General features: G+C 43.4%; 1 protein-coding gene and 1 long non-coding RNA gene across 3 annotated transcripts in view; both read left to right on the top strand.

Moving 5' to 3' along the window:
• Positions 1–5,109, top strand: part of LOC134808954 (uncharacterized) — a 19,119-nt gene extending 14,010 nt beyond the window's left edge. The window contains exons 2-3 of the long non-coding RNA XR_010153243.1: positions 2,080–2,203; positions 3,353–5,109. This is a non-coding gene — a long non-coding RNA (uncharacterized LOC134808954). The remainder of the gene's footprint in view (positions 1–2,079; positions 2,204–3,352) is intronic.
• A 12,798-nt stretch (positions 5,110–17,907) lies between these two features.
• On the top strand, positions 17,908–71,545 carry LOC104004529 (uncharacterized). 2 transcript variants are annotated; one of them, XR_010153242.1, is made up of 4 exons: positions 17,908–18,238; positions 48,618–48,744; positions 49,313–49,412; positions 71,462–71,545. XR_010153242.1 is itself a non-coding variant. In XM_054670973.2 (3 exons), the coding sequence occupies exons 1-3, from the start codon at positions 17,965–17,967 to the stop codon at positions 48,934–48,936; spliced, it is 489 nt and encodes a 162-aa protein (XP_054526948.1). In that variant the 5' UTR covers positions 17,908–17,964; the 3' UTR covers positions 48,937–48,989. The 2 variants fall into 2 exon arrangements, 1 of the variants encoding a protein (XP_054526948.1); XM_054670973.2 differs by lacking the exons at positions 49,313–49,412; positions 71,462–71,545 and adding an exon at positions 48,849–48,989.
• Positions 71,546–72,089: the final 544 nt, after the last annotated feature.

Below are 72,089 nucleotides of genomic sequence, written 5' to 3'. Positions count from 1 at the left end.
CACAGTCCTGTCTTCATACAAAAAGAAATGTTTCCATTAGTTTCCGGCATCATTTCACATAGTTATTATTTTGGTTTAGAACACTAATCCACTCTCAGAATTTCTCAAAAATACATTAAGTTGCTAACAATAGTCAGCACATTGCACAATAGATCTCTTGAACTTTTACTCCTTCTCTCTGACTGTAGTTGTGTATCCTTTGACCAACATCTACCAAAGTCCATTCCCAACCACATTAGCTGCTGGCAAAAAAACATTTTACTCTCTGCTTATTAACTTTTCTAGATTCCACATATGAATGAGACTATGTGATAATTGTCTTTCTGGCCTAGCTCATAATATTCTCCAGGTTCATCCATGTTTTCACAAACAACAGGATTTCCTTCTTTTCTGTGGCTGAATGTATTTCATTGTATGTATATGCCACATTTTCTCTACCCATCCCCCCGTCGATGGACACAAGTTGATTCCATATCATGACTACTGTGAATAATACTGCAATAAACATGGGAGTGCAGATATCTGTTCCATATACTGATTTTATATCCTTTGGATAGGTAGATACCCAGCAGTGGGATCACTGGATCATATAGTAGTTCAATTAAAAAATTTCTGGAGAACCATAGTACTTAGCGGCCTAATACTTAATATTTAATACATAGAGACTGTACTAATTTATTAGGTTAGTGCAAAAGTAATTGAAGTTTTTGCCATTGAATGTAATGGCAAAACTGCAATTACTTTTACACGAAATTAATATATTCCCACCATTAGTGTACAAGGGTTCCCTTATCTCCATACCCTGATCAACACGTTTAAGTCTTGTATTTTTTATAATAACCATTATAATAGGTGTGAGATGACAGCAGAGTGGAGCTTTAGTTTGCATTTCCATAATAATTAGTGATGTTGAACATTTTTTGCATATGCCTACTTGGCCATTTGTATGTCTTCTTTTGAGAAATGTCTGCTCAGATCTTTTGCTTATATTTTAATCAGTTCATTTGCCTTCTTGCTATTGAGTTGTTTGAATTTCTTATATATTTTGGGTGTTAATTACCACAAAATTCATAACAATATAAGGTAATACATATGCTAATTAGCTAGATTCAGTCACCTCACAATGTAAATATACCTCAGAATATCATGTTGTACAAAATAAATACATAAAATTTTATCCTTCAATTAAGAAATTAAAATAAAATGAAATTTTCAGCATGATAGACATTCAAATATATGAATCATGTCATCCCAACCTCTCTTTATCATTTTCAGTAGTTACGGGTGAAATCTGAGTCAGGGCTGATGTTCCTAGTTCCCTACTATTATATTCTTAATACACTGCAGTTTCTCAATCATCCTTATTAAAGCAGTTACCAAAATTTAAAAATTAATTTTGAGTGTACTATGATCATCTCTGAAAATTATAATTTGAAGAAGTGCTTCTATGAATGGGATAAAATATTTCATTATTTTTTTCAGCATTCCACATTTTTGACTCATTGACTCAGCTAAACCACATAAATCTTCACTTTTTTCTATTTTATATATCATAATGCCTATCTTTCAGCTGTGAAAAATTATCAACTATATTTGTTTATTAACTTTGGGAATATGAAATTCAGATCATGATCTTCTATAAATAAAATTTAGAAGTTTTTTTTCTAACCAAAGCATTCAGACTTGAGCAAATGACAAATGTAGAATATTTTAAGTGTTGACAAATATATACATATAATATCAATGTTTTTGTGTTTCAAGTTTTTAAGCAATATTTGCTAGCTGATAAACTTATTTTTTATTTACTAATAAGAAATAATTTGAATTGCAGAAATCAAGGTACTCTCCTTGCATGACATTAAGATTAATAGATAAATGTTATCACACATACAGGCACATATGACACCACCAGAACTTTACCTAAATGATTGTTTTCCAACTTATGTAATTGTGGTTGTTTATAAACGTCTTGTTTATTGTTAATCTTTATTAGAAACATCTTGTTTATTATTGACCTTGTTTATAAACTATCTTTACTAATTAGGAAACTTTTTTTCTCTTTTCTTTTTTTTTTTTCAGAGACAAGGTCTGGCTCTGTCACCCAAGCTGGAGTACAGTGGCACCAGCTCCACTCACTGTAACCTTTGCCTCCCAAGTTGAAGTGATTCCTGTGCCTCAGCCTCCCAAGTAGCTGGGACTACAGGCAAGCACCAGCACACATGGCTAATTTTTGTATTTTTAGTAGAGATAGGGTTTCGTTATATTACCCAGGCTGGTCTTGAACTCCTGGGCTCAAGTGATCAACTATTCCTGGCCTCCCAAAGTGCTGGGATTACAGGCATGAGCCACTGTCCCTGGCCTCTGTTTTCTTTATTGCTTTATTTATCTGGTTTTGAGTTGGGAGATGATATTAAACAAGAGTTATAATTTTCCAAAAATTGAAATAAAAATAATTTTAGGCTAGAGGAAAATGCAAACAATAGCAACATTAGGATCTATTAGCTTATTTGAATTTTGTAATAAATAAAGATTTGATATAATGGGAAATTTAATATACTTAATATGTAAGTACACTCTCAATTCTTGAAGGAAATAATAAAACTGTATCAACATAGAAAGATATAAAAAAATGCTAAGTTGTCACAAAAAAAAGAAATTCACAAAAAAAGAAATTCCAAAGCAGAAGTCCTGGTATGTTACTATTCCAGACAAATCTGATATGAGAAAGCACTAAAGATAATTGAAACATTAATTTAATAATTAATTAATTAAAATAATACAGTCCTGGATGTCTTTTTTGTGCTTTCTTTAATTTCTTTCCAGCTATATATAAATGTGTCTTGGTATGAATTTAAGTGCCTGGGAATGAATAGTACTGTCCCCCAGGATAATAAGTTATTAGCAAATTAATACCTTGCTTCTGTTAGTTGTCAACATGTTGCAAGTAAACATTGTTGATAGGCACTGTGGATCTACTAAGGGTAAGATATCATCCTTTCACAAAAGGATAGCTATTAAACCTGACTGTAGGTAAAGTTAAATTGCAACTAAACATATGTAGACATATACTAAGATTTTAAACATTACACAATATTTCTGACCAATAAAATATAAACTAGAGTCTAAACTGTTTGGTTAAGAATTTCATTGCTAGAGTACCCTTACAAGTTCTAACTGAATTTCCAAAAATCTAACATTTTGTTCTCAATAAAATAAAATGTGTTTAATAAATATGAAGCAAAAAACAAAATCCTAAACAAAAGCAAACACTGTTGATCAGTCAATTTAACATGGAATATTATTGCTATTATTTTTATTGACCAATAATTTATTTCCTGAGTTTTCTTCCCAGATATGGACACTATTGATGGGAGCGGCTGGCCATCTGGAGTGGCAGTTGCCATCATGCCAGTAGCGCTTGGGCCGCATGGGCAGTGTTGTCAGGAGCAGCAGCAGGAGCAGCAGCAGGAGCAGCAGTGGCGGTGGTAGGACCCCGTTCCCTGTGTCCCCAAGGCATCTGACTGCGCCGCCGCCCCCTAATGGCTGGGCAGGACCCACTCCCAGGTGCAGACCCTCCATGGCGGCCTCAATTTCGCTTCCTACCACATCTGGGAGCCCATCAGCGCTGGCAGCCGGGTCTTGCAGGATTGGCCCCAGGAGCATCAGGTTCATTTGTGCGGCATTAGCCAGGGCCCCCATGCCACCTGCACCTCGCCCATGCACTACCGCAGGGAAAACGCAGAGAGGAGTCACGGCCAAGGCTGCACACTCTATGGAGCCAGTGGCAGCTGGGGACAAGTGGGAGCCCAGCCCCTTCCAAGTTGCCAGGGCAGGAACTCCCCAGGCGCAACTGCAGCTGCCCAAGGAGGGTCTGCGACCCAGGCACTCCTGTGCTCTTGGGAGCCAGGAGAAGGCAGGAGCCCCACCCTCCCAGGCACAGCTGGAGCCTTTCAAGCCACGGCTGCAGACCCAGGCACCTCTGCACTCTTGGGGCCTGGGAAGGCCCCCGTGACCACACAGGCTCGGAAGTGCCTGCACCCACTGTCTGGGTTCTCCTCGCTGTCAGCACCTGCTCCAGTCTTCGAGCAAAGTTGAGGTCGAGCACACTATATTGTGACCAATATAAAATAGATATAAAAATACCTCTTACACTTAAATCCAGGCATTGTCATTTGAATGACTTAAGAATATGCAGCTAAGGTGCTTTTAAAAATACAAGCTAGTGATTATACTGAATTTGTAAATCACGTAGGATAGTGAGTCATTTTAGAATATTAATTATTTCAGTCCATAAACCTGGATGTCTTTCCTTTTTTGTGTTTTCTTTAATTTCTTTCATTGATGTTTGTAATTTTTGTTGTAGAAATCTTTTACTTCCTCGGTTAAGTTTATTTCTAAGTACATTTTTATAGCTATTGTAAAAGAAATAGCTTCCTTAATTTTTTTTCTGCTAGTTTACTATCAACATATAGAAATGCTACTGTTTTTTGTATGTTGATTTTATATCCTGCAGCTTTATTAAATTCATTTATCACTCTAAGAAGTTTTAGGTAGAGTCCTTAGTTTCTTCCGTGTATGAGATCACATTGTCTGCAAACAGGGATAATTTGACTGTCTCCATTCCAATTCAGATGCCCTTTATTTCTTTCTCTAACCTAATTGCCCTGGCTAAGACTTTCACTATGTGAAATATGATTGGTGAAAGTGGGCCTCCTTTTCTTGCTCCAGTTTTCATGGTCACATTTTTCACCTTTTCCACGTTCAGTATGATCTTAGCTGTAGGGTTGTCTTTACGCCCTTTTGTGTTGAGGCATATGTTTTCTATACTAAATTGTTTAGAGGCTTTTGTCATGTAAGAATGTTTAATTTTGCCAAATGCTTTCATTGTGTTTATTGATTTAATCATAAGGTTTTCAATATATATCCAAAGGAAAGAAAATCAATATATCAAAGCGTTACCTGCACCCCCATGTTTATTACAGCACTATTCACAATAGCCAAGATATGGAATCAACATAAGTGTCCATCAACAGATGAATGGATAAAGAAAATGTGACATACATATATAATGGAATACTATTAAGTTATAATAAAGAACAAAATCCTGTCATTTGTGGCAACATGAATGCAACTGGAGGGCATTATCTTAGGTGAAATAAGCCTGGCATAGAAAAATAAACACCACAGGCCAGGTGCGGTGGCTCACGCCTGTAATCCCAGCACTTTGGGAGGCCGAGATAGGCGGATCACGAGGCCAGGAGATCGACACCATCCTGGCTAACACGGTGAAACCCTGTCTCTACTAAAAATACAAAAAAAAATTAGCCGGGCGAGGTGGCGGGCACCTGTAGTCCCAGCTACTCCGGAGGCTCAGACAGGAGAATGGCGTGAACCCGGGAGGTGGAGCTTGCAGTGAGCCAAGATAGCGCCACTGCAGTCCGGCCTGGGGGAAAGAGCGAGACTCCGTCTCAAAAAAAAAAAAAAAAAAAAAAAAAAGAGAAAGAAACACCACATAACTACATGTTCTCATTTACGTATGGAAGCTTAGATAGTAGAGTATTGGTTACCATATACGGGAAAGAGAAAGGGGAGTATCAGAAAAATTTGGTTAACACATACAAAATTACAGCTGGAGAGAAGGAATAAGTTATAGTTCTCTACAGCACTGCAGGGTGACTGTAGTTAAAGGGAATTTATTGTGTGTTTTCAAATAACTAGAAGAAAAGATTTTTAATATTCTCCTGCAAAGAAATAATAAATGATTTAGGTAATGGATATGCTAATGACTCTGACTTGATCATTACACATTGCATAAATATATCAAAATATCACTCTGTAACCCATAAACCTGTACAATTATTACATGCCAATTAAAAATAATTTTAAAAGAGAAAAAATGAAATAAAAGTAAAGGTACAGAATTTAACTACTTTTTCTTCTATGAAACCAAGAAGAGTGAATTTATTAGTTCTCTAAAATAAAAAAATCAAAATGACCAAAAAAGAGCAATATCCAAGAAAAACAACACTTAGTAAGAATACTTAGAAAACTTGGGCACTGTATCACCCTGTTCCTAGATACCAATTTACAGATGACCACTTAAATAGAAGTTTATTCCAGTTAATTCATTTATAATCCCAGAGTTCAAAATTATGTTGTACCTACGATAAATGAGATAACACGTTTAAATTATATGGTACTCTGCCTAACACAGGTTAATAACTCAATACAGGTTAGCAATAAGCTTTTAGTATAGTAGTCATAGTACTATTTCGCACATTGCAATTTTCTTCATTCAGAGACATGAATACAACTTTCTTCATGACTCCTTTTTCATCAAGATACCTCTTCAAATTATTCTATTTCTTTCATTCAGTATATTAGCTGTGTATATCGATACTGCATTTTTTTTTTTCTGAGATGGAATCTCATTCTGTCACCCAGGCTGGAGTGCAGTGGCATGATCTCGGTTCACTGCAACCTCCAACTACCAGGTTCAAGCAATTCTCCTGCCTCAGCTCCCCAGGCAGCTAGGACCACAGGTGCACACCACCATGCCTCGCTAATTTTTGTAATTTTAGTAGAGTCAGGGTTTCACCATGTTGTCCAAGCTGGTCTCAAACTCCTGATCTCAGGTGATCCACCCACTTTGGCCTCCCAAAGTGCTGGGATTACAGGCGTAAGCCACCGCGCCCAGCCTAATATTGCATTCTTGGATTTTGAACACTGAATATCTTTTTGAAAGGTTACACCTCTTTACCAATTGGTGCTTTGGAAATTATTTTCCTTCAAGTGTTCTAAGAGTCTAATGAAGAATGAAGGTCATGTTTTATCACTTTTGTCCTTAAAGATTTCAGACATGCTGAGGCTGAGCTTGGTGGCTCACACCTGTAATTTCAGCACTTTGGGAGGCCGAGGTGGGCAGATCACGAGGTCAGCAGATGGAGACAATCCTAGCTAACACGGTGAAACCCCGTCTCTACAAAAAATACAAAAAAAGTAGCCAGGCTTGGTGGGGGGCGCCTGTAATCCAGCTACTTGGGAGGCTGAGGCAGGAGAATGGCTGAACCCAGGAGGCAGAACTTGCAGTGAGCTGAGATCGCGCCACTGCACTCCAGCCTGGGTGACAGAGCCAGACTCCGTCTCAAAAAAAAAAAAAAAAAAAAAAAAGATTTCAGACATGCTTGAAACTGAATGAAGTATCATTTGCTACCAGTTAGATTAGTTCTTTCTAATTATAGGAGTGGATACATCTTTAATGGTATATTTTGGGTTATTGCCTTATTTTTGATGCCATATTCTGTAAATAATGTTTTAAACCTGGCAAAACTCAGTGAGCATAGATTTGTCAACTTTGGTGTTATATTGTGTTTGCTTTTAAAAACTGCTTTTGAGGCCGGGCATGGTGGCTCTTGCCTGTAATCCCAGCACTTTGGGAGGCCAAGGTGGGCGGATTACCTGAGATCAGGAGTTCAAGACTAGCCTGGCCAACATGGTGAAACCCCATTTCTACTAAAAACACAAAATTAGCCAGGCATGTTGATGCATGCTTGTAGTCCTAGCTACTCAGGAGGCTGAGGCAAGAGAATCGCCTGAATCAGGGAGGCAAAGGTAGCAACCATTGCACTCCATCCTAGGTGATAAGAGTGAAACTCTGTCTCAAAAAAAAAAAAACCTGCTTTTGAATAGAGTTGTAAATACAATTTTTTATGAAAAAAGAAATTATCAAGTGCATAAGTTCATAATACAAAAACAAATAAAATTCGAGGCACAAGTTAGTAATAAAAAAATTATGTTCATTATTCCCTAATACAACATGTTTTTTCCCTTCATGAACAATTTGTGTTTTACTGAGAAGACTCATTATTTATGGCAGAAGTTAGACTACAGTTGAATATGTACTTTAAACACTCTCAGTAGCTTTCTTAATTTTACATATGCTGCTTTATGCTTCTGTTTATTTTCATTTTTCCAATGTCCATATTCTAGTAAATTTGAATATTTTAATTCAAGTTTATTGAATTTAATATTTAATATTGCTTGTATAATTTAGTATTTTTAAGACTCAAAAAGGTTTATAAAAAAAGAAAAAGAGATCAATGTGTTGCTAATCATTTAAAGATTATTTTAAAATCTTTGACCTTTATATGTTAATGAATAAAATGTTAGTAGCTATTAGTATAAAATAATTTATGTCTTTTGGACTTAGCATCCAGCATTTCTTTTTTAATAAATAAATAATTATTCTCCTGCAATATATTATGTTTATCTGGGTTTTGAAAAATGATGTTTCCTAATATGAGAAAGCCATTTACATGTTTAAATCTACAAAGGTAAATGAAATGGTACTAAATTATTTACATAATAACATTTAGATGGTGGCCCTTATAACATTATTTGTATACTTCATACAGAATTGGGGATATGCAATCCTAGAATATTTCTGGGGGCAAACCCTTCAGTTTGATGAACAAAACAAGACTTTTAAATAAAATTAAACTTTTAAATTACCCAGGTTATGGGGTCTTTTAATTCAATGGATATGGAGCATAATGAATTATCCCCTTTTCATTGGGTAATAAGTTCTCATTCTTAACTTATAATACTCAAAATATCCTTTAATTTTTAATTTGTGATTAACCACATCATTATCCCTAGGTATTTTAGCTTCTATCTTGAATTCTATAATAATTTTGAAACAGGAGAAAGTATTCTTTATTACCATATGTGTTAAACATCATGGTTTTCAAATTTAACTGCAAATGTGTCTTTTTCATTGCTTCCTGATGACGCCCTTCACCCTATCCATATTGTCACTACCAAGTGGTAATTACTTTTCAGGTTCACATATTTGTTTTTTTGGAAAATCTTCTCTGTGTCTTATAAAGAATATGATTGTTGGCATTCAAAAACCAGTGAAATACATATAATTAGCCTGTGGCCTAACTCATTTCTTTAAGAAACTACACTAATTTTACCCACATACTGATATTTTTATTGCCGCATTATTTCTGGAGAAAATAAATACTGCTAACATGATGTTGGTAAGAGAGTAAAAAAGTCTTTTCTCGAAAAGTGCTCATTGTAGTATTAACATATAGTGTCAATTTCTTTATAAATTCCTCATACACATTTTATTCTTAGAGAAATAAAAATGCTAAAAGTGAAATGACTTTGTTTATTCTGCATATTATAAGCCACCCATCTTGGTAATTTAGGGTCTTTATAGTTAGGGTAAGTTGTGTCATACTGAGGTAACAAAACAAAAGGTATTTTGTCTCTTTTGGGCCTTTCATTATTCAGTTATACTGTCACTTTGGCTTTTTTTGTAGGTCAACCTATTGACCTCAGTATTCTGAAATAATATGTTTACTATCTTTTGATCAGCATTTAAAATATTAGATTTATTGTTACTCTCCTACCTTTATTGGGCTGGAAGAATAATTGTTTCTCTCACTCCACAAAAGCCAAGTTGCAGAGAAAAACACATAGACATTCAATTGCAAAGCAAAGAAACGACTATTTTCTGCAATTTTAAAGTGTACATTGAATGAATTAAACCATCTTTTTATTTTCTTTTTTGTGCACTTGCAAATATTAACAACATCAAGTGTATTATTGTAATGTTATCTAGGTAAAAATCTCAACAAGTTTTCATAATTACCATTTTTAAGTATATAAATAGGGGACCTAACTTTAATTTTTAATGTCTGAGGCCATGTCTGTTATTTCACTCTTTAAACTCAGTTCGTAATGCAGACACTTAGTAAATACTCAAAAAATATGTGCTGAATAAAAAAGGTTAAATATGTAATATGTACAAAATCTACTGGAAAAAATGCACCAACAATTTTATTTGGTATATCAGTTTATTGTAGAATCTTTATTGCCTTTAAATAATAATATACTTTTCCAGTGTCTACAATGACTTGTAATATTTGTACACATATAAAATAATATTTCCAAAAATGTAATTCAGTAAGGAAATATACCTTCTAAATTCTAGATTTATAATTTAGGGGTTAAATTATAAAATCATTAAATAAAATACAAATGACATATAGTCAAAGATCCTCTTGGAAAAAAATTAAGTGGCCTCTAAAGTGATGTATTCATATATATAATTTTACAATCACCCTCAGTTTGCTGTTCCTCTGGCATTAGAACAGATTGTTGTTGTTTATTTGCTTTAACATCAAAGGTAAATGTTTTTGTTCCTTTAAGGACATATGTAAAAATAAACGCATATGGTTTACAATAGCATCATATTTAGTGATAAGCACATAGGACATGAAGCCATCCGAAATAAATGCACAACCAAATCTCTCATGCATATGCACTCAACCACTCATGTTTATTGATAAAATGCTAAGTGGAAAAACCTGAATTTTGTAAATTTATCTCCTTTGCCTTTTTAAATATACACACAATCAAACTCTTTGTGACTTAGTAATGAATAAGTAATACTCCATTGCATATGTAATGAAATGTGTGGCATAAAATCAATATTAGGTATAAAAAATCTATGGCAATAAGGTTAGAAGGAATGTGCCATAGCAGCGATTATCTCATAGCCGAAAATATAGGTATTTTTAGTCTCTGATTTTTTTCATTGTCTACACTTTCTACAAATAACACAGATAACTTTTGTAACATTTTATTCTAAATACTTTAACATGAAAGATACATTTAAAAATACTCATTCCATATACACACTGATTTTTAAAATATTTATTATGATTTCTCATGGAGTTTAGGAATATTCAAAATCTACTAAAAGTTATCATGTTTTATGATAGCTCTCACTTGCTTTAAAAAAAAATTCTTGATAATTTACAAGTACGCAGTGGGTATCCACCTGGGGCCTAGATATCCTATTGGGGACTGATGTCAACCTGGAGCCTGATGTCCACCTGGGACTGGCTATCCACCTGTGGCCAGATATCTACCTATGGCCGAATTTCCATTTGGGACCTGAAGTCCACCTCTGGCCGAGGTGTCCATCTGGGGCGTGATGTCCATCCGACACCTAGGTATCAACTTGGGGCTTGATGTCTACCTGTCCTCAGACTGTGGGCCCCTGAGGGTCAGGGAACACGTGGACATTTTCAGTACCATATGCTGGGCCCACCAGGGCACCTGGCACACAGGACTAATGCTAAGGGCAGAGTTGCTGAGTGAATAAATGGGAGGATGTCAAATGCTCCTTCCTGCTTCTGGCCATCTCATAATGTGGAGATCATTCATAAGAACAGGAACTGCGTGACCTCAGCCTGACTCTCCCCTGGATCCAGATGCATGAGAACAGCTCAGTGGGCACCAGGAACACAGAACACTGTCCTCCCACCCACCCCGTAGCCAGCATCAGCACTGCAGCCTCAGGCAGGAGCATCACAGAACAAAACAGGGAACTGCATTTAGGATTCCTCAAGTCAGTGGCTCTCCAGGGTCCCAGGAGGCAGACGAGCAGGATCTGCAGGCTCCAAGGGCAGTAAGAAGGACCTCAGCAGTCTCTCTTGTCCCCTCTTTGCCTCCAGTTCCTGGGGTGTGCAGTTCACTCTCGAGGCGTCCTCACCACAGCCAGGGCAGCAATTTCCCCCAACTTCCAAATGAAGTTCGATCGTGTTCCGGGACTTTTGACACAGGGTCCAGCGCCTGGGCACATTCTGTCCTATCCCAAATCCTCATCCACCCAAACCACCAAGCCTCTGTCTGCTCTGAAGGACCCCCAGAGTGAATAGCTTTTTCCAAGTGTCTCAGCACACACGGGGTTATTCATAAAAAACCAAGGTCAACAAACACTATCCGAGCATGTGGAACCCTGTGGTTTCATGCTCTAAGCACCTCACATTATATACAGGAGAAAACGGAGGCTTCGTCTCCTGTAGCCCCTGTCTACACTAGGGCAGGTGGGATGGTCGTAGTTCCAGGTGCCCACAGAGGTGGACTGCAGGACCCCAGTTCTGTCCTTTCAAGGCTGTGCTGGGCAAGGCCCTGGCCCAGGCAGAACCCTGGGAAGCTTGCAGATTCTCCTGCCCGTCCTCTAGGCCCTTGTCTGAGCCTTTCTCTAAACTCAGCACATTGAATAGGGCTTGCTGGCTACATGTAGGTCAAGGGTGTAACCCCCATATCTCTAATTCCTCACAGAGTTCTTGCTATATTCTCCCACCCACCCTGTTCTCAGACCTCCAGACTCAGAGAGGTGATGGACTACTGCCTGGTAACTCTATCTGGATATCTAAGAGCAAACCCTACATAGTAAATTGTGCCAACACTCTATATATCCACCACCCACAAACCCATCCCAATCATAATGCCCAAACAGAAACTAAATACTTGGATTAGTCCCATATGCAGAAAAAGGCAAATTATAAACAAAATATTGTTATTGGGTTAGTGGAAAATTATTGCTGTTTTTGACATTATTTTTAATGGCAAAAACTGCAATAACTTTTACACCAACCTAATAGGAGAGTGTGAAATGAACAGGTCTAGTTTGTTGTGCTTTTCTATTTTCTGTTTGTTCATATTTGTTGCTTTCTGTGTATCTTTGAGAGTTTGGAGGAATTTGTGAAAGGAACCAGGATAAACATTTTTTCCTGCTATTTGAAGACCACGTTTTTTATCTATGTTACATCCCTATTAATAGCTTTTTCAAAATTCTGTTTCATCTGCATACCTTATGTTCTTAATTAGTGTTGCTACTAATATCAAAAATTATTTTCTCATTTTAATATTTTGTCTTCTGTTGTTTCTTAGTTTGTTTCTTAAATTTGTTGTGCTTTTTGTTTACTTGTATGCTTTTTCTAGGTTTTCAGAAGGATGATTTGTTTTATTAGATTTTTAGTTTTTTCCAAAAAATGTACTTAAAGTTAGAAATATACCTCCAATTTCTGTTTTACATGCATTCTCAAAAACTTACATATCTAAAGGTATTTATCATTATACTACATTGTTTTCATAATTCACCTATTGTTTTCTCTCTAACTTCAAGATTACTTAATAATGGGCTTAGTGATTTCCAAATATCTGAAAATTTTAATTGTTGCTGGCTTTGAGGAATATAATATGATATTGATGATTTAGAATACATTGATTACTCCTTTGTTGTCTAGTTCATGACCTACATTTGAAAACATGACAAAATTTATATTTCTTTGTTGAATGTACATTTGTATACTTTTAGATAAAGTTATTGACCATGTTTTTTATATCCTTTTCAGCTTTTTTACTTTTGATTTTCAATATTATTGTACTGGCTTACCAAAGAACTAGTTAAAATTAATTTTCTACCTATTTCCCTATCCCATTTGTTTAAATTAAAATTACAAAATTATACTTTTAATTATACTTATGTTACAGATTTTCATATTTTTTGATTAATGTTTCTTTACCACTGTTTCTTATAAAGTCGTTTTTGGTATCCTGTGATTGGCCCTTTAAGTGGTGATGAATAGAAATAATAAAGCAACTGAAGCAAGGTGATATGAAAAAATGAGAAGACAGAAACAAATCAATGTGTCCATTTATGTGAAATTTAACTGTATAAGAGCAATAACAAAAAAAACCCCAGAAAGTTGTTTTTCAAAACTATTCATAGAAACTGAGATTACACAGAGAGAGAGAGACAGAGAGACAGGCCCCAGGTAAAGACCAGGCTCCTCACAGAACTCTGGCCCCAGGTGGACACTGAACTCCAGGTGTACATTAGGCCCCCAGTTGATGCTCAGGCCCCAGGAAGGTAACCAGGCTTATGATAGATATATGGCTCCAGGTGGATACCCAGGATCCAGTGAGAAATCAGGGACAAGTGGGCACCAGGCCTCAGAGGGATACCTACGACCCTAGTGACCTCAGGCCCCAGTTGGACAGTAGGCCACAGGTGAACTCCAGTCTTCAGGTGGACATCAGGCCCCAGGGGAAATACAGGTCTTAGGTTTACTCCTAAGACACAGGTGGACACAGGTCTTAGGTTTACCCCTAGGAACCAGGTGGACAACAGGCCCTGGGTGGCCGCTGGCCCCAAGTATCCAGTTTCCTAAGAGCTAGGGTGGGCAACCCCACTGGGCACTGTGGCCAGGCCTGCCATGTCTCCTTGTTCAGCTGCCATATTCTGATGGGGAGGGCGGGAGGTGTCGAGAGACCACAGTCTAAGTTCTTATTACCTGATTTTATTTCACCTCCACTGAGTGCTCACTCTCCTCTCACCTGACGGATTTACTCTCATCTGCAGGTGGTTTAAATGTGAAGGTTTACTGAAGATTTAAAGAGTGTTATCACAGTTGGGATGATTTAAACTAACAGTACACGTTGCATTTTAAGAAAATAATTAATCCCCAGAGGAGATATGGGTTATGGAGCCATGACAAATTTTCAACATTGCTTCCCTTACTTGTTGTTTCCAAATAAAAGATTTTTGATTCCCCATTGATGTTGGATGAGAACGCTGAGTGTGCAAGCAAAATATCATTTTTTAACTAAGGGCCCAATAGTGTCTTAAATATGCAGAGCTGAGTCTGCAGGTGGAGAGTGACGGGTTTGTTCAAAATGTGGTATAGAGTGGCCTTGGGTCTCACCTGCCTGCGGTTCCATCCTGTGGCCTCCCAGTGAGGCACCCAAGCCCTGCCTTAGGGCACACCCCTTCACAAGGCCACATAGGCCCCAGTCCTCACCTATGTGGTCATCTCCAAATGGCACAGCAACACCTTCTGTCCAGGCCCAGGCCAGGGTCCCAGTATCTCCAGGGGGGCCTGGCATCCAGGCATCTGTTGAGAACTGGCCCAATGTTGGGGTCTGGGCTAGCCTGTGGGACCTGGACGTTGGGGGGCAGCTGCATGAGGACTCATGCCTGGCTTTATGTGTAGCACCAGGAAAGGCACTTTAATTGTATTCATTTATTGCTCACAAAACCTCTGAGGTGGGTGCCTTCCCCACGTCACAGATGGGAATGACAAGAAATAATAAGGTTAAAGAGCATGCTCATGGTTGAAACCTGGTCAGGAACTCAGAACTGGAGTCTATAGACCCCTACCTGTGACCTCTGTGGCCGGAGGACCCTCTCTCACCGGGTTTGTGTTTGCAGCATGTCCTGTCCTTCCCTAAGGGTCTCAGGTTCTGAGGCATGGTGAGGGCTGCTGGAGCCCATCACTGAGCTGCAGAAGGAGATACTAACGCTGGCCATGCCACCCTCCAGGCAGACACAATTGGAGTTGAAAATCGAGATGGGGCAGGGCTGCCAGGAACAGAGGGAGGCAGGTGGAGAATAACTCACCAGGGAGGAGTTTCCCTGCTACAGCTTTCCAGGGCCATTTCCACTTTCTGGGTGGCATTTTGGGGCAGCTCACACAGTACACCCACATAGCCAGTCCCCAGGGTCACAATCCCCAGATGTTGTTCATCTTGGTGACAGGCCCTGTGCTTCTCCAGGACCCTTTGTGTATGGGCCCTTCCCAGGTAAGCGTGATACGTCCTGGCTGTCCTCAGTCCAGGGCACTGCCAGCATTTTCCTTTCTGGTCAGGGTCAAAGCTTTGTTGACCATCTCCAGGATACGATGGCCAGCTGGCCCTTGGAGAGCCAGTCACTCCAGGTGACACGGTTTGGTACTGGACGTCCGCGGTCCCCTCTCCCACGCCGCCCCATACTGGGCCCCGTATCCAGCCGCCACCGCTGCTGCAGCAAGAACCGCCCCACTGCCTCCGCGCAGCTGCCATTGTTTAAAGGGACCTCAGCCTGACTTCCAGGAGCTACGCAAGACTTGGCCAAGTCAATGCGCATGCGCGAGGAGCGAGCCGCTTCTCCCCATCACAGCGATTCACAGGGTTGTCATAGAAACCACTCCCTGAGGCTTGGCAAAGCAGGAGCCCTCCGTGGCAGGGCTTCGGTGTCGGGGCTTCGAGGCTCTGGCCTGACTTCTCCACGGGGTCCACAGGAACGTCTCCGGACGCCAGGACCTGAAATGGGCCGACTAGGATGACGAAACCACAGGCAGATTCCGGGGAAGCAGCGCGGCATCCCATCTTCAGGCCTGCCCGGACGGTGTTCGGGTGAGTCTCCCCAAAAGTCGTGCCCCTGTGATCTGGAGGACAGGCCTGCCTGTGTGTCCGTGGGCTGCTCTCTCACCCGAGTGTCGTTCGCGTGGAGAGCAGAACCCTGCAGCCTCAAGGGTTGCCTGCCGGCTGAGGTGGGGGTGCTTCCATGACACCGCTGTATGACTGTGTGCGTGTGTGTGTGTGTGTCCCATTCTCTTCTCTCTCTCTATCACTCTCTATTTCTTTCCCCCTCTCTGTCGGTTTGTATGTGTGTGTGTGTGTGTGCCCTTGTGCGTGTGTGTGTTTGGACGAATGTGCCCCGTGCACCAGAAAGCAATTTCTTGCATGTCAGTCGGTCTTTGGTGAGCCTTTTTCGGCGTCTCTCCCTGGGTCCTGTGGCCAGTTGTCCATCGTTTTCCTGGCGGTTCCACTTTGGGTTTGTGAAGGCCTCGACAACGTGAGGAGACGCGTCGATCCCGGAGCAATTGAAATCTCATCCCTATCCTGAGTGGCCTCTTTTCTAGGATCAAGATGACCACACTCCAGCCAAGAATAAAAGCCCCACAGGAGCTCACTGTCCTGCAGGAGAGGAGCAGGCCCACGTCCAAGAAGATGGCTGTATGTTTTCACGGCTCTTCTCTGAGAAGTGAAGTCACACCACGATACAGTCTTGAAGAGGAAGCCGGGAATGGGAGATGGCAACAAGCCCTGTCATAGTGGCCTCTCTGAACAAGTTACCCTTTTGGCACCCCTCCCCTTATGCCCGTGGCGGTGGCACAGTGCTGTATCCTGCCTGGGCTCTGGCCCCTGCTCTGTCCTCCCTCTTACTCTGTCTCCCTTGTTTCTGAGGGGCCTAGATGCTTCTAGGTCTGGCTGAATGTCTTCAAAAAAGATCACTTCCCAGTCCATCAGGGAGACAGTTGGTGGACATCCTTGTCATGATTGTGTCTCTCTCCAAACCTGTTTCTGCTTGATTGGGCAGGTTTGATGACCCTGGAGCTCTTAGCTTTCATATGTGTCTCAGACAGGGAAGCTACCTTGGTCTCCATGTTTCACCTCATGGGTGGTGGATTGCCTAGAAGCAATGGTAAGCGACCATGACTGGCCTTTTCTTCTATGACAGGCGCGGCGTCGCATTTCCTCTGCATCTCCTGTCTCATTCTTGAGGGATGTCCTCTCCTCTGCTCCTGGGTGGACTGACTCCCTGAATCTTTTGGCCCCCTCCTGGATTCCAGGTGTTCTTTGATTTTGCTTGGCATTGATGGAAAGGTCACTTGTACCCCCCTTCAGTTGGGCACATGCCTGGACACCATTGCTTGTTTCGCCATCACCCCATATGCCCTCGGTGACACACATCCACACCATCTGCTCTGGGATACACCAGTGCCACGCGTGGTCGCCTTGGTTCCACCTCGGAATCGCCCCGTCCCTGTTTGCATGTGTCCTGGAAAGCAGTATCAGCTTGCAGGAGCCCCAGGGCTTTTAGAAGCGGGGCAGGCCACTGCTCTTCCAAAGGAGGAGGGAGGCAGAGGGCTCATGGGTCAGTGAATTTTCAGCTGACACTACGTCTTGAGGCCCATGGGAACATTCTGTGCTGCAGCGAGGCCCTGCCTGGTCAGCGGATGTGGTGAGCCCATCCTTTTTCACCTGGAGGGGTCCAAGATCGGATCCGAAGAGGCGTCCTGAGACCCCAGCAGGCGCCCTCGAGCTCTCTCTTCACTGGTGGAAGTCGGCTCAAGGAGGTCCTGAAGACAGGACTCCTGAGGGTTTGGCCCTAGGTCACCGGCGGACCCCTCTCCTACGCTGCCGCTACTGGATCCCGGATCCAGCCGCGGCCGAGGTTACAGCAGGAGCGCGCCTGCAGCCGCGCAGCAGCCATTGTTTCAAGGGGACGCAGCCTGATTGCCAGGAGTGGAGCGCGAGTCGGCCCCGCCAATGCGCATGCGCGAGGCGCCAGCGGATTCTGCCATCAGCGATTCCCATGGTTGTCGTAGAAACCAGTCCCCGAGGCTTGGCAAAGCAGGAGCCCTCCGTGGCAGTGCTTGGGCGTCGGGGCTCCGAGGCCCAGGCCTGACCTCTCCAGGGGTCGACAGGAACGTCTCCGGATGCCAGGAGTCTCAAAGGGCGGACCAGTATGACGAAACCACAGGCAGAGTCCCGGGGAAGCAGCGCGGTATCCCAGCCTCAGGCCTGCCCGGACGGTGTTCGGGTGAGTCTCCCCAAAAGTCGTGCCCCCCGTGATCTCGAGGACAGGTCGGCCTGCGTGTCGCTGGGCTGCTTTCTCACCCGAGGGTCGTTGTCGTCGAGAGCAGAACCGCGCAGCCTCAGGAGTTGCGTGGGGGTGTGTGCTTCTGTGCCACTGCTGTATGACTCTGTGTGTGTGTCTCCCATTCGCTCTTCTCTCTCTGTCTCTCACTCTCTGTGTGTTTCTTTCCCTCTCTCTGTCGGTTTGTGTGTGTGTGTGCACCTGTGCTTGTGTCTTTGGACGAATGTGCCCTGTGCGCCAAAAAGCGATTTCTCGCATGTAGGCCTGATTTTGGTGAGCCTCTTTCTGCATCGCTGCCTGGCTCATGTGGCCGGCTGTCGATCGTTTTCACCGCCGTGGATCCGCTTTGGGTGTGTGAAGGTCTCGACGGCGTGAGGAGATGCGTCGGTCCTGGAACAACTGAAATCTCATCTCCATCCTGAGCGGCCTCTTTTCTAGGATCAAGATGACCACACTGAAGCCTAGGACAAAATCCTTACAGGAGCTCACTGTCCTGCAGGAGAGGAGCGGACCCACGTCAGAGAAGATGGTCGTATCTTTTCACGGCTCTTCTCTGAGAAATGAAGCCACACCACGATACAATCTTGAAGAGGAAGCCGGGAATGGGAGGTGGCAGCAATCCTTGTCCCTGTGATGCTGGCCTCTCCGGACAAGTCACCCGTTTGACACCCCTCCCCTTATGCCTGTGGCAGTGGCATGGTGCTGTATCCTCCCTGGGCTCTGGCCTCTGCTCTGTCCTCCCTCTTGCTCTGTCTCCCCTGTTTCTGAGTGGCCTAGATGCCTCTTGGTCTGGCTGAATGTCTCCAACAAAGATCACTTCCCAGTCCATCAGGGAGACAGTTGGTGGACATCCCTGTCATGATTGTTTCTCTCTCCCAACCTGTTTCTGCTTGATTGGGCTGGTTGGATGACCCTGGAGAGCTTGAGTTCCATAGTTGTCTCAGACAGGCAAGCTACCTTGGTCTCCATGTTTCATCTCATCGGTGGGTGGATTGCCTAGAATGAGCAGTAGGCCACTGTGATGGGCCTAGTCTTCTAAGACAGGTGGTGTCACATTTCCTCTGCACTTCCAGTCTCATTCTTGAGAAATATTCTCTCCTCTGCTCCCGGGTGGACTGACTCCCTGAATCTTTTAGCCCCCTCCTGGATCCTGGTGTTCTTTGATTTTCCTTGGCATTGATGGAAAGGTCACTTGTGCCCCCCTTCCATCTGGCACATGCCTGAACACCATCTTGTGTTTCGCCATTGCCCCATATGCCTTTGGTAACAAACATTCACACCATCTGCTCTGGGATATGCCAGTGCCATGCGTGTTGGCATTTGCTCCACTTCGGAATCGCCCTTGTCCCTGTTTGCATGTGTCCTGGAAAGAGGTATCAGCTTGCAAGGGCCCCAGAGCTTTTACAAGTGGGGCAGGTGACTGCTCTTTCAAAGGAGGAGGGAGGAAGAGGGCTCTTGGGTCAGTGATTTTTCTGCTGACACCATGGCTTGAGGCCCATGTGATCATTCTGTCCTGCAACGAGGCCCTTCCTTTCTCAGCAGATGTGGTGAGCCTATCCTTCTTCACCCAGAGGGGTCCAAAATCGGATCTGAAGAGGGGTCTTGAGATGCCAGCAGGTGCCCTGAAGCTCTCCCTCCGCCGGTGGAAGTCAGCTCAAGGAAGTCTTTAAGACAGGACTCCTCGGAGTTTGGCCCTGGGACCCCCGCAGCCCCTTCTCCCCTGCCGCCCCCTACTGGAACCTGCATCCCGCCATTGCTGTGGCTGCAGCAGGATTCCCCCTGCCACCGCGCAGTCGCCGTTGTTTAAAGGGGCCACAGCCTGACTTCCAGGAGCGAAGCACGAGTCAGCCCAGCAAATGCCTATCCGCGAGGCTCTAGCTGATTTTCCCATCACATTGATTTCCATGGTTGTCTTAGAATCCAGTCCCTGAGGCTTGGCAAAGCAGGAGTTCTCCGTAGCCCTGCTTCGCTGTCGGGGCTCTGAGCCTCCAGCCTGACTCGCAAGGGTTTTAATACCCTTCTCATCCTCATCTGCCTCTTTGCGAGGATCAAGACGACCACAACCCAGCCAAGGACAAAGGCCTCACAGGTGCTCATTGTCCACCCGCAGGAGGGTGCTCACAGACCTTCAAGAAGACGGTTTTCACTCCTCTCACACTTTGCCCTCATTGAGAAATCGAGCCACAGCTAGACACAGGGAGAGAGAAGGAAGCCAGCAACGGGATGTGGCAAGCATTTCTGTCACCCAAACGCTGGCCTTCCTGGCCAAGTCACCCATTTGGCACTTTTTCCCAGATGCCCGTGATGGTGGCATTGTGCCGTATCCTGCCTGGGTGCTGGCCTCTGCTCTGTCCTTCCTATTGCTCTGTCTGCCCAGTTTCTTGGAATCCTAGAGGTTTCTTAGTCTGGCTCAACGTCTTCAACAAAGAACACTTCCCAGTCCATCAGGGAGAAATTTCTTTGGGGTCCGTTTCATGATTGCTTCCCTCTTCAAACCTATTTCTGGATGATTGGGCAGGTGTGATGATCCTGGAGCTCTGGGCTTCCATACCTGTCTTGGACAGGGAAGCTCCCTTGGTCTCCATGTCCGAGGTGATGGCTGCGTTGTCGGTCCAGGAAGAGTGGGAGGCGACCCCACCGTGGCTGACCTTTGTCTTCTAGGAAAGGCGGTGTTGCATCCCACCTGTGCTTCCTCTCTCATTCTTGAGGGCCATCCGGTTGCTCTGCTCCTGGGGAAAGTGCCTTCAAGCAGTGAATCTTTTGGCTGCCACAGATGTGAGGGAGCCAAAGGGACTGGGTTTTGCTGGTTTTAGGAGAGGTGGCGTCAGTGGTACCTACCCGGTGGCAGGGTGTCGCTGTGGTGGTTTGTCGAAACCTCTCAGCCCCTCTGGCAGGCATCCCTGAATGTGGCTTGGACTTGGGCACAGGCCCTGTCTGGCAGGTTTTCAGGTGTGCTTGGCTTTTCCTCAGCTTTGTGTGGGAGGTCCCAGAAGCCCACGGACGCACGCCTGGACGTCACTGTCAGTCTCGGCATCGCCCCATACGGCCTCAGAGACACACGCTCACTCCATCTGCTCTTGAAAGACGTCAGTACCACGTGTAGTCACATTGGCTCCATCTCAGACTCGCCTCTCTCTTTGCATATGTCGCAGAAAGCAGTTTCGGGATGCCAGAGCCCTGGGCCTTGGAGATAAAGGCAGGCCACTGCTCCACCCAGGAAGGAGGGAGGCAGTAGGCTCATGGGTCAGTGCATTTTCAGCCGACAGTACGCCTTGTGGCTCTTGGGATCTTTCTGTGCCCCAGCGAGACACTTCCCACCTCACTACATTGTAACCCCATTCCTGATCACCCGATCAGATCCATAATCAGATCCGAAGAGGAGTCCAGAATGCCCAGCCGGCACCCTGAAGCTCCTTCTCCACCGGGAACTGAAGCAGAAGACCAGAAGACCGATCAAGAAGGTCCTGACGACAGGACTCCTATGGGTCCAACCCTGGGTCTCCTGCAGACCCCCTCCTAGTACTCTTCCCACCCGCCACCTCGGACTGCGCAGCTGCCCCAGTCCCCGCAGCCCGTCGTGTCGCCGCCATTTTTTAAAGGGTCCGCAGCCTGACTCTCCGGAGCAAGGGGAGAGTCGGCCTCGCCAGTGCGCATGCGCGAGACCAGAGTCTCTGCTTTGGTAACAGTGACCGCCTCTGTTGCCCAGAAGTGGGTCCCTGAGACTTGGCGAAGTAGGAGCCCTGTGTGATAGTGCGTCAGAGTCGGGGCTGAGACCAGTCCTGGCCAGGGTGTTAACAGGATGGTCTCCGGAGATCGGGATTCTCGGAGGGTCGACCACCAGGAAGAAACCTCAGGAGCAAGAAAGCTCAGGCAGATTGCTGGGGAGGCAGTGCGAGATCCCAAACTCAGGCCAGGATTTGCGGAGGGTCAATGAGGCCCCTCTCCCAATCTTCACTTCACCAGCCACCGCCCCAGTCCCCGCAGCCGCCGCTCCGCCGTCATTTATTTTATTATTATTATTTTTAATAGTCGGAGTCTCATTCTGTCACCCAGTCTGGACTGCAGTGGCGGGATCTCAGCTCACTGCAAACTCTGCCACCTGGATTCAAGTGATTTTCTTGCCTCCGCCTCACGAGAACCTGGGATTAGAGGGATTAATCAGAATCGGGGCTAAGACCAGTCCTGGCCAGGGCATCAACAGGATGGTCTCTGGAGGCCGGGATTCACGGAGGGTCGTCCAAGAGGAAGAAACCGCGGGCAGAAGGCCGAAGAAGCAGCGCGGGATCCCTGCCTCAGGCCTGCACGAACGGTGTGCCAGTGAGTCTCTTCAAAAAAGGAGAGATTTGCTTCTGTGCCCATGGGCTGCTCTCTCACCGGTGAGTCGTGGTTGCGGAGAGCAGAACCCGGAAAATTCAGGGGTTGCCTTGGGGTAGGTGTTACCCTGCCACTGCCCTATGTCTTTGTGCGTTTGTGTGTGTGCGTAGGTCTCTCTCTTATTTCTCTCTCTCTCCTTTCTCGCTCTTTTGCTCTGTGTCCGTCTGTGTGTGCGTGTGTGTGTGTGTGTGTGTGTTGGGACACATGTGCCCTGTGCGCCAGAGGGCGGTATCTTGTACATCAGCCTTTCTTCTGGTCAGCCTCTCTCGGCGTCTCTGCCTGGGGCGTGTGGCCGGTTGTCAGTCATTTTTCCGGTGGCTCCAATTTGGGTTTGTGAAGGTCTGGCGAGGTGGGGAGCTGCGTCTCTCTCATAAGGATTGAAATCACCTCCCCACCCTGAGAGGCCTCTTTTCTAGGATTAAGGCCTCCAGCCCCCAGCCAAGGATAAAAACCTCACCAGAGAGGTCATTGTCTACCTGCAGGAGCTGTGTAGAGAGACCTGGAAAAAGATGGTTCTCATTCGTCTCTCTCTTTCATCTCCTTGAGAAATCTAGCCACAGAGTAACACAGGTTTTCAGAGGATGGGAATGGGATGTGGCAAGGATCTGTGAGTGTGCAGGCTGTGTTTCACATATCATTAAACATAGTCTAATGAGTGTTCTGCAGATAGCTGACATTTAAGTTTGTTTTATTGAATCAAGGAAAAGAAAAAATGCTGAGAAAAAATGACACAACTTCCCTGCCACCCATCTGAGTGTTACAAATTTAATAGTAATTTTAATTTATCTTCTCATGTAAAGGTCCTTGGCAGTGATACCTAATTTCCTAATATAGCCTTGCTTTATTTCGTATACTTAAGATGTCATGTATATCAGAGTATCTGGAAATTCTTCCCAATGCCCTTGACATATGTGATTAATCACATTCCCAAAATAACATACCAAAACAAACAACAGAAAATTATTTGTTACTTAATTCCTTCAAATTTGTTTATTTAACTTGGGGTTCCTTCATGCACGAAACATTTCATGTGTGTGTGGCACTCTTCTGGTCACAGATTTCATCTTAAATAACCTAAGTATTGAAATGCTTGTGCCCTTTGATTAATTTTTACTACATAAACACTTTGATTAAAAGCTACATTGAGGCTGGGTGCAGTGGCTCACACTTGTAATCCCAGCTCTTTGGGAGGCTGAGGCCAGCAGATCATGAGATCAGGAGATCAAGACCATCCAGGCCAAGATGGTGAAACCCCGTCTCTTCAAAAATACAAAGAATTAGCCAGGGGAGGCCAGGCGCTGGCTCATGCCTGTAACCCCACACTTTGGGAGGGTGAGGTGGGTGGATCACCTAAGGTCAGGAGTTCGAGACCAGTCTGCCCAACATGGCAAAACCCTGTTTCTACTAAAAATACAAAAAATTAGCTGGGTGTGGTGGCAGGCGCCTGTAATCCCAGCTACCCAGGAAGCTGAAGCAGGAGAATTGCTTGAACCCAGGATGCAGAGGTTGCAGTGAGCTGAGATCACACCACTGCACTCCAGCCTGGGTGACAAGAGTGGAAACTCTGTCCCAACAAAAAAGGAAGAAAGAAAAAAAGAGAGAAAGAGAGAAAGAGAGACAGAGAGAGAGAGAAAGAGAGAAAGAGAAAGAAAGAAAGAAAGAAAGAAAAAAAGAAAGAGAAACCTGGTCTATACTAAAAATACAAAAATTAGACCCTGAAGGTCACATCTGAATGAGAAAGACATTGTTTGGCTCAAATTGTCTGACACTAAGGAATAGTGCAGACTGGACAAGTGAGGTGACTGACACCTATAATCCCAGCACTTTGGGAGGCTGAAGCTGGTGGATCTCCTGAGGTCAGGAGTTTGACCTCAGCCTAGCCAAAATGGCAAAACTCTGTCTCTACTAAGAAAAAATTAGCCGGGCGTGGTGGTGCACATCTGTAATCCCAGCTTCTCAGGAGGCTGAGGTGGGAGAATCACTTGAACCTCGAAGGCAGAGGTTGTAGTGAGCCAAGATCGTGCCACTGCACTCCAGCCTGGGTGACAGAGTGGGACTCCATCTCAGAAAAAAAAAAAGTATGTAAATCACTAATGTATCAAAGAAAACAATCATTCATGTATTGCAAATAAATACTCAACCAAGACAAAAAGGCACGTCACATCTTATGGGAAAAGACGGAAATGACGGTGAGAGGAAAACTGTGACCCTTGAATGTAAGACAGAAAAAAATCAGGGCACGATGTTAAGGAATTGGAAATAATTCTCCATATTAAAGGAATACAAGAGACAGAAAGAGAGGAGAGAGAGACACGATAGTCACAGACTGCAGGGGTGTGGGGTAGATGGGAATCAAGGAGGCAGAGAGAGCAGTGGGAATGTACATAAAATCACCCTCCAGAGCTGTGCTGTCCAATAAGTCTGCTGAACACTTGAAAGATGGCTAGTCCAACCTGAGAAATGCTGTAAGTGGAAAACGCATTTAAAAAAATTCTGAATACTCAGAATGGGCCAGTGTGGGGGCTCATACATGTAATCCCAGCATTTTGGAAGGCCAAGGCGGGAGGACTGCTTGAGCCAGGAGTTTGAGACCAGTCTGGGCAACAGAGCAAGACCTCATCTCTTCAGAAAAAAAATAGGCCAAGTGCAGCGGCTCACACCTGTAATCCCAGAACTTTGGGAGGCCAAGATAGGTGAATCACTTGAGCTCTGGAGTTCGAGACCAGCCTGGACAACATGCCAAAACCCTGTCTTAACAAGGTTTTTTGTATTTTAAACATGGAAGAACCCCATTTCTACTAAAAATACAGAAGTAGCCAAGTGTGGTGGGCCATGACTGTAATCCCAACTACTCAGGAGGCTGAGGCAGGATAATCCTTTGAACCTGGGAGGTGGAGGTTGCAGTGAGCCGAGATCACACCACTGCACTCCAGACTGGCAACACAGTGAGACTCTGTCTCAAAAAAAAAAAAAAAATATATATATATATATATATATATACACACACACAATTTTGGAGCAAAGTTTCAAAATCAATCAGTAAGCACTACCCACCAGGTTTATCCTTACGTAAAGTGCCCGCTCTGCCTTGAAAATATTATGCTAAGTGGAAGAAGCCCGTCATGAAATATCACATGTAATTCCATTTAAATAAAATGTCCAAAATACATGAATGCATAGAGACAGAATGTAGATTTGTGGTGGCCCAGGGTTAGGGGAGTTGGGGGAAATGGAGGGATATGGGGTTTACTTTGGGGTAATGAAAATGAGCTAAAATTTATTGTGGTGATGTTTGCACAACTGTGTAAATATACTGAAATAATTGAATTTTACACTTTAAATGGGTGGCTTCTGTGATATGTTAATATTTTTCAATAAAACTTCAAGAAAAAGAGTACCTGTGTGCCTCCAGAGTCCACATTTTTACACTTGATGAAGAAATCAAGATATTGTTTCTTCTTCTTTATTTTTATTTATTTTATTTTATTTTTTGAGACAGAGTCTCCCTCTCTTGCCCAGGCTGGAGCGCAGTGGCGCGATTTCGGCTCACTGCAACCTCCCAGCTAATTTTTGTATTTCTAGTAGAGACGGTGTTTCACTGTGTTGGCTAGGCTGGTCTCGAACTTCTGACCTCAAAGTAGTCCACCATCTTGGCCTCCCAAAGTGCTGGGATTGCAGGCATGAGCCACTGCACCTGGCTCAAGATTTAGTTTCCATTGTTTCAGATGCCCTAGGACCATTTTATTCTACTTTAATTTCTGATGCATCATCGCAGTGGACATTTTACATTAGCTCCCAAAGTATTTTACTCTGTTTAAGATTTTATCAGCTGGGTATAGTGGCTCACACCTATTATCACAACACTTTGGGAGGCCAAGGTGGGAGGATCAGTTGAGCCCAGGAATTCAAGACCAGTCTCTGCAACATAGTGAGATGCCCATCTCTAAAAAAAAAAAAAAAAAAAATGTTTAATTAGGTGGGCGTATTTTTGCATGACTATGGTCCCAACCAGTAGGTAGGCTGAAGTGGGAGGATCACTTGAGCCCAGGAGGCCGAGGCTGCAGTGGCCATGATTACACCACTCCATTCCAGCAAAAATATTTTTAATTACATTTTTTTAAGAAAACAAAATATACACTTAGTGACTTGATACAAATGAATGACTTTTATAATCTACAGAAACCAAAAAAATAACAATAATATAAACCCACAGCCATTCTTCTTATGTGAGTCTCTGGTGTCTCTGAGTTGTAAGAATTGTGAATTATGATTAATAACAAATATGCATGACAAGGATCAATAAGGGATAGGCATTGATAAACTGCAAACAACACTTACTGGAGTAATGTCTTTAACGTTGTACAAGAAAAAGAAAAGGCATTGAAAAACTGCGTTGGCTAACAAAATACTGAAGTTCACCTAAGTCCATTAATCAGCACACACACACACACACACACAATGGTTGTGTAAAATGGTCAACACAGTCTCCCATGAATGTATCATTTTATTAATAGGTCTGTGAGGGTAAGAGATGAGGTTCTATAGATCCTGGAATCAGGGATGGGGAATCTGTGAGGTCCCTGGGGTGAGAGGTGAGGGTCTGTAGATTGGTGTTGGGTGGTCTTTTGGATACTGATGAGGTCCACAGAATCAATTCTTGTGGATATGTAGGGTCAGTGATGAGGGAATCTGGTGTCAGTGATGGGATGTGTGTGGAATCAATGAGAAAGTGTGGAATCAATCTGTGAAGGCCAGATTTGTGGTGTCATCTCTCAGGCTGACACATCCTGATCTGTGTGTCAGTGGTGGAAATTCTATGGGGTCAGAGTGTGACAGTCAGATCCCTGACACTGGGCGTTCTGGGTCCGGCCAAGTGCACAGATTCCCTTACCTGGTCCTGGCTGGAGAGGCCCTTCTCACGGACTCCTCACGTGAAAAGTGGGTTGTCGGCGGTTTTTGCTTTTGCTTTGTTTTGTGGTGGGGGTGGGTGGGTTGGCTTTTTCTTTAGGGTTTGGTTTTGCCTCTTAGAGACCACAGACACATGCAGCTTTTAGGAAGAAATTTTTGTCTGGGCGATCGCTAGGTCCTTTGGACCAAGCCATTTAATGGGAACGAAGCTGACCATTCCCTCAGAGTAGTTCAGATCTAGATGGTCGCTTTAAGGTGTCCACAAGGGGGCCTGCAAGTGGATTGTGGCTTTGAGTGGCAGGTGGGCGGGAAGAAACAACTAAGAAAGACACACAAGCTGTCCTCAGGCTGAATCTATCACAGCTGGAAGAACAGCCTCCCTAACCCATCAGGCGCCAATGGGAGGTGCCTCTGGGCTGTGAGAGGCTGGCGGAGGCGGGACTTCCAGACCCAGAAAGTCTGGGCACAGAAGCCTATTACTGTCAGACGCTGAGGTGTTGCCGTGGGAACCAAGGGCCTTTCGGGTCAGATCAGAGCCTTTCTCAGACAATTCTTTCCGTAACTGACGAGCTCCTGTCCAGCGCACGCCTCTAGGAACGCTTAGTGTGCCGTCTCGGGCGGAGTCTTATTTGGTCTGAGAGCCACTTGTTTCTTAAATCCCTGCGCTAATCTTGCCGTCTGCTCCTACGTAGCCCAGGCATTTGCTGCATGCTGGTCCTTTCTTTCCTGACAGGCGAGCCGCCTCTCCAGCTTCCTGGGAGGACAGTTCAAATTATGGAGGAGGGGAGGTGCAGGGCAGCAGTGCCCAGGGGAGTACAGGGGAGTTGGGGGAGCAGGGGCTCATTTTTCTTTGTAGCTCAGATTCCCAAGCCTGTGACTTTGAGAATCTTTGTCTTCCTTGCAACGTTTCAATCTGAGGCTCTTGGGGAGAGGGCAGAGTTGGAGCCGGATGGAAGCCTGGTGGTGAGAGGAGTGGGTGGAGGGAACATGAAGAACGTGTCAGGCGGTGTCTTTATTTCTGGCACCTTACTTTGCCTACTGGAGTTTCCCAGTCTGTTCCAGATGCACTCTCTTGATCCTGAGGGGGCCTGAGGAGGCATGTTGGTTGCCAGTGTGTGCTCCCCTGGACTCGATTGGAATTGGTCCCACAAACTTTTTTTTTTTGAGGGAGTCTCACACTGTCACCCAGGCTGGAGTGCAATGGGGTGATCTCGGCTCACTGCAACCTCCGCCTCCCGGGTTCAAGCGATTCTCCTGCCTCAGCCTCCCTAGCAGCTGGGAATTCATGTGTCTGCCACTACACTTGGCTAATTTTTTTCTATTTTTAGTAGAGACAGGGTTTCACAATGTTGGTCAGGCTGGTCTCAAACTCCTGACTTCAGGTGATCCACTGGTCTTGGCCCCTCAAAGTGCTGGGATTACAGGTGGGAACCATCACACCCGACCAATCCCACAAATTTAGGCATTATGATACATCGGAGCCACCACGCCCCACCAATTACACATATTTAAGCATTATGATATATTGCTACTTTTAGAATCACTTGGTTTTTATATTGTGTTTCCCCCCCCCCATTTGTTTGTTTGTTTGTTTATTGAGACAGAGTCTTGCTGTGTCACCCAGCCTGGAGTGCAGTGGCGCAATCTTGGCTCACTGCAACCTCCACCTCACAGATTCAAGCAATTCTCCTGCCTCAGACTTCTGAGTAGCTGGGATTACAGGTGCATGCCATCACACTCAGCTAATTTTTGTATTTACAGTAGAGACAGGGTTTCACCATGTTAGCCAAGGTGGTCTCAAACTTCTGACCCCAAGTGATCCACCTGCCTCGGCCTCCCAAAGTGCTGGGATTATAGGAGGAAGCCACCGTGCCCGGCCTCCCCTCCTTTTCATTCAGGGATTTTAAATGTTTTATTTGCTCCATCTGTTATGTATGATTGCCTTGACGATTTCAGCTTGAATGAAAATTACATATTTTTGCCTGTGATTATTAATATTTAAACATATTAAAATAATACATGTTCATAATGAAAATGAAACATTACAAATAAATACACAGGAAAGGCAGTATTCCCCCTCCAGTCCCACTCTTGAAATAACCAGTTAACAGGATGATGAACATCTTTCCATGATGTTCTCCAAGTTTCATATAATTATTTGCAATAATACAATGGCATATACGGGCCAGGTGCTGTGGCTCATGCATGTAATCCCAGCACTTTGGGAGACTGAACTGGGTGGATCATTTGAGGTCAGGAGTTCAGGACTAGGCTGTCCAACATGGTGAAACCCCATCGCTAAAAAAAACACAAAAATTATTTGGGCATGGTGGTGGGCAACTGTATTCCCAGCTACTTGGGAGGCAGAGGCACGAGAATCACTTAAACCTGGGAGATGAAGGTTACCGGGAGCCGATATCTCACTACTTCACTCCCACTTCGGCGACAGAGTGAGATTCCATCTCAATAAACAAATAAATAAAGAGAAAGAAAGAAAAAAAGAAAGATGAAAGAAACAAAGAAAAAAGGAAGAAAGAGAGAGAGAAAGACAGAGAAAGGAAGCAAGCAAGCAAGACACAAAAAGAAGTCATGTGCTCAGGTTGCTAAGATCGATGGTAAGAACAAATCCTCTAGTGGTAAAAGTGTAAGAAGGAAAAAGAAATTTCTGTTAGTCTTGTTGGTTTCACCCCAAGCTCTGAAAAGTACAGCCACGTGTGTGATAAGTTCTTAGTTAAGTTGAAAAAGGCATTAAATTTGTGCATGGAAATCATAAACAGAAATGTGTTCTGATTGACAGCAATTGGGTCAATGCTACGCAAGGTTCAGGCATCCACTGCGGGTCTTAGAACACGTCTCCTGCAGATAAGGGAGAGCTACTATATAATGTTTCTTTCTTTTTTCTTTAATTATAAAGTATTCTCCTGTTTATATAACAATTTGCCATCAATATCACTTTAGGTATAAAGATATTAGGATATCTTTATAGTAGATAAAAACTAACTCATTATTTGTAAGAGTTAAAGTATCTTCCATTATATGAGCATTTAAAATACTAAAGTACTTTTGCCACCAGAAATAGTGCTTCTGTAAATATTCTTTTACTTATATCTTTAAATTTTACTTCTGCTGAAATGAATTGCATGAGGAAACAAATGTTTGTGTATAAAATGTAATATATGTATATATATTTAATATGTGTATATACAACTTAATATATACACATACATACAATAACATACCCAATTTTTTTGTTGTTTTTTGAGATGGAGTTTTGCACCGTTGCCCAGGCTGGAGTGCAGTGGTGTGATCTTGGCTCACTGCAACCTCCACATCTTGGATTCAAGTGATTCTCCTGCCTCAGCCTCCTGAGTAGCTGAGAATACAGGCATCTGCCACCAAGTCCAGCTAACTTTGTCCTTTTAGTGGAGATGGGTTTTCACCATGTTGGCCAGGCTGCTGTCGAATTCCTGACCCCAAGTGGTCCACTGACCTTGCCCTCCCAACATGCTGGAATTACAGATGTGAGCCACCGTGCCAGGCCTAACATATACAATTTAATGTATATACAAATATAGGTTGGGTGCAGTGGCTCACTCGTGTAATCCTAGCACATTGGGGAGCTGAGGTAGGGAACTGTTTGAACCCAAGAGTTTGAAATCAGCCTGGGCATCATGGTGAAACCCTCTCTGTCCAAAAAACACAAAAATGAGTTGGGTGTGGTGGCACACGCCTGTGCTCCCAGCTACTCAGGAGACTGAGGTGGGAGGATAGCTGGAGCCCGCAGGTCAAGGCTGCAGTGAGTTGTGATCATGCCACTGCACACCAGTGTAGGTGACAGAGTGAGCCCCTGTCTTAGATAAAAATGAATCAAACCAAATATAATGTTTATGCACTACACACTTGAGTAGGGTTTTACAACACTATACTTTCACCAGCAACATATGCAACTACTCATTTCCTACATACTCACTATCACTTGTGTGCAGTCAAGGAACTTAGTAGGCCTGAATTGTCCAAATCCTGCACACTCCAAAGAAAGGTTTGACTCTAGCCCAGCTCCTGGGAAATAGCCTTTAAGTCCTTGGACTCTCCTGCCTATCTGGGAGTTAACAAGGTGATTTATTGTGGGGACCTTGGACCATGCAGTGTTAGCTTGACCTTGGGAAGGGGGAGACGGAGAAACTAAGGTCATCCAAATGGGTACTCTTGTCCATGTGACCAACCTCCAGTAAAACCCTCAACACCAAGGCTCAGGTAAGCTTCTCATCTGGGAGTATTTTCTGTACTTTCTGCCACATATCACTGGGTGAATTAAGCACTGTCCACATGATGCCACTGGGAGAGGACAACTGGAAGCTTGTGCTTTGTCTCTCCTGGACTCTGCCCTATGCACCTTTTTCTGCTGCTGATTTTAATCTGTATCCTTTTGTTGTAATAAACTATAACTATGAGTATAGCAGCTTGACTCAGTTTTGTGAGTTCTTCTAATCAATCACTAAACTTTTGGGACCCCAAAACACAACGTTGTTGCTTCTTTAATTGAATTCTCCATGTTATGTAAGAAATCTATGTGCATAATTGAAAATCCCACTCTAAGAAAGAGATTTCCATGCAGTCTACTCCCCCACCGTTTCTCCAATGCTCCCAAGTCTACTTTCTGAATAATCAAATGTTTCAATTTTCTAAATTTAGATTATAAACTATTTATAATCTATATATCTGAGTGCTTATCTCTGTTATATAATAGGTAGATCCTCCTCCTTCTGTTTTTTTTTTTTTTTTTTTTTTCTGAGACAGAGTCTTGCTATGTCACCCAGGCTGGAGTGCAGTGGCATGATCTCGGCTTACTGCAAGCTCCGCCTCCTGGGTTCACTCCCTTCTGCTGTCTCAGCCTCCCCAGCAGCTGGGACTACAGGTGCCCACCACCACGCCTGGCTCATTTTTTTGTATTTTTAATAGAGACGGGGTTTCACCGTGTTAGCCAGGATGGTCTTGATCTCCTGACCTTGTGATCTGCTTGCCTCGGCCTCCAAAGTCCTGGGATTACAGGCGTGAGCCACCACGCCCGACCCCTCCTTCTTAATATATCAACTTGATATATTACCTGATGGCTTCCTGTTCTGATAGCTGATGACTTGGCTGACACTCACCTCTTACCCCAGTGCCTGAACCACTTTCCTTATATGGTGCTCTCATTATTTTCTTTTTCTTTTCTTTTCTTTTTTTTTTTTTTTTTGGAGACAGAGTCTTGCTCTGTTGCCCAGGCTAGAATGCAGTGGCACAGTCTCAGCTCACTGCAACCTCTGCCTCCCAGGTTCAAGTGATTCTCCTGCCTCAGCCTCATGAGTAGCTGGGATTACAGGCATAAGCCACCATGCCTGGCTAATTTTTGTATTTTAGTAGAAGCAGCGTTTCACCCTCTTGGCCAGGCTGGTCTCGAACTCCTGATCTCATTATCCACCCACCTCAGCCTCCCAAAGTGTTGGGATTACAGGCGTGAGCCACTGCACCTGGCCTCTCTCACTATTTTCAATGGCTCTGTTGGTTACCGTTCACAACATTCAACAATTAGACTTATACCTCATTTATTTATTTATTTTTAATTTTTTCTATTTTTAGGTTTAAGGGATACATGTGCAGGCTTGTTACATGGGTAAATTGCATGTCACTGGGGTTTGGTGTACAAATGAGATCATCACCCAGGTAGTGACCACAGTACCCAATAGTTTTTTGACCCATAGCCTCATGCCACCCTCCCCACTCAAGCAGGCCCCAGTGTCTTTGATCCCATCTCTGTGACCATGTGTACTCAATGTTTAGCTCCCAGTTATAAGTGAGACCATGGAGTATTTGGTTACCTAATGCTGCATTAATTCATTTAGGATAATGGCCTCCAGCTGCATCCATGTTGCTGCAAAGGACATGGTTTCTTTTTCTACGGCTATGTAGTATTCCATGGTGTATAATTACCACATTTTCATTATCCAGTGCACTGCTGATGGGCATCATATATGCAACTTCACACTATACTACTAGGCTACAGTAACCAAAATAGCATAGTAGTGGTACAAAAAGAGACACATAGACCAATGGTATAGGTTAGAGAACCCAGAAATAAAGTCACACACCTACAACCATGTGATCTTCCACAAAGTCAACAAAAGCGAGGAATAGGGAAAGGACTCCCCATTCAATAAATGATTCTGGAATAACTGGCTACCCACATGCAGAAGACTGAGTCTGGGCCCCCTACCTTTCACCATATACAAACATTAACTCCAAATGGATTAAAGATTTAAATATAAGACCTCAAACTATAAAAATCCTGGAAGACAACCTAGGAAACACTCTTCTCAACATCGGCCTTGGCAAGGAATTTTTGGCTAAGATTCCAAAAAAGCAATTGCAGCAAAAACAAAAATAGACAAGTGGTACTTAATTAAACCACAAGCTGGAGGCCAGGTTGGGCAGATCACAATGTCAGGAGTTTGAGACCAGCCTGACCAACATGGTGAAACCCTTTCTCTAATAAAAATACAAAAATTAGGTGGTGGTGGCGCACACCTGTAATCCCAGCTATTCAGGAGGCTGAGGGAGGAGAATCACTTGAACCCAGGAGGCAGAGGTTGCAGTGAGCTGAGATCGCACCACTGCACTGCAGCCTGGGTGACAGAGAAAGACTCTGCCTCAAAAAAAAAAAAATTAAATAAAGTAAAATAAAAGTGTAAACACAACAAGACAAACTATCAACAGAGCAAACAAACTACAGAATTGGAGAAGATACTCACAAGCGATGTATCCAGCAAAGGCCAAATAATATCCAGAATCTATAGACAACTTAAACAAATGGAACTTAAGCAGAACCCTTACTCTTTAGCAAGTTCTGTATGCATAAGCCTCTCTTTGTTCTTATTTTGGTGGCCTCTGTTTATTTACACAAAGAGAAGAACTGCTATTCCCGTAAATCATGGCTTTGAAAATGGTCACAGTTTGCTGGGCATGCTTGCTCATGCCTGTAATCCCAGCATTTTGGGAGGCCAAAGTGGGTGGATCACGAGGTTAGGAGATCAAGGCCATCCTGGCCAACACGGTGAAACCCCATCTCTACTAAAAATACAAAAAAATTAGCAGGGATTGGTGGCATGCCCCTGTAATCACAGTTACTCAGGAGGCTGAGGCAGAAGAATCACCTGAATCTGGGAGGCAGAGGTTGCAGTGAGCTGAGATCATGCCACTGCACTCCAGCCTGGATGACAGAGTAAGACTCTGTCTCAAAAAACCCAAACTGTTCGGGATAAGTGGCTTATGCCTGTAATCCCAGCACTTTGGGAGGCTGAGTCAGGTGGATCACAAGGTCAAGAATTCAACACCAGCCTGGCCAAGATGGTGAATCCCCAACTCTACTAAAAAATGCAAAAATTAGCCAGGCACTGTGGCAGGCGCCTGTGATCCTAGCTACCTGGGAGGCTGAGGCAAGAGAATTGCTTGAACCCAGGAGGCAAAGGTTGCAGTGAGCTGAGATCTCACCACTGCACTCCAGCCTGGGCAATAGAGTGAGAATCTATCTCAAAAAAAAAAATATGGAGAAACTCCATCTCTACTAAAAATACAAAATTATCCAGGCTTGGTGGCACATGCCTGTAATCCCAGCTACTTGGGAGGCTGAGGCAAGAGAATCGCTTGAACCTGGGAAGCAGAGGTTTCGGGGAGGCGGAGGTTGAGGTGAGCCAAGATCATGGCATTGCACTGCAGCCTGGGCAACAAGAGTAAAACTCTGTCTAAAAAACAAACAAACAAACAAAACAAAACAAAGAAAATTACACACAACTTATTTCCTGGTTTGTGATAATCTGTGAAATACATTTTGAAATGAATTGGAATTCAATACAGTACTATTCACACCCCAAATACTCCTAATATTTCCTTTCAGAGATGATGACCTGGCACTCTTCCTAGGACTTGACTTCTCCCTACAGGTCCCCAGTACAAGTATTTGTGATTCTGAGTTAATTCATTGTCTACATGTGTGACAATGCAATGCTCTTGTTGTTGTAAAGTACCAAGATGAGTCAGGTCCAAACTGCACATTTGTAGAGAACATAGTATATGTGCAATTGAGCATGTATGTGGTTACGATACTGAAAATAATACGAACATAGGCCGGAGCAGTGGCTGATGCCTGTAATCTTAGCACTTTGGGAGGCCGAGGCATGGAGATCACCTGAGGTCAGGAGTTTGAGACCAGCCTGGCCAACTTGCTGAAACCCTATCTCTACTAAAAGTACAAAAAATTAGCTGGGCGTGGTGGCAGGCACCTGTAATTCCACCTACTCGAGAGGCTGAGGCAGAAGAATCGGTTGAACCCGGGAGGTGGATGTTGCAGTGAGCCAAGATCACACCACTGCATTCCAGCCTGGGTGACAAGAGTGAAATTGTGTCAAAAGAAAAAAAAAAAAGAAGAACATTGGCCTTGGGCGTTTCTTTAGGTTGGCTCCTGTGTTCTATTTATAGCATGCCTTTATCAGGGTTTTGGGGTTTGGGACTAATTCCCAACTTTCTGGCACCATAAAGTGTTTCGATTCATCTGGTATTTTCCCTGACCCAGACATGGAATAAACCATTTATTTAAAGATCCTTGGTTTATTTTATTGAAAAGTATTATTTACAAAGCACCAAAATCTTGGGCTGGGTGAGGTGGCTCAGGTCTGTAATCTCAACACTTTGGGAGGCTGAGGCAGGAGGATCCCTTGAGGCCAAGAGTTTGAGACTGTGCAAGATCAAGCCATGCACAGTGGCTCACACCTGTAATCCCAGCACTTTGGGAGGCCAAGGAAGGTGGATCACTGAAATTCAGGAGTTCAAGACCAGCCTGGCCAACATAGTAAAACCCTGTGTCAACTAAAAATACAAAAAAATTACCCAGAAGTGGTGGCACCTGCCTGTAATCCCCCAGCTACATGGGAGGCTGAAGCAGGAGAATCGCTTGAACCTAGGAGGCAGAGGTTGCAGAGAGCCGATCGTGCCACCGCACTTCATCCTGGGTGACAGAGTGAGCCTCCATCTCAAAAAAAAAAAAAATCTTTGCAAGATGAGTGCTACAAAATGAGGGCAAATTGTTGGCTATAATCGGAAGACTTTTTCTCGATTGAATGCTCTATCCCAAAGTTATATGAGAGGTGGCTTGTGTGTGTCTATTGGCTGCCTTGTGGATAGTATGTATGATTGATCCTCAGTGCTTTGGGAATTATGTAAAATAGTTTATATTATGAAAGTAATTCAACCTAGCATTAATTGTGCTAAGTGTTGAAAACGAAAAGTGTTGACTACATCTGAATGAATGAGTATCTGGCTTACTGGTTTTGTTTTTGTTCTGTTTTGGTTTTGTTTGTTTGTTTGTTTTTGTTTTTTGAGATGGAGTCTCACTCTGTTGCCCAGGCTGGAATGCAGTGACATGATCTCGGCTCACTGCAACCTCCACCTCCTGGGTTCTAGCAAGTCTCCTGCCTCAGCCTCCTGTGTAGCAGGGACTACAGGTACATGCCGCCACCCAGCTAATTTTTTGTATTTTAGTAGAGACATGGGGTTTCACCCTGTTGCCAAGGCTGGTCTCGAAATCCTGGGTTCAGGCAATCCACCCACCTTGGCCTCCCAAAGTGCTAAGATTACAGGCGTGAGCCACCGCACCCAGCCTAGCTTACACTTTACAGCTTGTTTCTTATGCATAATAGTTTTTGTTTCTTTGGTTTTTGTTTGTTTTTACAAACAGGGCTATGAAACCATCAAGATTTGTGGATCATCAAAAAACAAAACATCCTGATAAAATTGAGAAACAATATTTAAAAAGTTTAAAATAGAATTTTGAACTGTAACACTGTTACTTCTTATTTAAGAAGGACAAGGAGCCGGGTGAGGTGGCTCACACCTGTAATCGCAACAATTTGGGAGAACGAGGCGGGTGGATCACGTGATCCCAGGAGTTGGAGACCAGCCTGGGTAATATGGTGAAACCTTGTCTCTACTAAAAACACAAAAACTAGCCGGGCACGGTGTGTGCACCTGTAATTCCAGGTACTGGAGGCTGTGGCAGGAGACTTGCTTCAACCCGAGAGGCGGAGGATGCAGTGAGCCGAGATTGCAGCACCATGCTCCAGCCTGGACTATACAACGACACTCGTCTAAAAAAAAAAAAAAAAAAAAGGATAAGCAAATTATGGTGAAATAATTGCCTTATAAAATTGCAGAAATAGGCCAGGCGCAGTGACTCACGCCTGTAATCCCAGCACTTTGGAAGGCCGAGGCAGGCGGATCATCTGAGTTCGGGAGTTCGAGACCAGCCTGGCCAACATGGTGAAACCCTGTCTCTACTAAAAATACAAAGTCAGCCAGGCGTGGTGCCACACGCCTGTAATCCCAGCTACTCGGGAGGCTGAGGCAGGAGAATCACTTGAGCCCGGGAGATGGAGGTTGCAGTGAGCTGAGATCGTGCCACTGCACTCCAGCCTGGCTGACAGAGCGAGACTCTGTCTCAAAAAAAAAAAAAAAGAAAAAAAAAAAGATTAATCGTTGTAAAACCCCATAGTGCTTTATAGTTGCTGAAACTGTCATAGGACTCACATTAGAGACCGTAACTTCAATAGTGATGTATCACATTGCCATTATTTCACAATCACTCCTATTGAGCAATAATTCAATTCAAAGATGCTTTAATGAGATGTCAGGTAATACCAAAGAGTAGCTGATTAATCAAGTAAGTTTCCTATTCAGATCAATGAAATCAGTTACTGAGAGTAAGGCCTGACAATAGGACATGTTTGTTATTTCAATAATGACTGCAAACTAGAAGAAGAGATATTTGTAAAATCTTTAGACACTGACCGTACCAGAACATCTATTCTTGCTGCTATAAAAACTTGGTTTGGGGCTGGGTGCAGTAGCTCATGCCTGTAATCTCAGCACTATCATTTCCTCATATGATATGGAAAATGCCGACCTCTGCATCCTAACTCTAATTTCCCACTCACTTGCTAAGCTTCAGTCACACCAGGCTGCTTTCTGTTTCCAGAACGCTCCAAGTGCTCTCTGATTTTTCAGGGTCTTTAGTGTAGCTGTGCCTCTGCTTGGACTACCCTTCCACACTGCTGGCTTCTCACCACCAAAGCTCGAGGGTTATCTCTCAGACACCCATCCTATCAATGCTACGCGAAGTATCCCTCAAGTTACTGCTTATACCACCTATTGATTTTTTTCATAGTATTTATCACAATATAAAATTACTTCATTTCCCCCCTTTAATTTAAAATCTTTTTTTTTCTCCAGACTAGAATGTAAACCTCATGTGGGCAGCAGACATGTCTGCTTATTTTTTTTATTTTTATTTTTATTTTTTTATTTTTATTTTTTGAGACGGAGTCTCGCTCTGTCACCCAGGCTGGAGTGCAACGGCGCGATCTCGGCGCACTGCAACCTCCACCTGCCAGGTTCAAGCGATTCTCCTGCCCCAGCCCTCCAAGAAACTGAGATTACAGGCGCCCACCACCAGGCCTAGCTAATTTTTGTATTTTTAGTAGGGGAGCAGTCGGACTCTGGACTATATTTCCTGGAGGATCCTGCAGGCCGATACGACGTCTCGCGAGATTTTGGCTTCCTCTTAGCCAGGTGGCAGAATCTTTCGCTGTGCGCAATTAGCTGCTGCCGCGCCTTGGAGTCTGGAGCAACTTGGCCAGGCTGGCCCCGAGCGGAACTAGAGAAAGCTGAGGATGAGGAATCCGGCTTCGGTCCTTTTGTGTGTGGAGGGCTGAGGAGAGGAGTTTGCGTGTGTGATTGTGATGGTTGCCGTGGGTCTTCTTGGTCTGTGACTGTGGCTGTGTGGTGCTGACTCTGGGTGATCAGGTGGGCGCTTGTGACTGTGCGCGCTCGGAGTGGATGTGTGTGTCCTGGACGAGCCGCGTTGTGTGTGCGGATGTGGACAACCATTGACTGTGTGGTGGTTGGGGATGCGTGTCCCAGGGTGGGTGTGTGACTTTGCGTGTGTGTGCAATACTGTGTGTGTGTGAGTTGCAGGTCTGTGGCTGCGCAGGTGCAACTTGCGTGGCCCCGTGGTCTGTGTGAGAGAGGAGAGTGTGATCGGCTGTGAGGCAGAGGGTAAGTGGATATAGGGAGGCATGTGTGCGATTGGAACTTTGTGTGTCCCCCTGAGAAAAAAAACCCTTTAGGGAGTTAGGGCGGGTCCTTGGTAAAACTCCTTTAAATAGAGAACAGCCTGAAAAATCAGGCTGCAGGCACAGAGAAGGAAAACTAGCACAGGGGGTTGTCCTAAAGACATTCCTCAGCTGCATTGATAAGGGACCGAGGCCCAACATAGAAATGCCTTTGTCCTTTGTGTGACCAGCGGGCTTCCAGGAAATAGTCACTTTTTTTGTGGGCATGTATACGGTGGGCTCTGTTAAATTTTGAAGGGAAGGTGAAGGTTAAAGAAAGAGAGAGAGTTGGCGGCTCTATGGAGGGGACCAACTAAATGCGAGAGCCCACTGCCGCTTACAGGCTGGAGCAGGAGGGGTCTGGGCAGTATGGCTTGTTGCCTGGGAGAATGTTGATAAGGATGTTTCTTGGGCCTTTCCCCAGCAGGATGTGATAAGGAAGTCAGGTGGTTGGGTAGGATGTTTCTCTCAGCCCAAACCCCAGTGGAATGTTTCCCTCTGACCAGGGTGTGTGAAATGGTGGGGGCTTACAAAACGGTGCAGCTTGGACTAGCAGGCTCTGGCGGCCACTTTCCTTTTCTGGACATGCTTTGGACTGTGAGCCGAGCCTCTATGAATCATCACTTTAGCCCCTGATTGGTCCTGGGCCAAACTTTCACTTCAGCCCCTGATTGGTCCTGGGCCAAACTTTCACTTCAGCCCGTGATTGGTCCTAGGCCAAACTTTCACTTCAGCCCCTGATTGGTCTTAGGCCAAAATTTCACTTCAACCTCCGATTGGTCCCAGGCTAAGGTCCCAGGGCCAAACGAAGTGGTGCTTTCTCCAAGACAGCCCACAGACCAGTGAGCACATTCCTCCCCTTCCCAGTTCACAAAACCCCCAGATTCAGCCTCCTAGTTGGCAAACCTCTTTTGGATCCCCTCTCCGCTGGGGAGAGCTTTCTTCTTTTGCTTATTAAACTTCCGTTCCAACCTCATCCTTTGTGTCCACGTTCCTTAATATTCTTGGCTGTGAGAGAAAGAAGGCAAAGACAAGAGCCTTTATCCTAACAACTCAATTGCTGGAGAGAAGATTCGTGCATATTCTATGTGGCATCACACGCCATAGCCCTGGGATTGAAAGCCATGCAGTTTATCGGATGGTGTCAATCTCAGTCCAAATATGTAATAAGATCTTTCACTTTGCTGTATTTTAGGGGTAGGAATGAGATTGGGGGTTTGATCAATAGTTTGTACCCATAGGACCAGGGATTTGCCCAGTCATCTGTGAGTAAATGCTTAGGCCAGTTTCCATGTCTGTATTGAATTAAATACTCATATGGTTCTGTGATTTTGTCAAATACAGATTTGGTCTTTGTCCCTATTTTCTGGCATACAACTCCTAAACTCCTTGGAATCTCCTAAGTGCTTGCTTTTTTTTTTTTTTTTTTTTTTTTTTTTTTGAAATGGAGTCTTGCTCTGTCACCCAGGCTGGAGTTCAGTGGCGCGATCTCCACTCACTGCAACCTCTGCCTCCCGGATTCAAACAATTCTTCTGCCTCAGCCTCCCGAGTAGACCATAGGCATGCGCCACCATGCCTGGCTAATTTTTGTCATTGTTTTCTTTTTTAGTAGAGAAGGGGTTTCACCATATTGGCCAGTCTGGTCTCGAACTCCTGACCTCAAGTGATCTGCCTGCCTCAGGCTCCCAAAGTGTTGGGATTACAGGCCTGAGCCACCGCACCCAGACTTTGGCTTTTTATATGTTAGTGATTGACCGATAGCTTCAGGATGGGGGCTGGTCATCAGAAAGACCAAGGCAGGATTAGAGGGTTGGGACTTTCAGCCCCTACCCTCCCACCCCTGGGGAGTGGAGGGGACTGAGGATTAAGTTGATGGCAAGTGGCCAGTGGTTTAATCATGCCTATGTAATGAAGCCTCCTTGCAAACCCAAAAGGAGTGGATTCGGAGAGCTTCCAGAGAGCTGAACACATGGAGGTTCCTGGAGGGTCGTGCCCAGGGAGGGAACGGAAGCTCTGTACCCCTTCCCCCATACCTCACGCTAGGCATCTCTTCATCTATATCCTTTGGAATATCCTTATAATCAAACAGTAAATGTGTTTCCCTGAGGTCTGTGAGCCATTTTATTCTAGCAAATTAATCAAACCCAAAGAGGGGGTCGTAGGAACCCCAAATTAAACCCGTCAGTCAGAAGTTCCAGAGGGTGGGACTTGTGACTGGTGTCTGAAAGGCGGGCAGTTTTGGGGGCTGAGCCCTCAATCTGTGGGGTGACACTATCACATGGTAGATAGTGTCAGAATCGAATTGGTGGCCACCCAGCTGGTGTCTACTGCAGAACTGATTCCTTGCTTGCTGATAGGGAGAAATCTCCTCATATTTTGAGGCCACAGAAGTCTTCTGGGTAGATTGTTGTGGTTTTGGTGTGAAGCAGAGGAAGAACACAGGTTGAGTTTTTCCAAATGGGTTCACATTGGGGGTCCTCAACCTCAAATCCATCAACTCCATCGCTGAATTTTTATTTATGTATTTATTTTTATTTTTGAGGTAGGGTCTCACTCTGTCTCCCAGACTGGAGTACAGTGGTACAATCTCAGCTCATTGCAGCCTTCATCTCCTGTGCTCAAGTGATCCTTCTACTCAGCCTTCCAAATAAGCTGAAACCGGAGGCACACACTAGCACTCTTGCATAATTTAAAATAATTTTCAGTAGAGAAGAAGACTCACTGTGTTGTCTGGGCTGGTCTTGAACTCCTGACTTCAAGCAATCCTCCCCCTCTGCCTCCAAAGTGCTATGATTACAGGCATGAGCTGCCTCACCTATCACTGATTTTCTCTTTCTTTCTTTCTTTCTTTCTTTCTTTCTTTCTTTCTTTCTTTCTCTCTCTCTCTCTCTCTCTCTTCCTTTCTTTTTTTTTGACAGAGTCTCACTCTGCCTTGCCAAGGCTGAACTGCAGTGGTGTGATCTCGGCTCACTGCAGCCTCCGCCTCCCAGGTTCAAGTGATTCTCCTGTCTCAGCCTCCTGAGTAGCTGGGATTACAGGTGCCCGCCACCACACCCGACCAAGTTTTGTATTTTTAGTAGAGACAGGGTTTCACCATATTGGCCAGGCTGGTCACGAACTCCTGATCTCAGGTGATCCACCTGCTTCAGCCTCCAAAAGTGCAGTGGCAGGATCAGGGCATACGGCAGCCTTGACCTCTGGGGCTGAAGGGATCCTCCCTCCTCAGCCTTCCAAGTAGCTGGATTATAGGCGTATGGCACCATGCCGGGCTAATATTTGTAATTTTTGCACAGATGGGGTTTCGCCATGTTGCCCAGTCTGGTCTTGAACTCCTGAGATTCAACAATCTTCCCACATGAGCCTCCCAAAGTGCTGGAATTACAGGGAAGAGTCACTGCACCCGGCCTGTCACTGCATTTTTAAAGGGAAGGAGGACTATAGTGAGATTCACTAAGGCTTACAAAAAAGGTAGAAACCTAGATAGATTAAAAGACAGAGATTATAATATCCTTGAGATGATAATATCCAAATTTAGCTTTCATAGATAGGGAAATTTGAAGTACATCAGACTATAAGGTGGCATTTTGTGCAACTAATTAAAACTATGTTGTAACTAACCTGCACAATGTGCACATGTACCCTAAAACTTAAAGTGTAATAAAAAACAAAAACAAAAACAAAAAAAAAACAAAAAAAACAAAAAAAAGAAAGGGAGCAATTGCATTTTCATTACTGAGTAATATTAAGCAACAATGAAAATAAATAGAAATAACCAAGAAATTGTTATATTTAAATCCTCCCTCCTTTATTGGAAAGAGAAGTATTGATATTTTTAGATTCTAATCAAAACTTCACTTTTAAAAAAATTGATGATTCTATGGAGATAGGGAGGGAATAACCTATGTTTATTGAACACCTAATATTCCACTTACCCGAATGTCATTTATTCTATATTCTAGTTTTTTTGTTGAGACAGGGTCTTGCTCTGTTACCCAGCCTAGAGTGCAGTGGGGTGGTCACAGCTCACAGATATATACCACCATGCCTGGCTTATTATTTTATTTTATTTTATTTTATTTTATTTTTTGTTATTTTTGCAGAGACGGTGTCTCCCTGTATTTCCCAGGCTTGACTTGAACTTCTGGGCTCAAGCGATCCTCCTGCCTTGGCATCCCAAAGTCCTGGGATTATAGGCATAAGCCACTGTGCTCAACCAATATTATAGTGTTGATAGTAGAAGTGTCTCAGTGTACTGGAAAACTTTTTCTAAATTTTGAAAAAATATTAAAAAACACGTTGGTTTTATTTGGCCAATACTGATTTCTTTGCTCCATCATTATTTATTGGCATTATTAGCCTGTTGACTTTCAATTTCCTTACATCCCTTTCACTCCATTTCTTTTATTTTGTACCCCAAATAGAAATTCTTTTTTTTTTTTTAGATGGATTCTTGCTCTTGGCTCTTGTGACCCAGGCTGGAGTGCAGTGGTGCAGTCTCAGCTCACTGTAATCTTCACCTTCCAGGTTCAGGCGATTCTCCTGCCTCAGCCTCCTGAGTAGCCTAGATTACAGGCAAGCGCCACTACACCCCACTAATTTTTTGTATTCTTTTTTTTTTTTTTTTGAGATGGAGTTTTCCTCTTGTTGCCCAGGCTGGAGTGCGATGGCACGAACTCTGCTCACTGCAACTTCTGCCTCCCAGGTTCAAGCGATTCTCCTGCCTCAGCCTCCCAAGTAGCTGGGATTAGAGGGTGAGCCACCACACCCAGCTAATTTTTATATTTTTAGTAGAGACAGGGTTTTGCCATGTTGGCCAGGCTGGTCTGGAACTCCTGATCTCAAGTCATCCGCCTGCCTCGGCCTCCCAAAGTGCTGGGATTACAGGCATGAGCCACTGTGCCCGGCTTTTTAGTATTTTTATATTTATTTATATTTTGATAGACAGTCTCGCTCTGTTGCCCAGGCTGGAGTGCAGTGGCACAGTCTCGGCTCAGTGCAACCTCCGCCTCCCAGGCTGAAGTGATTCTCCTGCCTCTGCCTCCTGAGTAGCTGGTATTACAGGCACCGGCCACCACGCCTGGTTACCTTTTGTATTTTAATTAGAGACAAGGTTTCACCATGTTGGCCAGGCTGGTCTTGAACTCCTGACCTCAGGTGATCTGCCCACCTTGGCCTCCCAAAGTGGCCTTGCTTGAGGCCAGGTGTTTGAGACCAGCCTGGCCAACATGGTGAAACCTGCTCTCTACCAAAAATACAAAAGAAAATTAGCCGGGTATGGTGGTGTGTGCCTGTATTCCAAGCTACTTTGATGGCTGAGTCATAAAAAATCACTTGAACCCAGGAGGCAGAGGTTGCAGTGAGCTGTGATCACCTCACTGCACTATAGCCTGGGTAACAGATTGAGACTTGTCTCAAAAAAAAAAAAATTCTTGGCAGGACGTGGTGGTTCACACCTGTAATCCCAGCACTTTGGGAGGCCAAGGTGGGTGGATCACCTGAGATCAGGAGTTTGAGACCAGCCTGACTAACATGGAGAAACTCCATCTCTCCTAAAAATACAAAATTAGCTGGGCGTGGTGGTGCATGCCTGTAATCCCAGCTATTCAGGAGGGTGAGGCAGAAGAATTGCTTGAACCCAGGAGGCAGAGGTTGCAGTGAGCCGAGATCACACCACCGCACTCCAGTCTGGGCAACAAGAGCAAAACTCCGTCTCAAAAAAAGAAAACAAATCTTTACTTTGGATAAATACCTAGAAATGGAATTTCCAGGTCGGCCTTTAGATATTATTAATGGATTTAATATGAAAAACCTTTACTTGAGGATGTATAAAGCTTTAAAAGACAGGGTCCCTATTCTTAAGTTATAAATAAAGCAGCATTTGTAAGGTAATATTCAGAAAACATCAGATAATATCCTATAAAGTCCTCCTGTTCATGCTGATGACATTGGATGGCCAGTTAAGGATGACACTTCATTCTGTCCCCTGCAACCACGGTCCTGACATGTCTAAATGATACTGGCCCTATGAGAACACTGTGGATGTGAAAGCATTTCCTCAAGTTATCTTTTTGGCCTGCTGGTTTTAATCTAATGATGGGATATCCAAAGTGAATCTAAAGGAGTGACATGATTGTGCATCTGTTGGGGGGAATCAGAGACAGCTAGAGCAAGGGCAGACACGTGCTGAACTCATCTGTCTTAAGAGCTGAAGCAAGCAGCAGTATTGCTAGCAGAGCTACTGCACATCTGCACATGTGCTCCAATGGCTCTGATCTGTTTTTTTCCCAGTATGAACCTAATACATGAGGCAAGTTAGAAAATCGGAGTTGGCCAAGCATGATGGCTCACGCCTGTAATCCTGGTACTTTGGGAGCCAGCGTGGGTGGATCACTTGAGGCCACAATTTCGAGACCAGCCTCAGCAACACAGTGAAACCCCGTCTCTACTAAAAATACAAAAATTAGCTGGGTGTGGTGGCAGGCACCTGTAATCCCAGCTATGGGAGGCTGAGGTTGCAGTGAGCCAAGATCAGGCCACTGCACTTCAGCCTGGGTGACAGAGCAAGACTGTCTCAAGAAAAAAAAGGGAAAGGAAAGGAAAGAAAATCACAGCTTTTTAACCTCTTGCAGCTAAACACATATGCACAAAAATTATTCAGTAAAAGCAAAACAGTTTTGGTGTATCTTGAGATTTTGTTTTATATCCAAAGGAAGACTATATCTTTTATCTTTGAACTACTCTTTGGAAAATGCCTTCTATATAACAAATGTTATAGTTTTCTTCTAATTGGGTCTTGAGGTCTCTCAGGAGAATGGCTATAAACTCTACCTCACTCTAATGGGGCTCTAGGGGAGGGGCCTGTGGGTCTTTAGAGTAGCCTTTCACCAGAAATTTCTTTTTCCTGGACCACAGCCTAATGCTCAAGTATCTGACCCATGACCAGGTGTCTCACAGGAAACTTGTTTATACTGGCAGATGCCCTTGTAACTTTTGTCTGACCTGTGTGCAGTTTATTCCTACCATGATACCCACTCTTTTTTTTTTGAGACTCAGTCTGGATCTGTTACCAGGCTGGAGTGCAGTGGCACGACCTTGGCTCACTGCAACCTCCACCATCTGGGTTCAAGCAATTCTCCTGCCTCAGCTTCCCAAGTAGCTGGGACTACAGGTGCACGCCACCATGCCCAGCTAATTTTTGTATTTTTAGTAGAGTCAGAGTTTCACCATGTTGGCCAGGATGGTTTTGATCCCTTGACCTCATGATCTGCCCTACTCAGCCTCCCAAAGTTCTGGGATTACAGGCATGAGCCACCGCGCCTGGCCTTTTTTTTTTTTTTGAGACAGGATCTTGCTCTGGTGCCTAGGCTGGAGTGCAGTGGCAGGATCAGAGCTCACTGCAGCCTTGACCTCCTAGGTTCAAGCAATCCTCCCACCTCAGCCTCCCAAGTAGCTGGGACTAGAGGCGTGTTCCACTACATCTGGCTAATTTGTATATGATATGTATTTTTGTAGAGATAGGGTTTTGCCATGTTGCCCAGGTTGATCTTGAACTCCTGAGCTCAAGCAATTCACCTGCCTTGGCCTCCCAAAGTGCTGTGATTACAGGTGTGGGTTACCACACCCAGCCAATGTACATTTAATCATCAAAGTACTATCTATACTATTTTATGGAAGTACTAATTATCAAAGTGCAATAGAGGTTTTGTTGTTGTTGTTGTTTTTCTTTTGAGACAGGGTTTCACTCTTATTGCCCAGGCTGGAGTGCAGTGGTGCGATCTCGGCTCACTGCAACCTCCACCTCCCAGGTTCAAGCGATTCTCCTGCCTCAGCCTCCCAAGTAGCTGGGATTACAGACACGTGCCACCACACCCAGCTAATTTTATATTTTTAGTAGAGACTAAAATGGTCTCTCCATGTTGGTCAGGCTGGTCTCGAACTCCTGATCTCAGGTGATCCATCCGCCTTGGCCTCCCAAGTGCTGGGTTTACAAGTGTGAGCCACTGTGCCCGGCCAATAGAGGTTTTTCAACTTTTTGTACATATTTTTGAAAGATCCTGTCTTCCTTTAAAAAAAGAGACAAGGCTGGATGTGGTGGCTCATGCCGTAATCCCAGCACTTTGGGAGGTCAAAGCAGGTGGATTGCTTGAGCTCAGGAGTTTGAGATTAGCCTGGCCAAAAGGCAAAATCTCGTTTCTACTAAAAATACACACACACAAAAAATTAGCTGGGCATGGTGGCGCATGCCTATAGTCAAAGCTAATACAGAGGCTGAGGTGGGAGGATCACCTGAGCCTGGGAGGTTGAGGCTACAGTGAGCTGTGATTGTGCCACTGCACTCCAGCCTGGGTAACAGAACGACACCCTGTTTCAAAGTGAAAACAAAAACAAAAAAATGAAACAAGAGAAAAAAAACAAGAAAGAAAGTGGTGAGGGGGAAGTGCCTATTTATTAAGCTTTTGTTGTAAATAGTAACTTGCATATCAGATGTTTACTGTAATATTCTTGAAGCTTTGCCAGGCCTGCAGCTTGCTGTGTGCTTTTCAACTCTATTTCATTTATTTGGGAAATAATATATCAATGTACTTTATTCATTCCCAGCTCTAACCATGGAACACTGGGAATGTCCCATTCTATGAAGGAGGTTTGCCGGCCACAACAGGAATATTCATGAACATGGAGGTCCTTTGTTGAAGTTACACTAATTTTTTTACTCTTCCCCATTCTGAGCCTAGCCGGTCTGCTCACTATATTTGCTCCATCCTTCAGCACCCTTCCATCTCTTGCTTCATCTTAAAAACCTTTCCTTTAATTTCAACAGCGCTGCATGGGTTTGTCATTTCAGGGGTTGGGCATGTTCCAGGATCTGTCTATAGACTTCTCTCAGGAGGAATGGGAGTGCCTGGACGCTGCTCAGAAGGACTTATACAGAGATGTAATGATGGAGAACTACAGCAGCCTGGCCTCACTAGGTAAGGATGTCTATCCCCAAATAACTCATGAATTTTGGGTGTAGCTTTCACTTGTCTGGGTGACTTTTCACCTGCTGCTTAGGGAATTGTTTTGTGTTTTGTAGATTAATATATGGGCAGCTCTTTGGGTTCCCTTCATCTTCTCCATGCTTCAGACCTTTACACCTTCCTCTAGTCCTTCGTGAGTACTAAGGGACTAACTTTGAATTCAGGAACAGCACAAGTATGTCTTACTTCTTTTCTTTCTTTCTTTTTTTTTTTTTTTTTGAGATGAAGTCTCACTCTATCGCCCAGGCTGGAGTGCAATGGCATGATCTCGGTTCACTCCAACTTTCATCTCGGGTTCAAGCGATTCTCATGTCTCAGCCTCCTGAGTAGCTGGGATTATAGGCACCTGCCACCATGCCTGACCAATTTTTGTGTTTTTAATAGAGACGGGGTTTCACCATGTTGGTCAGGCTGGTCTTGAACTCCTGACCTCAAGTAATCCACCTGTTTTGGCCTCCCAACGTGCTGGGATTACAGGAGTGAGCCACCATGCCTGGCCATCTTACTTCTTTTCTTATAGACAGGTCTCTCTATCCCAAAGCCTGATGTGATTTCCTTACTGGAGCAACGGAAAGAGCTCTGGATGGTTTCAAGGGACGTACCAGGAGGATGGTGCCCAGGTGAGTAACGACTGAGCAGATGAGGAAGGCACTGCTGTTTAGAACCCAGCCCATCAGGGAGGCAGCACTGTAAAGGTATTGGTTGAGGAATCTCTTCTGCAAGGTCCCATGTAAGAGTTGTGGCCTAAGACACATGGAGAAAAGTCAAGATACCGCCCGCCACACACACACTTTTTTAAAATTTTTTTTAATTTGAGAGAGAGTCTTGCTCAGTCACCCAGGCTGGAGAACAGTGATGCGATCTCGGCTCACTGCAACCTCCGCCCCCGGGTTGAAGCGATTCTCCTGCCTCAGCCTCTAAAGGAACTGGCATTATAGGCGCCTGCCACCATGCCCAGCTAATTTATGTATTTTTAGTAGAGACAGCATTTCACCATGTTGGCTAGGCTGGCCTCGAACTCCTGACGTCAGGTGATCCACCTGCCTTGGCCTCCAAAAGTGCTGGTATTACAGGTGTGAGCCACTGTGTCTGGCCAAGAACCCCCTTTTACCTCCACCTCTTCAGTCTGTGCTACCCTCTTGTCATCATTTCTTTCCATTTCAAAGAATAACATTCCCTTCTTCAGAAGCCAACCTGTTTCCTCTATCTTGGAGCTACTTCTTTCACTTTAAAATTTAAACCTGTGTTGTTGCCTTAAAAACAAATATTTTAAAATATATTTATTTTTCATACTGATCATTGACTTTTTTTGCCTTGTCTTTTCTTGGCTAGTTTTCCTTTAATGCAGCCATTTCATGCATGAATGGATATTCATTCACTATTTTTTTTTTTTTTTTGATACAGAGTCTCACTCTGTAGCCCGGGCTGGAGTGCAGTGGCGCGATCTCGTCTCACTGCAAGCCAATAAGAAGCGCTTGGGGATGACCTCCCTACAAGCACAGCAAAACCTTTCTTGCGCATTTCTGCGCTGGAACGCCTACCCGCTCCGCCAAACCAAAACTTTACTATCACCCTTAGTGCCGTGTCCTGCACTTTCTTGGAGATTTGTACTAGGCGCTGGAGACCCTCCCACCTGGTCCATGCCCGCCGCCCGGTGAGCACTGAGACCCAACCTTGTGCACCGCCAGTCTTGTTATCAACAAACAGGCTAGTAAATTATAAAAAATAAAATAAAGGAAATGTAGCTGGCCGTGGTGGCATGCGCCTGTAATACCAGCTACTCCGGAGGCTGATGCAGGAGAATCGCTTGAACCCAGGAGGTGAAGGTTGCAGTCAGCCGAGATCGCCCCACTGCACTCCAGCCTGGATGGCAAGAGCGAAACTCCTTCTTGAAATAATAAATAAAATAAAGGAATTGGGGCCGGGCGTGGTGGCTCACGCCTGTAATTCCAGCACTTTTGGTAGCCGAGGCGGGCGGATCACTTGAGGTCAGAAGCTCGAGACCAGTCTGGCCAACATGGTGAAACCCCGTCTCTACTAAAAATAAACAATTAGTCAGGCATGGTGGCGGGCGCCTGTAATCCCAGCTATTTGTGAGGCGGAGGCACAAGAATCGCTTGAATCCCGGAGGCAGAGGTTGCAGTGAGCCGAGCTCGTGCCACTGCGCTCCAGCCTCGGCGACACAGCGAGACTCCATCTTAAAATAAAATAGGCCGGCTGAGGGTGCTCATGCCTGTAATCACAGCACTTTGGACACCGAGGCGGGTGGATTGCCTGAGCTCAGGAATTCAAGACCATCCTGGCCTACATGGTGAAACCCCATCTCTACTAAAAATGCAAAAATTAGCCGGGCATGGTGGCGCATGCCTGTAATCCTAGCTACTTGGGAGGCTGAGGCAGGAGAACCGTTTCAACCCAGGAGGCAGAAGTTGTAGTGAACCAAGACCGCCACATTGCACTCCAGCTTGGGCAAGAGGATTGAAACTCCATCTAAAAAAAAAAAAAAAACAAATAAATAAATATAAAAGAAATAGACAAAGCAAACCTTAATGCATGAACTCAAACAAATGCTTTCACTGCCAGGCTCCATCTTTGCAAATCTGAACCTAGAACAATGTGCACGTTTCTAACTAGCAATTCTGGAGGACAGATCAGGGAGGCAGCGTGAGCTTGCTTTTCTGCAATTTAATTGACTGGTCAGTAAAGTCAGTGTTTGCAGGCATTTTCAATGTTCTGTAGTGGGCTTCAGTTCCTATGGCAGTGTGGCAGGCCAGGTTTCCAATAGCAACCAGAACAGTTTCTACTAACCATTTTCTATAATTTTGATGAATGCATAAGTTAACGTTAAAGAAATGGAGAAACTGGTGCCTGAGTATCAGGGATGGAATGTGAAAACAAACCTATTGAAACCCCGCCTGGGTTTTCTCAGACCCTAAAGTCTGATCGAATAATGATAGCATTGGTACACATTCACTTCGGCCTGTCTTAAGATTCAGAAACTTTCCAAGATGCTAGAGAAATCTTTCCAGACTCTAGACCCAAGTTAAAGATTAGATGTTGATTGAATGAAACACTCCTGCTTGTAGGTGCAATCCCACATGGAGCTTAAGATGTATATAAGCACTAGAAAAAAAAAAACTTGTAACTTTGAGTTGATCTGGTGAGTTACCTGGCGCTTCTCCCTGTAAATGGCTGCAGAAATAAACTTCCTTCTTTCCCAGTCTGTCTGTGTCTTGTTACTGAACAATTGCGGTGGACCTGCCCAGCAAAGTCCTCTTTTGTGTGGTTATCTGGGACTCCTTTTGGAGGGAACATTTTAAACTTTCCATTCCAGAGCATTCCATTGGCACTCTTACACTGTTTTTCTCTGCCTACCCTGGGACCTGAGTTCTCCTGGATGTGAATCTCCAGCCACAGAGCCCAGAAGCTCATTCCTCCACATTCTGTGACTGTTCCCCAAACACAGGGAGAATTTGCAGAAAATAAGCCCAAAAATCTTGCCATTCTTTGCAATAAAACCCCACATTACAAACTGCTGAAAACAGGATTTTAGCCTGAATAGGTTTTTCCTCTATTTGAAACCCTTTACAATTTTGGAGGGAAGTTTCCAAATCAATCAGTAAGTACCCCCCACCCCAGGTTTATCCTTATGTAAAGTGAACCCTTTGCACATGCAAGATTGAATAAACCTTGAAAATATTATGCTAAGTGAAAGAAGCCAGTCACAAAGGACCACATGTTATGTAATTCCATTTAAATAAAATGTCCAAAATAGACCAATACATAGAAACAGAAAGTAGATTTGTGGTGGCCCAGGGTTAGGGGAGTTGTGGGGAAATGGAAGGATATGGGGTTTACTTCAGGGTAATGAAAATGATCTAAAATTTATTGTGGTGATGTTTGCATAACAGTGCAAATATACTGAAAACCATTGAATTTTACACTTTAAATCAGTGGTTTCTGTGGTATGTTATCAATATTTCTCAATAAAACTTCAAAAAAAATAGTGCCTATGTGTCTTTTTATGTATTATTCCTCCAGAGTCCAGTCCATAGTTTTTACATTTGATGAAGGAATTAAGATTTTGTTTCTTCTTCTTCTTTTTTTTTTGTTTTTGAGACAGAATCTCCCTCTGTTGCCCAGACTGGAGTGCATTGGCACAATCTTGGCTCAGTGCAACCTCCAGGCTAATTTTTGTATTTTTAGTAGAGACAGCGTTTCACCTTGGTGGCTAGACTGGTCTCAAACTTCTGACCTCAAGTGAGTCCCCCACCTTGGTTTCCAAAATTGCTGAGATTACAGGCGTGAGCCACCATGCCCAGCCCAAGATTTAGTTTCCGTTGTTTTGATGCCCTAGGGCCATCTTATTCTACCTTAATTTCTGACGCATCATCTCAGTGGAAATTTTACATTAGGTCCCAAAGTATTTTCCTCTTTTGAAGATTTTATCAGTTGAGTACAGTGGCTCACACCTGTAATCTCAACACTTTGGGAGGCCAAGGTGGGAGGATCAGTTGAGCGCAGGAATTCAAGACCAGTCTCTGCAACATAGTGAGACACACATATCTACAAAAAAAATTTTAATTGGGTGGGCATATTTGTGCATTCCTGTGGTCTCAGATTACTACGTAGGCTGAGGAGGGAGGATCACTTGAGCCCAGGAGGTTGAGGCTACAGTGGCCATGATTATACCACTGCACTCCAGCCTGGGTGACAGAGTGATACCCTGTCTTAAAAAAAAATTAATTGGGATTTTTTTTAGAAAACAAAGTATACACTTAATGACTTGATACAAATGAATGAATTTGATAATCTACAGAAAACAAAACAAATAAATAAATAAAAACCCAAAGCCATTCTTCTTATGTGAATCTCTGGTGTCTCTGAATTATAAGAATTGTGAATTATGATTAATAACAAATATGCATGACAAGGACTCAGTAAGGGATAGGTGTTGATAAACTGCAATGCACACTTACTGGAGTGAGGCCTTTAAAGATGTACAAGAAAAAGAAAGAAAAGGCATTGAAAAATTGCATTGCCTACCAAAACGCTAAAGTTTACCTAAGTCCATTAATCAGCACACACACACACACATGCACACACACACACGCAATAGGTGTGTAAAATGGTCAACACAGTCTCCTATGAATGTATCCTTTTATTAATAGGTCTGTGGGGGTAAGAGATGAGGTTCTATAGATCCTGGAATCAGGGATGGGGAATCTGTGGGGTCCCTGGGTTGAGAGATGAGGGTCTGTAGATTACTGATGGGTGGTCTTTGGGATAGTGATGAGGTCCATGGAATCAATTCTTGTGAGTATGTAGGGTCAGTGATGAGGGAATCTGGTGTCAGTGATGGGATGTGTGTGGAATCAATCTTTGAAAGCCAGATTTGTGGTGTCATCTCTCAGGCTGACACATCCTGATCTGTGTGTCAGTGGTGGAAATTCTATGGGGTCAGAGTGTGACTGTCAGGTCCCTGACACTGTGTGTTCTGGGTCTGGCCAAGTGCAGGGATTCCCTTGCCTAGTCCTGGCTGGAGAGGCCCTTCTCAAGGACTCCTCACATGAAAGGTGGGTTGGTGGTGGGTTTTGTTTTTGTTTTTGTTTTGTGGTGGAGGTGAGGGTGGGTTGGCTTTTTCTTTAGGGTTTAGTTTTGTCTCTTAGAGACCACAGACACATGCAACTTTTAGGACGAAATTTTTGTCTGGGTGGTCGCTAGGTCCTTTGGGCCAAGCCATCTAATGGGAGTAAAGCTGACCATTCCCTCAGCGCGGTTCAGATCTAGACTGTCATTTTGAGGTGTCCTCAAGGTGGTGTGCAAGTGGGTTGTGGCTTTGAGTGGCAGGTGTGTGGGAAGAAACAACTAAGAAGACCCAGGATCGCTCCTAGCCTGGATCTGTCACAGCTGGAAGAACAGCCTCCCTGACCCATCAGGCGCCAATGGGAGGTACCTCTGGGCTTTGAGAGGCTGGTGGAGGTGGGACCTCCAGACCTAGAGATTCTGGGCACAGAAGCCTGTTACTGCCAGACCCTGAGGCGTTGCCATGGGATCCAAGGGTGTTTCGGGTCAGATCAGAGCCTTTCTCAGATAATTATTTCGGTAACTGGGGAGCTCTTGTCCAGCGCACGCTCCTATGAAGGCTTAATGTGCCGTCTCCCGCAGAGTCTTCTTTGGTCTGAGAGCCACTTGTTTCTTACATCCCTGTGCTAATCTCACCATCTGCTCCTACATACCCCAGGCATTTGCCACATGCTGGTCCTCTCTTTCCTGACAGGCGGGCCATCTCTCCAGCTTCTGTGAGGACAGTTCAAATTATGGAGGAGGGGGCTGATGCAGGGCAGCATGCTGAGGGGAGTACCGGGCATTTGGAGGAGCAGGGGCTCATTTTTCTTTGTAGCTCAGATTCCTAAGCCTGTGACTTTGAGTATCAGTGTCTTCCTTGCAATGTTTCAATCTGAGGTTCTTGGGGAGAGTGCAGAATTGGAACCCGATGGGAGCCTGGTGGGGAGAGGGGTGGATGGCGGGAACATGGAGAATGTGTCAGGTTGTGTCTATTCCTGACACCTTACTTTGTCTGTTGGAGTTTCCCAGTCTGTTCCAGATGCACTGTCTCGACCCTGAAGGGACCTGAGGGGGGATGTTGGTCACCAGTGTGTGCTCCCCTGGACTCGATTGGAATTGGTCCCACAGTTTTATTTATTTATTTATTTATTTATTTATTTATTTATTTGGAGGGAGTCTTGCTCTGTCACCCAGGCTGCAGTGCAGTGGGGCAATCTCAGCTCACTGCAACCTCTGATTCCCAGGTTCAAGTGATTCTCCTGCTTCAGCCTCCCTAGTAGCTGGGACTACAGGTGTCCGCCACCACACCTTGCTAATTTTTTTATTTTTAGTAGAGACAGGGTTTCACAATGTTGGTCAGGCTGGTCTCGAACTCCTGACCAGGTGATCGACCCACCTTGGCCTCTCAAAGTGCTGGGATTACAGGCGGGAGCCATCACACTCCACCAATCCCACAAAGTTAGGCATTATGGTACATTGCTACTTTTGAATCACTTATTTTTTACTTGTGTTTTTCCCCCTCCTTTTATTGATTGATTGACACAGAGTCTCACTGTGTCACCCAGGCTGAACTGCAGTGGCACAATCTTGGTTCATTGCAACCTCTGCCTCCCGGGTTCAAGCGATTCTCCCACTTCAACCTTCCAAGTAGCTGGGATTACAGGTGCATGCCATCACTCCTGGCTAATTTTTGTATTTTCAGTAGAGACAGGGTTTCACCATGTTGGCTAAGCTGGCCTCAAACTTCTGACCCCAAGTGATCCACCTGCCTTGGCCTCCCAAAGTGCTGACATAGGCATGAGCCTCCTTGCCCAGACTTCCCTCCTTTTCCTTCAGGGATTTTAAATGTTTTCTTTCCTCCATCTATTTAATTATATGTGATTGCCTTGAGGATTTCAACTTGAATTAAAATTACATATATTTACCTGTCTTTATTAATATTGAAACATATTAAAATAATACATGTTCATAATGAAAATGAAACATTACAAATTAATACACAGGAAAGGCAGTATTCCCCTTCCAGTTCCACCCTTGAAATAACCAGTTAACAAGATGATGAGCATCTTTCCATGATGTTCTCCAAGATTCATATAAGTATTGGCCAGCAAACAACAGAATATATAGGCCAGGCCTGGTGGCTCATGCCTGTAATCCCAGCACTTTGGGAGACTGAAGCAGGTGGATCTTTTGAGGTTAGGAGTTCAAGACTAACCTGGACAACATGGTGAAACCCCATTGCTACAAAAAATACAAAAATTATTTGGGCGTGGTGGTGAGCGCCTTAATCCCAGCTACTTGGGAGGTGGAGGTATGAGAATCTCTTGAACCTGGGAGGAGAAGGTTGCAGTGAGCCAATATCGCATTACTGCACTCCAACCTGGGTGACAGACTGAGATTCCATCTCAATAAATAAGTAAATACATAAAATAAAGAGAAAAAAGAAAGAAAAAAGAAAAAGAAGAAAGAAAGAAAGAAGAAAGAAAGAAAGAAAGAGAAAGAAAGGAAGAAAGAAAGAAAAAGAGAGAAGTCTTGTGCTCAGGTTGCTAAGATCAATGGTAAGAACAAATCCTCTAGCGGTGAAAATGTAAGAAGGAAAAAGAAATTTCTGTTAGTGTTGTTTGTTGCACCCCAAGCTCTAAAAGGTACAGCCACGTGTGTGATAAGTGCTTAGTCAAGATGAAAAAGGCATTAAATTTGTGCGTGGAAATCATAAACAGAAATGTGTTCTGATTGACAGCAATTGGGTCAATGCTACCCAAGTTTCAGACATCCACTGCGGGTCTTAGAGCACGTCTCCTGCAGATAAGGGAGGGCTACTATATAACGTTTCTTTCTTTTTTCTTTAATTGTAAAGCATTCTCCTTTTTTAATATAACAATTGGCCACATATATCACTTTAGATATAAAGATATTAGGATACCATTATAATAGATAAAAAGCTAACTCATTCTTTGTAAGAGTTAAAGTATCTTTCATTATATGAGCATTTAAGATATTAAAGTACTTTTGCCACCAAAAATAGTGCTTCTGTAAATATTCTTTTACTTATATCTTTATTAATTTTTACTTCTGCTGAAACGAATTGTATGAGCAATCAAGTGTATGCGTATAAAGTGTGATATATGTATATATATTTAATATGTGTATATACAACTTAATATATACACATACATACAAAAACATATACAATTTTTTTGTTTTGTTTTTTGAGATGGAGTTTTGCTCTCTCATCCAGGCTGGAGTGCGGTGGCGTGATCTCGGCTCACTGCAACTTCCACTGCTTGTTCAAGTGATTCTCCTGCCTCAGCCTCCTGAGTAGCTGGGAATACAGGCATCTGCCACCATGTCCAGCTAACTTTGTTTTTTTAGTGGAGATGGGTTTTCACCATGTTGGCCAGGCTGCTCTCAAACTCCTGACGTCAACTGATCCGCCCACCTTGGCCTCCCAAAATGCTGGAATTACAGGCATGAGCCACCGTGTCTGACCTCAAGTGATCCGCCCACCTTGGCCTCCCAAAATGCTGGAATTACAGGCGTCAGCCACCGTGCCCAGCCTAACATATACAATTTAATGTATATACAAATATAGGTTGGGTGCGGTGGCTCACTCCTGTAATCCTAGCACTTTGGGAAGCTGAGGTAGGGGATTGTTTGAACGCAGGAGTTTGAAATCAGTCTGGGCAACATGGTGAAACCCCTATCTGTACAAAAAACACAAAAAATAGCTGGATGTACTTGCAGGTGCCTGTGGTCCTAGCTACTCAGGAGACTGAAGTGGGAGGATAGCTGGAGCCTGAGAGGTTGAGGCTGCAGTGAGTTGTGATCATGCCACTGCACCCCAGTGTGGGTGACAGAGTGAGACCCTGTCTCAGACAAAAACAAAAACAAACCATATATAATGTTTATGTGCTACACACTCGATTTCTTTCCAAAGGTTTATATAACACTGTACTTTCACCAGCAATATGTGTGACTACTCATTTCCTACGTACTTGTGTGCAGTCAATGAAACTTAGTAGGCCTGAATTGTCCAAACCTCGCAAACTCCAAAGAAAGGTTTGATTCTATCCTAGCTCCCGGGAAATAACTTCTAAGTCTTTGGAATCTCCTGCCTATCTGGGAGTTAACAACGTGATTTATTGTGGGGACTTTGGACCATGCAGTGTCAGCTTGACCTTGGGAAGGGTGGAGACAGAGAAACTAAGGTCATCCAAATGGCTGCTCTTGTCCATGTGACCAACTTCCAGTAAAATGCTCAACACCAAGGCTCAGGTAAGCTTTTTGTTGGGGAGTATATTCTGTACTTTCTGCCATGTATCACTGGGTGAATTAAGCACTGTCCACATGATGCCACTGGGAGAGGACAACTGGAAGCTTGTGCTTTGTCTCTCCTGGACTTTGCCCTATGCACCTTTTTCTGCTGCTGATTTTAATCTGTATTTTTTTGTTGTAATAAACTGTGAGTATAACAGCTTCACTCGGTTTTGTGAGTCTTTCTAATTAATCACTAAACCTTTGGGACCTCAGAACACAACATTGTTTCTTTTCTTTTCTTTTTTTTTTGAGACAGAGTCTCGCTCTTTCGCCCAGGCTGGAGTGCAGTGGAACACAACCTTGTTTCTTCTTTAATTGAATTTTACATGTTATGTAAGAAACCTATGGGAATAACTGAAAAATCACAAACTAAGAAAGAGCTTTCCATGCAGTCTACCCCCCCCACCCTGTTTCTTCAGTGCTCCCAGGTCTACTTCCTGAATAACCAAATGTTTAAATTTTCTAAACTATTTCTAATCTATATATCTGAGTAATTATCTCTGTGTTATATAATAGGTAGATCCTGCTCCTTATCAATATATCAACTTGATATATTACCTGATGGCTTCCTCTTCTGATAGCTGATGACTTGGCTGACACTCACCCCTTACCCCAGTGCCTGGATCACTTTTCAAACATGGTGCTCTCACCATTTTCTTTTTCTTCTCTTTTCTTTTCTTTTTCTTTTTCTTTTTGAGACAGAGTATTGCTCTGTCACCCAGGCTAGAGGGCAGTGGCATGATCTCGGCTCACTGCAACATCCACCTCCCAGATTCAAGTGATTCTCCTGCCTCAGCCTCCAGAGTAGCTGGGATTACAGGGGCGCACCACCACGCCTGGCTAATTTTTGTATTTTTATTAGAGATGGGGTTTCATCCTCTCAGCCAGGCTGGTCTCGAATGCCTGACCTCATGATCCACACATCTCGGCCTCCCAAATTCCTGGGATTACAGGCGTGAGCCACCGCACCTGGCCACTCTCACTATTTTCAATGGCTCTGTTGGTCACCTTTCACTCAGGAGAGTATCTGAGGCAGGAGAATCGCTTGAACCCAGGAGGTGGAGGTTGCAATGAGCTGAGATGGTGCCATTGCACTGCAGCCTGGGCAACAAAAGTGAAACTCTGTCAAAAAAAAAAAAAAAAGCAGAAAAGAAAAGAAAGCAAGCTCTTCCTCCACATACCTGTAAGGATCATTGTCTTAATTTTCTTCATGTCTTAACATGATTCTTGCCTTGTCAGAGATCATCCTATCTGAAATTGAAACTATTTACCTCTTGCCTTTTTTTCCATAGCACTTAAAACTTTTTTTTTTTTTTGAGATGGAGTCTCACTCTGTCACCCAGGCTGAAGTGCATTGGTGTGATCTCAGCTCACTGCAACCTCCGCCTCCCGGGTTCAAGTGATTCTCCTGCCTCAGCCTCCCAAGTAGCTGGGATTACAGGCATCTGCCATCACGCCTAGCTAACTTTTTTTTTGTTGTTGTATTTTAGTAGAGACAGGGTTTCACCATGTTGGCCAGGCTGGTCTTGAACTCATTTCCTCAGGTGATCAGAACCACTTCGGCCTCCCAAAGTGTTGGGATTACAGGTGTGAGCCACCACACTCAGCCCTGGCTAATTTTTATATTTTTAGTGGAGACAGGGTTTCACCATGTTGGCCAGGCTGATCTCGAACTCCTGACCTCAAGTGATCTCCCTGCCTCGGCCTCCCAAATTGTTGGGATTACAGGCATGAGCCACTATGCTCGGACTTCTTTTTAACAAACCATCTCTGTTCTTATATTATGTCCACTGGAATGTAAACTTGATGAGAGCAGGAGATATTGTCAATTTTGTTCAATGCTATTTATCCCTAGAGCCTAGAACTGTACCATGCACATGGTAAGGAGACAAATATTTGTTGAATGAATATATTGAGCATCTGTTCTCAGATTTTTGGTCTCAGAAATTCTTTACTCTCTGTTTCTTTACTCCTGACCTGAGGTGATCTGCCCACCTCAGCCTCCCAAAGTGCTAGGATTATAGGAGTGAGCCACCACACCCAGCCGCCCAACTCATTTTTGTATGTTTAGTAGGCACATGGGGTTTTGCAATGTTGGCCAGGCTGGTCTCGAACTCCTGACCTCAAGTGATCCCCCACCTCAGCCTCCAAAAGTGCTAAGATTACAGGCGTGAGCCACCCCGCCCGACTAAATAAACCAAAAACTTTAGATAAGTGAATTTGTAGGAAATATTTATAACAGATAAAATAGACAAACAGATAATTCTAATTTATTGTCTCTCTGGCTTAATAAAATATTAGTCAATACCCTAAGAAGAAAGAAACAAAATCTAAAAATTCACCATTCACAAACACAAATAGTTAGAAAACAAAGTCAAAACCTAAGAACATGTTGACCACTTATCTCTCCTCTGAAATCGGCTCTTAAATGTGTTGAACATAGATTGACTTGGGATTAGGAAATTTTTAAAATATTTTTTAAAGTTTCACTTTTTGGAATTGAAAATTAATCCAAATTATGTAATATACAACATTTGGAATTTACCAATCAATACTCTATCATTTTATTTTTCACTCTTCAAATAATTTCTTGTTCAAGAGTTTAAAATGCTTTTAAAATTAATAGATTCTGCAGGCTATAGTCTGCAGAGACTGTCTCCACAAAAAATAAAAATATATATACTTTAAATATATATATAAAATATATATTTATTTAAATGTATATATTTTAAGTATATAAAATATATTTTTAAAATTTCATTTTTTCGCCGGATTGTATGGTAAGCATATGTTTAGTCTGGCAGGAACTTGCAAAACTGCCTTCTACAGCAGCTGTCCCACTTTGCATTCTCAGCAGAAATAGAGATGAGTTCCTGTCGCTCCGTATCTTCACCAGCATTTGGTGTTGGTGTTTGCATTCAAGCCAGTCTAATAGATGTGTAATGATATCATTGTTTTAATTTGAATCCCCTAGTGACATATGGTGTTGAGCATCTTTTCAGAGGTCTAAGAAATGTGCTGGGCATGGTGGCACACACCTGTGGTCCCAGCTACTCAGGAAGCTGAGGTGGGAGCGTTACTTGAGCCCTGGAAGTTGGGGCTGCATTGAGCCATGATTGCACCACTGCACTCCAGCCTGAGTGACAGAGCTAAACCCTGTCTCAAAAAGATAAATAAGGCCAGGTGCGGTGGCTCATGCCTGTAATCCAAGCACTTTGGAAGGCCAAGGCGGGTGGATCATGAGGTCAGCAGATCAAGACCATCCTGGCTAACACAGTGAAACCCTGTCTGAACTAAAAATACAAAAAAATAGCCAGGCATGGTGGTGGGTGCATGTAATCCCAACTTCTTGGGAGGCTGAGGCAGGAGAATCGCTTGAACCCGGGAGGCAGAGGTTGCCATGAGCCGAGATCGCGCAATTGCACTCCAGTCTGGGTGACAGAGTGAGACTCCATATCAAAAAATAAATAAATAATAAATAAATAATTGACTTAATTTTTAGAACAGTTGTAGGTGTACAGAAAAATAGAGCAGAAGGCATATTGAGCTCTAATATCCGCCTCATACTATAGTACACACACTTTCTCTATTATCATCTTGTTAATGTGGTGCATTTGTTATGCCTGATGAGCCAATATTGATATTATTAAGTTCATGGCTTATATTAAGATTCACTCTTTGCGTTCTACCATTTATGGGCTTTGACAAATGCTTAAGGACATATATTCACCATTATAGGGTCACACAGAAAAGTTTCACTGCCCTAAAAATCTTCTGTGTTCCACCTATTCATCCTTCCCTCCACTCAAGCCCCTGGCCACCACTGAACTTTTTATAATAGCATCTGCCTAGTTTTGCCTTTTCTAGTATTCCATATAATTGGAACTCTACACTATGTGGCCTTTTTGTATTGGCTTCTTTCACTTAGAAATACATGTTTAAGATTCCTCCATGTCTTTTCATGCCTTGGTAGTTCATTTCTTTTCATTCCTGAAGAATATTCCATTGTATGAATGTTTCAGAGTTAGTTTATCCATTTCTCTATTGTAGGATATCTTGGTTACTTCCAATCTTTGTCGGTTATGTATAAGCTGTTGTAAACATTAATGTGCAGGATTTGAGTGGATATAAGTTTTCAAGTCATTTGGGTATATACCAAAGAATGCAATTGCCAGATCGTATGATAAGCCTATGTTTAGTTTTGCAGGAATTTGCAAAACTGCCTTCCACAGTGGCTGTACCATTTTGCATTCCTGGCAACAATCAATGAGAGTTCCTGTAGCTCCACATCCTCACCAGCATTTGGTGGTGTCAGCATTTGGATTTGAGCCAGTCTAATAGATGTGTAGTGGTATCTCATCATTGTTTTAATTTGAATTCTCTAGTGACATATGGTGTTGAGCATCTTTTCAGATGCTTATTTTTGCTGCCTATATAGCAAAGGGTAGATACAGATGATGGACTTCAGGGAAAGAGCTTGCTATGACGATAGGAAGCTGCAGGCAGAGATGATCTCAGGGTTAACTGGACATCAACTGTGCCTTCTCCTGTCACATAAAATGTGGTCTACCTAAGTTTTGACTGGAAACACAGACTATCTGGTTGTCCATAAATATTTCTAACTGAGGCTTAAGGTTTATGCATGTTTTGACCAAAAGGTGATACCACCCCAATATATAAGCAGGTCGGGGTACAACAGGTAATGACTGTCAGAGATGTTGAGAGTCTACATTGAATGGTGTCACTGGCTGCCCATGCCTTTCTCATTAAGGACTTTCACTTTTCATTTGCCACATGAAAGGCCACTGAGTTAGGCTACATCTTATTTTTTCTCTTGAGAATCTCTAGTACTGAGAAATTTTTGCATTCTGGGCTACACTGGGTTCATAATCTGATTATATATATTGTGTGTGTGTTTGTTCCTTCCCTAAAATGCTCAGTTCAGCTGCAGTTCTAGAGGTAAATACTACTAGGTTTCCATTTTAGAGAGTTGAAGATCTGAGGTCTGGAGAGGTTAGTGTGTAGAAAGTTATGTTTAATAAGTGGCAAGACCATGTGGCCAGGTCAGATAAGCTGCCTTCAGATTTTACTCTCGAACTTCTACTGGATAATGTCTTTTCATTATAGAAAAGAAAAGAGGGAACTTACATGTTTTTTTCAAAATCATTGACTATAGAATTTCTTTCAAGATATGATGAAAAGCAATAATTGTCTCATTTTATATTACCTATAATTATTGCTCACCAGAAATTGATTATCGATGCAGCAATCTTTTACGTTCCTGTCTGCTTTATTATGCATGGCTGGGCTTCATTGTAAATAAGAGGTCCAAGATTCAGAAATATCTTTAACTTGCAATGCTTGGTCACAGGTATCCAACTGAAAAATATTTTGTTCGTTAGCCATATGGACTCATATGGTAAACTACAGCCAGAGACTCAAAATGTGGAAAGGAGAAAGGGCTATCAGAAGTCCTGTGTCTCCTTACATTTTGTGTTTCTATTCATATGCATCTAGAATCATGAGAAATTTGAGCAAATGGGAAATGCAAAGTCCTAGTCCATGCATACCCACATTTCAGTTATCTGCATTATTGCACATTTAAATTTATAATGCATACATAGGATACAATTCAATAGGTATAAAAATGTTAAGTAATCTTTTCTCTCATACACCCCAGTCATTCAGTGCTCACTTTTGAGTCAGCATTTTAATTCTGTTGTGCATACTTTCATAATTTTTTTCTTTATCTTTTTTTTTTTTTTTTGAGGCAGAGTCTTGCTCTGTTGCCCAGGCTGGAGTGCAGTGGCATGATCTCGGCTCACTGCAACCTCTGCCTTATTGGTTCAAGAGATTCTCCTGCCTCAGCCTCCTGAGTAGCTGAGATTACAGGCATGTGCCACCACGCCTGGCTAATTTTTTGTATTTTTAGTAGAGTCGGAGTTTCACTGTGTTAGCCAGGCTGAACTTGAACAACTGACCTCATAATCTTCCCGCCTCAGCCTCCCAAAGTGCTGAAATTACAGGTGTGAGCCACCACTTCCAGCCTTCTATTCCTTTATATGTGAAAATCATTTTAACATTCCACATATAAGTAAGGTCATGCGATATTTTTCTTTCTGTGTTTGGCCAACTTCACTTGGTATAATGCCCTCCAGTTTCATCCATGTTGTGGCAAATGGAAAGATCTTGTACTTTTTTAGGGCTGAACACAGAAGTTATTTTCATGTACAAGGTTGCAGTTGCCATACACACAAATATGTATGTATGTGTCATACTCATATACAATTTTAAATACATATATGTGTTCTATGCATATATAAGTATTTCTCTATTTTCACAGAAATGTCAGTCTAAATCAGTACCTGGGGAGGGTCATTGTTTTCTTAATCTACAAATCAAGACAAAGTATGAGTGGCTGCACCCTAGTTTAATAAGTCCTCTATTATTGAGGATGTTTTCCTGTTTCCTTTTGTCATTGTTGTTGTTGTTTTGTTTTGAAACAGAGTTCCACTCTTTTGTATGAAGTGGTGTGATCTCAGCTCGCTGTAGCCTCCCGAGTAGCTGGGATTATAGGGGCCTGCCACCACACCCAGCTAATTTTTGTATTTTTAGTAGAGACAGGGTTTTACCATGTTGGCCAGGCTGGTCTGAACTCCTGACCTCAGGTGATTCATCCACCTTGGCCTCTCAAAATGCTGAGATTGCAGGCATGAGCCACCGCACTTGGCTGCTTTCACCATTTCAGACTGAGCTTGGAGAAGAACCTGAAGAAAAACATGACTTTAAAATTTTGATGAATGGAGAAATATCTTTCCATTCACCTTCCTTTCCTCTATTTCATTCTTATTTTAAAATATACAAACAAGGATATGGATACATCAGTTATTAAAGAAACATCTATGTGATACCTATCCAGGTGAAGAAATAGAGCACTATCACCACTGAGAAGTCCTCTGTATGCCCCTAACTGACCCTAAAGTCTTCCTTCCCCTTATTAGTAACAGATACAACAGATATCCACATTACCTGTGGGTATCTGCCATCCTCTCCTTGGTTCTCTTTATAATTTTATTATGTATTTTCTTTCTTTTTTTTTTTTGGAGATGGAGCCTCACTCTGTCTCCCAGGCTGGAGAGTAGTGGCATGATCTTGACTCACTGCAATCTCTGCCTCCTGGATTCAAGTGATTCTCATGCCTCAACCTCCCAAGTAGCTGGGATTACAGGCATGGGCCATGTGCCACCATGCCTGGCTAATTTTTGTATTTGTAGTAGAGATGGAGTTTTGCATGTTGGTCAGGCTGGTTTCAAACTCCTGACCTCAGTGCCTGGCCTTATTATGCATTTTTATATGCCTAAAGTAAAGTCTGATTTTGCCTGGTTTTTCTCTTACATAATTGGAGTAAAAGTCTGTATCCTCGTGCATCTGGCCCCTTTTACTCAATATTAAGTATTTAAGATTCACAGTGAGCATTGTTTCTGCATTCTATTAAAACAGTACACCAGCCAGGCATGATGGCTCATGCCTATAATCCCAGCACTTTGGGAGGCCAAGGCAGGCAGATCACTTGAGGTAAGGAGTTCCAGACCACCCTAGCCAACATGGTGAAACTCCGTCTCTAATAAAACTACAAAAATTAGGCCACATTGTGGCTAATGACTGTAATCTCAGCACTTTGGGAGGCCAAGGCAGGTAGATCACACGGTCAGGAGATGGAGACAATCCTGGCGAACATGGTGAAACCACATCTCTACTAAAAATACAAAAAATTAGCTGGGTGTGGTGGCACATGCCTATAGTCTCAGCTACTTGGGAGGCTGAGGCTGAAGAATCACTTGAATCTGGGAGGCAGAGGTTGCAGTGAGCCGAGTTTGAGCCACTGCACTCCAGCCTCGGTGACAGAATGAGATTCTGTTAAAAAAAAATTAGCCAGGCGTGGTGGTGTGCACCTGTAATCCCAATTATTCGAGAGGCTGAGGCAGGAGAATCAGTTGAACCTGGGAGGTGGTGGAGGTTGCAGTGAGCTAAGATTGTGCCCTGTACTCCAACCTGGGCAATAGAGTGACAGTCTCAAAAAAAAAAAAAAAAGCCCAGGCCCAGTGGCTCCCACCTGTAATCCCAGCACTTTGGGAGTCCGAGTCAGGACAGGAGTTTGAGACCACCCTTACCAACAAGGGTAAACCCCCTCTCTACTAGAAATACAAAAATTTGCTGGGAGTGGCGGCGTATGCCTGTAATCCCAGCTACTCAGGAGGCTGAGACAGGAGAATTGCTTGAACCCGGGAAGCAGAGGTTACAGTGAGCCGAGATCGCACCACTGCACTCCAACCTGGGTGACTAAGCAAGATGCTGTCTCAAAAATATATATATAAATTTATATTTATATACATAAAATAAATATAAAAAATAATAAGTAAAAATACAGTACACCAGTGTGTATCCCTTCATTGTTGGTGGACATGTGGGTTGTGTTCATTTTTGTCAGTTACAAATGATGCTGTTGTGAACATGTTTGTATTTCTATTTGGTTACCATTAGTGTGCATTTATGTACAGTATAAAGCAAGAGGTGAAACCATAGGTTACAGGGTAAACATATCGTCAGTTTTACCAGGTATTATTGGTTTCATCCCAATGTTAACACACCAACGGTCAGTCTTACAATGCCTGATAATTCCCAAATCTTCGCATTCTTCTTGACATTTAATTTTGTCAAAATTTTAATTTGAGTCTTTTGGTGGGTATGTGGCGATGACTGTGATATGAATTTACTGGGCCTTTTCTTCTCTGTAACAGGCCCTGTCAAGATATATGTGTGGTGTGGCAGGGGTAGGAGCCCCTAGAGGTAGCATGGGCTCTGGAATCCTTAATCATCCTATGTGAAAAAGTTGGTGGGGCAGTGATTTTTCTTTCTTTCTTTCTTTTTTGGGGGGGGGACAGAGTTTCGCTCTTGTTGCCCAGGCTGGTGTGCAATGGCGTGATCTCAGCTCACTGCAACCTCTGCCTCCCAAGTTCAAGTGATTCTCCTGCCTCAGCCTCCCAAGTAGCTGGGATTAGAGGCCTGTGCCACCACACCCAGCTAATTTTTTGTATTTAGTAGAGATGGGGTTTCACCATGTTTGTCAGGCTGGTCTTGAACTCCTGACCTCAGGTGATCCACCCACCTCAGCCTCCTAAAGTGCTGGGATTACAGGCATGCACCACTGCACCCTAATATTTCCTGGGTGCAGTGTTGTAGCCAGGGTGCAAAGCCACTTAATGATTCTGTCATCCAAATATTATATCTTCTCCCTTCCCCTTGAGATATGCTCTTTCCCCCATACAATTAAAGAATCTCAATTACTCTTGAAGGAGCATAAAATCCTCTCTGTCTAATCATGGGTCCTTCCAAATTATTTGTTGGCTGTGTTTAAAATATGAAAAAGAGAATGTAGATTTTGTTTCCTTCTTTCTGCTTAACCTGAACAAAATGTCATAGATACCTCTTAACCTGTTGCTAAACCAAGGAGAGTCACTTGAATAATGAACAGGACTGGAGGGACACCACATGGATAATTTATCATTACACTATCATCACATACATGGAACTCATCAATGAAGCTTATGAAAAAAATTGAGTCATTTGTGGAAAAGTGTAAAGAGAATATAGGAGATGTCTCAAGTGAAGAGAAAAAAGTTGCAGAAAATAATTACAAAAAAAGAGTGTTAAGATGCAAACACAAATTCAGAGATTCAGGAGCACAAAGGGCTAAGTTAAGGGAAAAAAGAGTTACCAATATTTTCTTATTCATTATGGAGAGCAGGATGAATTCTTTAAAGGTCAAATAATTGTGAGTCTGATATATCTGATGATAATTTGTATTTCTAATGTTGTAAATGGTTGTGAATTTATGGTCATTATTCCTGTTTCCTTTAGACTAGTGACCATGAGTTTGATTGACAAAAACCCATTGGGTTAGTATTGTTATCTATGTGTGTTCATCATGCTATGTGTTAAAATAAGTCCATCAATTTTTATCTTGTGTTTGTTTTCATTTCATTTTAGTTTAGGTTCTTTGGGACAGGGTCTCACTCTGTCACCCAAGCTGGATGTGCAGTAGCAAGATCACAGCTCACTGCAGCCTCTACATCTCCAGGCTCAGGTGATCCTCCTACTTCAGCCTCCCAAGTAGCAGGGACTACAAGCATGAGCCACCGCACCTGGCTAATTTTTGTATTTTTTGTAGAGATGGGGTTTTGATATGTTGCTCAGGCTGGTCTCAAACTCTTGGACTCAAGTGATCTGCCCACCTTGGCCTCCCAAAGTGCTGGGATGACTGGCATGTACCACTGTCCCCGGCCTGTTTTCATTTTATTAATTGGCTGATTCATTCAGACACATAATCATCAAGTCAAATCTCACTCTTTCCTTAGCATTTCCCTTCAGTTTAGCTTAGAATATCTATTCCTATTTTAAAACACATATGATTATTCAAGTGTGGTGGCACATGCCTGTAATCTTAGCTACTCAGGAGACTGAGGCAGGAGTATCACTTGAACCTGGGAGAGTGAGGTTGCAGTCAGTCGAGCTCGCCCCACTACACTCCAGCCTGGATGACAGAGTGAGACTCCATCTCAAAAAAACAAAACAAAACAAAACAAAATGTTTTCTCCAGATCATTTTTACATTTAATTATTCAGTCTGCTTTAACTATACCTTAATGTAAAGAATTCAGTAAATATAACTTAACTCCTACACACTATTAGTTAATGTACCTAACATGGTTTATTGAATAAGCCAGTCCATTCCCAACAGCATCAAAAGTAATTACATTTCCCAATGTAAATTAATACAGCCATTATGGAAAATAATATGGAGATTCATCAGAAACTAAAAATAGAATTACTGTATGTTCCAGCAATCCCTCCTGTGGGTGTATAGCTAAAGGAATTGAAATCAGCAAACTGAAAAGATAACTGCACTACCATATTCACTGCAGCATTATTCATAATAGCTAAGATATGGAAGCAACGTAGGAGGCCAGCATTGGATGAATGGATAAAGAAAATGTGATACATGTACACACACACACACACACACACATAAAGGAATACTATTCACTCTTTATTTTATTTATTTATTTTTTATTTATTTTATTTCATTTTATTTTGGACACAGTTTCACTCTTGTTGCCCAGGCTGGAGTGCAATGGCATGATCTTGGCTCACCGAAACCTCCACCTCCTGGGTTCAAGCGATTCTCCTACCTCATCCTCTCAGGTAGTTGGGATTACAGGCATGCACCAACAAGCCTGGCTAATTTTGTATTTTTAGTAGAGACAGGGTTCCTCCATGTAGGTCAGGCTGGTCTCGAACTCCCGACCTCAGGTGATCAGCCCACCTCAGCCTCCCAAAGTGCTAGGATTACAGGCATGAGCCACCATGCCCGATCTTACTATTTACTCTTTATCTTTCCTTTGAGATGAAGTTTCCCTCTTGTTGCCCAGGCTGAAGTGCAATGGTGTGATCTCAGCTCACTGCAACCTCTGCCTCCCAGGTTCAAATGATTCTCCTGCCTTAGCCTCCCAAGTAGCTGGGATTACAGGCACCCGCCACCATGCCCAGGTAATTTTTGTATTTTTAGTAAAGAGGGGGTTTCACAATGTTGCTCAGGCTTGTCTCAAACACCTGAGCTTGAGTGATCCACCGGTCTCAGGCTCTGAAAATGCTGGGATTACAGGCGTGAGCCACAGCACCCAGCCAAAAACACAGATTAGTGTATTAATAGTCTGAAGCACTGTAAAATATTGCTGAGAAAACAGATCACTAATATCATCATCATAGAGCACAAAATAAGTTCTGCTATTATTAGGAATATCATAGCTCTGACTAACACATACTTGGAAAACTCATTCTATTAGAAATTAAATTATACTAATACTATTGACAATCACTTTTATAGTTGTCATTGCAAACTCAAAGACAAGAAGTAAATTCATCACCAGAAAACATAAAACAAGTACTTAGCCTTACTGCTGAGAAGCCTGTAGTTGCATTTTACTGAATGGCACCTCAGTTCTTGGGATAAAATTTGAAACGGCAACTGGAAGGACAGCTTTAACTTTAAAATGGTTTTATTTTTAGGGTTGTCATGTTGTAAAAGCTATTCTCACATAGCTAAGCTGTTGGAAAGAGACCAGGTTTTGTGAAAGTTTTTCATCAGATGTTTCACGTTGTCCTCACTGCAACTTCAAACAGTGGCAAATGCTTTGTAAGCTGCTGTAATGCAAACTCAGTTGATAAATTAATAAAATTCTGTTCCTTTAGGCCGGGCGCGGTGGCTCACACCTGTAATCCCAGCACTTTGGGAGGCCGAGGGGGGCTGATCACGAGATCAGGAGATTGAGACTATTGTGGCTAACACGGTGAAACCCCGTCTGTACTAAAAATACAAAACATTAGCCGGGTGTGGTGGCACGCATCTGTAATCCCAGCTACTTGGGAGGCTGAGGCAGGAAAATCGCTTGAACCTGGGAGGCAGAGGTTGTAGTGAGCCAAGATTGCACAACTGCACTCCAGCCTGGGGGACAGAGAGACTCCGTCTCAAAAAAATAATAATGAAAAATGAATAAATAAAATTAAAAAAATAAAATTCTCCTTCTTTAATGTCCTAAGCCAGAAAATATTTGTTAACATTGTTAACAGGAATGAATGGACATGAATGGACCACCCAAAGATTCTCCTATTTCAGGGTCAACTTCAAAGAGAAAACATCAATTTCACAGTGTTTCTTGCTTACCCAGGTCAAGAGTTACCAATACCAAGACATCCAACTGCACAGAGATTGGACCTAGAGCAGCAGGAGGGCGTATATAAATCACAGATACCAGACGGAATTGCGAGAGGGAGCAGAAAAACGATTCATCTGTATCAGGTGTGGTCTGCAAGTTGTAGGATGTAGAATATAGCTGGTGGATAAAGAGAATTAGAAAAAATTAATGCCCATTCAAGTTTATTTTATGAACTAGCCAAAAGTTACACATGGATATTCACAGTAGGTAGAATGATTAGAGCAGAAGTAGCACTTTTGGCACATAGTTATTGGGATTGAAGGGGAATTCATTTTAGCTTTAACTTTAAAATAGATTTAATTACTTTTATTTTAATTAATTATTCTAAAGCTTTTAATTTTAAAAAAGTTTGTAATTTTTATTTTGGCAAAATATACATAGCATAAAATTTGCCATTTTAACCATTTTTAAGTGCATAGTTCAGTGTCACTAAATACAGTCACCTGATTGTACAACCGTCACCACCATCCATCATCTCTAGAAGTTTTTCTTTTTCAGTTTCCCAAACTGAAACTCTGCATTCTTTAAACAATATCCCTTCCTTAATCTCTTTTCCCATTAACTGGGAGCCTTCATTCTA

This window comes from Pan troglodytes, chromosome 19 (genome assembly GCF_028858775.2).
Source record: "Pan troglodytes isolate AG18354 chromosome 19, NHGRI_mPanTro3-v2.0_pri, whole genome shotgun sequence".
Lineage (NCBI taxonomy): Eukaryota > Metazoa > Chordata > Mammalia > Primates > Hominidae > Pan > Pan troglodytes.
The sequence above is the reverse complement of the archived record's forward strand: the minus strand, read 5'-3'. Positions and strand labels throughout refer to the sequence as shown.

Excerpts from the sequence above, each read along its gene's own strand:
- LOC104004529 (XM_054670973.2), top strand. The coding sequence starts at position 17,965 with ATGCGCATGCGCGAGGCGCCAGCGGATTCTGCCATCAGCGATTCCCAT. Across the intron at positions 18,239-48,617 it reads CCTGCCCGGACGGTGTTCGG|GGGTTGGGCATGTTCCAGGA; the intron begins GTGAGTCTCCCC and ends TTGTCATTTCAG. Across the intron at positions 48,745-48,848 it reads CAGCAGCCTGGCCTCACTAG|ATTAATATATGGGCAGCTCT; the intron begins GTAAGGATGTCT and ends TGTGTTTTGTAG.